Source organism: Zingiber officinale, unplaced genomic scaffold, assembly GCF_018446385.1.
Source record: "Zingiber officinale cultivar Zhangliang unplaced genomic scaffold, Zo_v1.1 ctg166, whole genome shotgun sequence".
Classification (NCBI taxonomy): Eukaryota; Viridiplantae; Streptophyta; class Magnoliopsida; order Zingiberales; family Zingiberaceae; genus Zingiber; species Zingiber officinale.
Genome location: NW_024589856.1, coordinates 742 through 57,959, shown reverse-complemented (window position 1 = coordinate 57,959; position 57,218 = coordinate 742). Strand labels below are relative to the sequence as shown.

The following is a 57,218-nucleotide window of genomic DNA, read 5'->3' as shown; positions in this document are numbered from 1 at the left end:
GTTGCCTCCCCCTCGGACATTGGCTCCTATAATGTCCCCTTTGCTTGCATTGGAAGCACACCACGTGCTCCTTGCCCTTGCGTATCGGGACTCCGGCTTCCTTGACCTTTGGCGCCGGTGGAGTCTTCCTAATCCTCTTTGGACATTTACTCTTGTAATGCCCATATTCCCTACACTCAAAGCATATTATATGTAATTTATTTGAAATTAAGTTGCTTGAGTTACCTAGGGTTGAGGATGGATATACGCTCTCTTCTTCATCCCTTCCGGAGGTAGAGGCTTCTTCTTGCACCAATCTTGATGAAGAACTCTCCTCCTCTTCTTCCTTAGATGTTGAGTAGCCCTCAACTTCTAATTCCATACCTCCATGATGTGAGCTACTTGGCTCACTTGACTCCTCTTCATGACTTGAATTGGAGCTCTCCTCATGGAACTTAGCCAAGTTGTTCCACAACTCCTTGGCATCGTTGTATCCACCTATCTTACACAAGATATCATTAGGTAATGAAAATTCAAGGATTTTCGTTACCTCATCGTTGATCGTGGATTGGTGGATTTGTTCCTTCGTCAACTTCTTCTTCTCGAGAGGTTCTCCCTTTTTATCCACCGGAGGAGTAAAACCTACTCGTACACAATTCCAATTCACTAGGTTAGTCATAAGAAAATACTTCATTCTTACCTTCCAATACGCGAAGTCGTCGCGATCGTAGAAGGGTGGAATCTTGATGTCTTCTCCAAGTAGATCCATTCTCTAGCTTGTGCTCCCCCGGGTGTTAATCCGACGAAGAGCAACCTCGCTTTGATACCACTTGTTAGGACCTTCGGATAACGGCTAGAGAGGGGGGTGTGAATAGCCGACCTCAAATTATCGTTTCTTCCTACAATTTAGGTTAGCGCAGCGGAAATACAATGTAGAAACGAAAGTGGAGAAGATCAAACCTCAAACACGATGATGTAACGAGGTTCGGAGATGATACTCCTACTCCTCAGCGTGTCCGTAAGGTGGACGAAGCCTATCAATCCATCGGTGGATGAGACCCCGGATAACCGGCTAATATGAACTCCTTCTGGGTGGAGAAACCTCGCCACAATCTCTTTTGCAACAGCAATAAAGGAGTACAAGAAATAAAGCAAGAAACAATGGATAATATGAATGTAAATACACTCTACCAAGTTTGCTTGCCTTCTTCTCGTCGACTGGAGTCCGTTGATGAAGCAGCAACTTCACGGATGATGCCAACAGCAGCTGATCAACCAGTCGAGGGAAGCTCACACGAAGCTTCAGCAAAGAGGAGCTCAGCTAAGCTCAAATCGCAGTAGTGAGGAACAAGAAGAATTGCTGTAGAGGCCCTCGACCTCGAGATATATCTGCACCTGCGAAGAAGAAGACAAAGAACAACACAGAAATCTAGCCATTGTGTCTCAACGGCTAGGCCTGGACCGAAGAAGAAGACAACATAGCCTGATCGGTCCAGGACATCCCTGATCGATCTAGGGACCGATCAGGCCCTAGGCTGATCGGTCCCCAGACCGATCCCAACTCTCACATAGAGTTGGTTTAGGGCCCTGATCGGTCTGTGGACCGATCAGGCAGAGCCCTGATCGGTCTGTGGACCGATCAGGATACAGGTGGATCGGTCCTCAAACCGATCCCCCTTTCTCTGAATCCCCTCGCTTCCTCAGATAACATCGCTTCCTGATCGGTCTACAGATCGATCAGATAACCCACAGTACGCTTCTGTTTGGTTGCTGATCGGTCACCAGACCGATCAGATAAACCAAAGTATCACTGGATCGGTCAACAGACCGATCCAATGCCTATGTAGGTTTTAGAGCTTCCCAGCCCTAAACCCTAAGGCCTTCCTGGCCTTGAGAACGAGCTACCGAGCCCTCTCTGACCTAGTCTGGAGAACGAGCTACCGAGTCCTCTCCGACTCCCTCATCCGGTCCAGAGAACGAGCTGCCGAGCCCTCTCTGACCTAGTCCGGAGAACGAGCTACCGAGCCCTCTCCGACTTCGTCCGGTCCAGAGAACGAGCTCCCGAGCCCTCTCTGACCTAGTCCGGAGAACGAGCTACCGAGCCCTCTCCGACTTCCACGTTCGGTCCAGAGAACGAGCTCCCGAGCCCTCTCTGACCTAGTCCAGAGAACGAGCTACCGAGCCCTCTCCGACTCCCTCATCCGGTCCAAAGAACGAGCTCCCGAGCCCTCTCTGACCTAGTCCGGAGAACGAGCTACCGAGCCCTCTCCGACTTCGTCCGGTCCAGAGAACGAGCTACCGAGCCCTCTCTGACCTAGTCCGGAGAACGAGCTACCGAGCCCTCTCCGACTTCCTCATCTGGTCCAGAGAACGAGCTCCCGAGCCCTCTCTGACCTAGTTCGGAGAACGAGCTGCCGAGCCCTCTCCGACTTCGTCTGGTCCAGAGAACGAGCTCCCGAGCCCTCTCTGACCTGGTTTGGAGAACGAGCTGCCGAGCCCTCTCCGACTTCCCATGCCAAGCTTCCATACTTGGACTTCTCCCGTGCCAAGCTCCCTGCTTGGACTTTTCCGTGCCAAGTCTCCATACTTGGACTTTTCCCGTGCCAAGCTCCCTGCTTGGACTTTTCCGTGCCAAGTCTCCATACTTGGACTTTTCCCGTGCCAAGTCTCCATACTTGAACTTTTCCCGTGCCAAGCTCCCTGCTTGGACTTTTCCGTGCCAAGTCTCCATGCTTGGACTTTTCCGAATCAAGTCAACTCAAGTCGGGTCAACCAGGTCAACCTTGACCGAAGGTTGCACCCACAATCTTCCAAGTTTGTATTCTTGTCAAACATCAAGATACAACTTTTCTATTCTCGTCAAACATCAAAATACAACTCGAGTCAGGTCAACTCGAGTCGGGTCAACCAGGTCAACCTTGACCTAAGGTTGCACCAACAATCTCTTCCAGCGTTGTATCTTCTTCGTCTGTGTAGAAATTCAAAAATGTATGGTTAGAATTTATTTTTTCTATCAAATTTCTTTCTATATGCTTATCTTCCAATGGTTGTTGTAAGATTAGTGACTTTTAACGTCGAATAATATTCTGCTCGGCAAACTCGACTTTTAACAAGTCTAATTTACAACATTCGTGACTTTATACAGACAATGCTGCTACAGACACAACTCACCTCGTATTGAGAAAAAAAACTAAAATTCAAAATACATAGCAAAAACTCTGATCCGCTGACATCCCTCTTCGAATTGTCGTTCATAAAATTATCAGATGAAGAACTGTATTATCATAAAATACATAGCAGTTTTTTTTCTCAAATTTTAGTATTGTTTTTATCTTCAAATCTGTTTATCAGTACTCAAGCTTTGAAGGTCTCTTATAGTTTGTGGTCAAAGTGTCTTTATGTATGGATAAAAATATGAAGGTCTCTTCAAATCTGTTAATTTTTTTTCCATAGTCTTTGATATCCAAAACATACTAGTGTGTTGAGAGGATTTATCGTTGGGATGAGGAAAATATTTACATGATCACCAATTGTAGATTTATCTCAGTTTCAAGAATTTCATTGAATATGCTTAATTTGGACCAACAGAAACCACTTGTACACTATATTGTGGCATAGGAACATGAATCATAAATTAGCAAAAATTATCAATATCATCTTTTTAGTTTTATCATTCCCCTATCCAAGCTCCATTGTTGATTGTACTTCCTCATTTATTTTTTTGGTTGTTGTTTAGACAATAGAAACAAAGGAGTCATGTCAAATCCAACTTTGAGTAAGAATATAAGTAAAATTTCAACTAAAACAAATCAACAAAGTGAAGGGCATTCAAATGCAAGATGGACTACATTTCTATCCTTGAAATTTGTTGATTTGTGTGAAGAAGAAATTTTACTAGGCAATCGACCAAATAGTCACTTTAATACGAATGGATGGAAAAACTTAGTGAGAAAATTTAATGATGCAACTGGACAAAATTATGTGTACAAGCAACTTCGAAACCATTGGGATTCCATGAAGGAGTGGTTATTGTTCAAGAAGTTGATGCACATGGAAACTGGAGTTGGTTGGAATCCTACAAATAATTCACTTGATGCTTCCGATGAATGGTGGGAGACAAAACTTAGGGTAATGTTTCTAATTTTATTTGCATAAAATTTTTTATTCGTTCATTGATAATAATATACTTTATTATTGCAGGAAAATGGAGAGTATGCCAAATTTAGAAATAAAGATTTATCACTCGTGTGGTTTCGGTATGATAAATTATTTTCTGATGTTGCTGCCACAGGAGAAAGGGCAAGGGCACCAAGTCAACAAACTGTGCATTGCATTGATGACAATGAAGAGGTTATGAAAGAAAATGATGATTTTCCTGATTTTGAAGGGCATATTGGCATCGATGATAGTGAATATAACGAGGATAGGGGAATCGAGCATGATGTCAGCTTTGGAATCAAAGAAAAAAGTAATATGGGTAATGACATTGTGTTTCCATCTTTGTCATCGTTGAAGAGAAAATTTAATGGAGAATATGGTAAAGAAAAGAAGAAAATTTCTGGAGCAACCTCACTAAAGGAAGATATTCACTCTCTTTTAAAGTATTTAGAAAATAAGAGCACCGTAACTTCCGCACCTTCGACAGAGAAAGATATTGAATCTGCAATGGTGATACTAAAGAATATTCCTGGAATAGAGCATAAAACTGAACTTTGGTGTTACGCTTGTAACTTGTCGAGCAAAAAAGAAATGCGAGCAATTTTTCTCAATCAACCTGATAATGATTGTCGTTTGGCGTGGTTAAAGTATAATCATGACATGAGCAAAAAAAATTAATGCCGTTGATAGTGGTTTGTAGCCGTGATACGAGGAATTCAGTAGTTGAAGTTGATGAATTGTTTTCTAATTTTGTGACTTTATTAGTAGTTTTGTTATGTCTTTAATATTATTTGACTGGTAAACATGATGTAATATTTATCAAAGTTAATCAATGTTTTTTGTTTTGGTATCTCATACTTGTTTTTTGTCCATTACTTCTATAGTTTAATGGAGCCTTGGGATGTTCGACACTGTGCTTTAACTGATTCAAATATATTTTGTGAGGATGAACCAATTGAAGATGAAGATGGATTCCAAGATGATCCAGAATGGCTGATTGTATGCAAAATCATAGCACTTAGCATTTTAACATATTTTGAGACTTATATTCATAAAGTTCCATGTCGTACATCTGAGCGAACTGGTAATAAATTCATAGAAGAAGTATTAAATGGTCATAGTATAAGGTGCTATCAAGCTTTTCATTTGACAAAACCTGTATTCTTGGATTTATGCCATGAGTTAACCCAAAACTATGATTTGATCCCTACTAGGGGAATGTCTATCTATGAGGAAGTAGGGATTTTTTTGATGACTTGTGCTCATGGTAATAATAGGCTATTGCAAGAGATATTTAATCATTCAGGTGAAACTATTTCAAGACATTTTCATAGAGTTCTGAAAGTTGTTGGAAAGTTGGCTGAAGATATAATTAAACATCATCCTGAGTATAATGAGGGAAAAGGATACCATGTGCCTCAACATCAACGATACAAGCCATTTTTTTGACGTATGTTATATTATTTTGAAGATAATAAACAACACCACATGTTCATGTATTAAACTTATTTAGCATTTGTAATCTATTAAATTGTTTGTTTTTAGTGATTAATAGGATTGCATCAGGGCAATTGATGGCACACATGTTAAGGCGCGATTACCACAAGGCAAAGCAATCCCATATATTGGACGCAAAGGTTTTCCCACGTAAAATATTCTAGCAGTTGTAGACTTTAATATGTGTTTTACATTTGTTTGTGCTGGATGGGAAGGAGTTGCTCATGATAATAGAATATTTGGAGAAGCTATTCGTAGGCCAGAAATTAATTTTCCTCATCCAAAAGGAAAAAAATATTACTTGGTTGATGCTGGATATTCACATATGCCAGGATATATGGGTCCTTATAAAGGTGAAAATATAAGGTATCATCTTGAAGACTTTCGCCGAGCTAGGACCTTGCAACTACGTGCACCAAGAAATTTGAAAGAAAAATTCAACTTTTAGCACTCGTCATGTAGGAATTGTGTTGAACAAACATTTGGAGTTTGGAAAGCAAGATGGAATATTTTAGCTGATATGCCTTATTATCATATTGATACACAAAGAGAAATTGTGCTGGCAACAATGGTCGTTCACAACTATATAAGAAAGAAAAATATTTCAGATGAGGCATTCTGAATAGCTGAGTATGAAAGTTATCAACCATCTACTGAACGCAATATATTTACAGCAAACTCTACGGTGGAAAATGAAGATAATCCTGGCAATATATATTGGATGGCAGTGCGTGATTCAATTGCTATGGAAATTACAAGAAGTAGACGATAATTTTAGTGTTAGATTTTTTTAGTCATGTATTTTCTATTCAATTGCTTAAATTGTTCCATCATATTTCACTTTGTTGTTTTCATTAATATCACTTTGCTTTATATTGAAATGAGATTTTGTTTGACACTGAATATTTATTAATCTTCGGTTGCATCAACTCAATTTTCAATTCTGGCAAATTTCATATTTAACTGGTTGTCCTTCTTGATTACCTTATATGCTTAGCAAGTGTTTGAGCTGATGAGATTGAAGTTGGCAGTGGAGATCGTGAAAGTTTACAATTTGAAGACTGAAACACTCTATTATCCGAAGGCAACACATGTGTCGAAAGCAACGCAAATAATTAAGCATTTTGAGAATGAAGTTCCACAGGAACCTACTACATATGGTTAAAGTAATATTTTTTTTAAATTATTTGTTGATTATAAGTTTTTTGACGTAAATTTTCTTTTAATTATTACTAATTAGTTGTTATTTAACTTTTTAATGGCTTGAAATTTATGTTAACTTTATTAAAAAAATTGATGCTTAACATATGTTTAATTTAAGTTATTCCTTCGTAACTTTATTACATGCAATAATTAAAATGGATGTATGCCTTTTTTGGTAATTTTGTTAATAAAAAAATCTTATAATATTAAATACATCAATATTTTAAGTTGATTATAATAAGTTCGTCCAAAAATTTTAATAACTTATTTTTGAAATGAGATCTAACAACTTATAAATTTCTAAAACAACTTATAAGTTATTAGATGTTATAAGATGTTTTTAATAAGTTTAGCCAAACACCATTAGAGGGTCTTTTCAATCTCTACATATTTTCGGATGCCATGTTTTAAGTAAATTAATTTTTAAAAAATGAAAATCTAAAATGACTTAGTTTAATGCATAAATTATAACTTTTTATATTCTTTTATCTTATAAATATATTTAATGAGATTTTTTTTCCCAAGAATAAGGAGGGACTATAAATTATGGAACAGTAAATCTATTAAACCTTATATTATTGTTGTTGAACTGAAACAGGTAGTTTTGTATTTTTAATAAATAGTTATTTTACAAACTGAACAAGTCCTTTTCTTTCTTTTTTTTTTTAATATATTTATTTTGTTGAATTTCTAAATGCCAGCAGAGTGCAAATACTTTTCGCCTACTCCATCGGATCGACCAAAAGCAGGTGCGAAAGCGACGACGGCCGGCTCGCCGGCGCACGACCTCGGCCCCAACGTAGACCTCGTCTCCGGTCCTCCTTCTGCGACCTCCAATTGAACCTCGCAGTCGCGACCGCTCTTCCAATTTTCTTTCTATCTCCATCTATGGCGTCGGCCAAGGCCTCGGCCGCTACTCTCCCTCTCATTTTAGACATCGAGGATTTCAAGGTGATCTCCTTCTCCTCATCTTTAAATGGGTTTGCAGTTGGGCGATCGAATGTTACCTTGATATTGTAGGGAGATTTCTCCTTCGATGCGTTATTTGGCGGTTTGGTGAACGAGCTTCTGCCGTCATTTCAAGACGACGACGCGGATGGGACGGATAGCACGGGTGTGCCGGACCCCATGCAGAATGGGACTTGGAGAGGCCTTCAGGGTCCGGGTATCCCGATGTTCCCCGCAGTGGAGGAGCTTCTCGCGCTATTCAAAGATTCGTGCAAGGAGTTGGTGGATCTCCGGCAACAGGTGCTGTATCTTATGGAGTACTAGTTTCTTATGCTAGTCCTTGGACTTGTGTGAATGATCTAGAGTACATACGATTTTTTGGTTGAAGATCGATGGGAGACTCCAGAATCTGAAGAAGGATGTTGAGGTCCAAGATGCTAAACATCGCAAAACGCTTGCTGAGGTTAGCCAGAAAATGTTTTTCTAAAAATAGTTCGTTACAAAGAAACCAACTTTCATCAGTTAAACGTGATGTAAACATTTTGTACCTATTCACCTAAGATTATGCTTCTGAAATGCTTTCTAATCATATATTTTTGAGAACGCCATGGAAGATGAACCTTTAGATTTCTTGTAAGTAAAAGCATTTCTGGTCATTGACACTTATGGTTGATGAGCATGGATACAGGGATCATTTATAGTTTATTTGATTATAAATTATTAGTGGATTTCAGATAATAGGATTAATGATGGATGGAAATGTGATATATGCTGATATAGTCTCTCATATTAGACTGCCATATCTAAAAGGACAGGTTTTGGGGGCAATTTATGCTTGCTAGTGATTTTCACAAAAATGATAACATGGATGCGTCACCTTAGTTTTGTTCTACATGAAAAATTATGGGATTAATGAAAGAAATTTATAATGTCAGACGAGTGAAATATTATTAATTTGCCTTAAGCACTTGAGAAGTATAATTGTGGGACCAACATAAAACTCAACACCTGCTAAGAGCTTGCTTCTCTCTTCAATTTGAAAATAGTGGTTTTTCAATTCCCTGTTTATCACTTTGGGATGAAATGAATAGTTGAATTGCATAGAAGGCTGGATGCGTCTAACTAACTTTAGTGAAAGTATGTTGACGGATGAATTAAGTAATGTTATACCAATGTTATTTAGTTGTAGTTCATTGCCAGGCTGTGAAAAGTGAGAATTGGTTTTTAAATAATTCATATACCTCTTCACAATCTCTATTGTGAGCCAAGATTGTTGTTTTTGTGCTCACAAATACCTAGGTCAAAGTAACATTGGAACTCAGATAAATTTGTTTTGGGTCCGCATGACAACATGAACATTTGATTGGTTGAAATTCGTATATCCAAATCTCCATTATTGGGAGTTGAGCGTGGGCTTGATACTTTGATCAGTATGAGGTTCTGAAGGTGTCATTGACAACCTGCATTTAAAAATCTTTAGAATATATGGTTGTCAGCCTACTGTTTATCATATGATTATGATCAAATAGGTCGAATCATTATTAGGACAATCTAAAAGGTGGTGCCTTATATGTTTGATTGTGTCTACTGACACTAGAAAGTGTAGGAGAAATAGGAGGTGATACAAGGCACTCGCAACACTCACCACTCTAGGGAAGCCACCAAAGAGTTTAGAGAAATATCAAGAAGATAAATCTTCTAACAAGCTTAAAAGCTCACAATATGTATTTTTTTAATCTCAAAAAATCCCCAACAATACAAAAGATAGCCTTTATAGGCGAAACTTGAAACAACCCTCCAAGATGAGTCAAAATGCATTAATGAAATTTATATTTCCTATGGCCTTGAGAATAACAAGTGAGTTTAACCATGCAAAGTATTATAGACTTATTTGCTTTCAAGTACCAAGAAGAAAAATCACCAAGAATACCAAAAGTTGGTTGATCCTTTCATATTCCCAAGTAGTATGTTAATCTTTGAATTACCGAGTAGATTAATGTTTCCCGAGTACCGTTACAAATCTTACCCAATTAGATTTATCTTTCCTGAGTAGATTAATCTTTCCCAAGTACCAAATCTTTCCCGAGTAGCATGTCTAGTCTAACAGACTTAAATCAAAATGACCATAACTTCCTGTAAGAATATTATTTTTGAGCACCATTTTTTTTTTGAAAACTAGACATTCATGTCTTTCCAATGATATATGGGTTGCCCTGCAATATATTCCCAATTAAAGCAAATTAATCTTTGAATTTGTTATAAAACATATGGCAACCTCTAGAATGTTTACGTGTCATTCTCCCTCAGTTGGAAAAGATTCGTCCTCGAATCAGAGTTGGGTTCATTATCAATATAAGGAGATGGATCAACAATATTGAAAGTTACGGAAACACCATAACCACTGTGCAACTCAATATCATAAGCATTATCAATCTTTTTCAAAATTATAAAAGAACCATCAACTCTAGGCCGCAACTTTCCATGTTGACTACAAGGAAAACACTCCTTTCTCAAGTGTATCCTAACCAAATCTCCTTCCTTGAAAATTGATTGCTTCCTATATTTATTCACATTTTTTTTATATTTTACATTTTGCTTAACAATCTCTTGTCGAACTTGCTCATGCAATTTCTTGATATACTAAGATGTTCTGATACTAACTTGACGCTGAAAAGTGTAGGAGAAATAGGAGGTGATACAAGGCGCTCTCAACACTCACCACTCTAGGAAATTAGAGAAATATTAAGAAGATAAATCTTCTAACGAGCTTAAAAGCTCACAATATGTATTTTTTTAATCTCAAAAAACTGTCCCCAATAATAGAAAAGATAGCCTTTATAGGTGAGACTTGGAACAACCTCCAAAATGAGTTGAAATGCATTAATGAGAATTATATTTCCTAAGGCCTCATTAAATGAGATTTATATTTCCCAAGGCCTTGAGAATGACAAGTGTGTTTAACAATGCAAAGGTATTAAAGACTTATCTGCTTTCAAGTACCAAGAATCAAGGTTTAAAATCTCGACCCGTGCCGAGGTTTCGGTCCAAACCGGAATGATACGATTTCGGTATTGCATCGTGCCGTGCCGATTAGTTCGGATCTTCTGTCCCGAATTTTTTCTGTCCCCATGTCCCACTGCCGATCGGACAGTCCAGATTGCATCTCAAGGATGCATTGCATATCACAAGAATATTGCACACATCTTAAAGATGTCATAATGCCTTGAGATGCAATCTGGACCGTCCGATCGGCAGTGGGACATGGGGACAGAGAAAGTTCGGGACAGAGGATCCGAACTACGTGCCGATATGGTTTCGGTATTTTTTTTATTTATATATAGTAATTATTAGATAAATATATTTATTGTATATAATTTAAAAAGAAATTGTATATTGATTTTATATAAGTTCTTTATTATTAAACAACTTAATATTGTTAAAAAAATAATTAAATATAGTTTTCTTTAAAGAAAATTGATTTATCAATAACTCGAATTAAAATTGATACATAACTTTTATAGTTCTCCAATGTACAGATTAAATAATCATAATTATATAAATTAATATAAAATACTATTTTATATATAATAATTATATAAATTAACTATTTATTTATTTAATAATTTAAATAATATATATTTAAAATAGTAAAAAAATTACAATATCAATTAAACATTAAAATAGTAAAAAAGTATAAAATAATTAAAAAATATGAGAATATAAATTTGATTTATTATATTTTTTTATAATTTTTTAGATTTTTTTTTTTAAAATAGAATTTATAAATAAAAATTAAAAACATTAAAAACAATTTCGGAATATTATTTAATAAAATTTATTAAAATTTTTAATATATTTTTTATATTTTATTGGGATAATTTAATTAATATTTATAAAAGTCTCTTTAAAATATCACAATTGGAATGAGAATGAAAATGGGAATTGTTTGATTTATTAAAGGAATATTAGTTTTGCACAGTAACCCTTCCCGCGGTCCGCCATCGCGTTGCGACGCCTTGCAGACGCCTTGCAGACGCCATCACCCGCGATGCTGACGCCCAGCGGATGCCTCCGACGGCACTAGAAGCATTCGGCGATGCCTTTGGCGGCACCGGAAGCATCCGGCGACGCCTCCCTGCCGCTTGAGACGCATGCTCGTGACGTGCCAGTTTCGGTTCGTCGGTGGAACGATAAAAATCATCCATGCCGGGCGGCACAGAACGATATTTCAATCGCTGCCAAGAATACCAAAAGTTGGTTAATCCATTCAAATTCTTGAGTAACATGTTAATTTTTGAATTACCGTGTAGATTAATCTTTCTTGAGTAGCATGTCTAGCCTAATAGACTTTAATCAAAATGGTCATAACTTCATGTAGGAATATTATTTTTGAGCACCGTTTTTTTTTATTAACAACTAAACATCCATAGCTTTCCAATGATATATGGCTTGTCCTGTAATTTATTCCCAATAAAAGCAAATTAATCTTTGAAGTTGTCATAAAAATATGGTGGCCTCTAAAACGTTTATGTGTCATCTACAATCAAGGCTAAAATTTTGGTTTTCTTCATAAGGCTTAATCGCAATGGACAACTTTTAATTTTGAAAGTGCAACTAATATACATGTTGTTAGAATAAAATATTTATAAGGGTATTTTTGACTTTTTGTTATATATCTTCTTTCCTATATAAAAGCCTAACTCGTGGCAACCAAGATACGAGATTTTAGGTTTTGCTTTGAACATGGTATCAGAGCGAGGTTAAAACCCTAATTTCTTTCCTCTTCCCCCGTGCCATCTTTCTGCCTCGCCGTCTTTCTCTGCCGCGCCCCCATCCTGCCTCGCGGGTGTCTCCCGCAGCGCCTGGCAGCTTCTCGATCGTCGGCGTCATTACGCAGCCAGAGCTCTTTAGCGGCCGCTTCCTATCCTGGGACACGGACGCTCCCGCTCGGCGCCGTCACGTCCCTCGTCGGCCTTTCTCTTCTGCAAGTTCTCCAGCGGCGACGGGCTGTCGGCTTCTCCAGCGTGAGGGGACTTTTCTTCCTCTGCCCTAATCCTTAGTCGCTCGACACCGTTGTTGGTTTTTCTTCTGCCGTTATTCCCTTCTGCCCTTCTTCTGCTCTGTCACTAGCAGCCAACAAGCCCGACGCCAGAAGAAGCAATCTCTTCCAGCAGAAGCAAGCTCAGTTTATCTATTCTGTCACCAGCAGCCAACAAGCCCGACGCCAGAAGAAGCAATCTCTTCCCGCAGAAGCAAGCTCAGTTATCTATTCTGGCAGTCCGGTTCACAGTTCTATTCATGGCTACATCTGGCGCCCCAAAGCCAGATACCTCAATCTTTACCAACCATATTACTGCACCCCTTTCTTCCTAGCAGTTGGATGGTAAAAATTATATCTCCTGGGCATCTCACATTGAGCTTTGGCTTGTTGGACAGGGGTATGAGACACATCTCACTCAAACTGAAGAAGATGTTCAAGTCGCTGATCGTCCTCTGTGGAAGAAGGTTGACGCTCAGTTGTGTTGTATTATCCGAGCCACATTCCATCCATCTCTTAGGGATGTCTTCCGTACTCTGTAACCTGTAAAGCTGTTTGGACACAGGCTCAACAACTCTTTACAAACACCTCTCGACGACTCTATCAAGTTTGTGAAGATCTCATGACCATCCTCAGCGCTCATCAGATTAAGGATTCAATGTCAACTTATCTGGGTTCAGTCTCTAGCCTTCTTTGTGACTTCAATGAACTGCTCCCACCTGCGGCCAATCCTGCTGAAGAGCTTGAAAATCGGAAGAAATTTTTTATGTCTCTGGCTTTATATGGTCTGCCCACAGATTATTCTCATGTCCGTGATCAGATCCTGGGCACCCCCACAGAAGCTACCATGGACAATACCTGGGCGACTCTCCTTCGTGTCCCAGCCAAAGTCTTGACGATACCTTCTTCCGTTCCTGTCGACTCGTCAGCTTTAGTCTCTCGACACAAAGGACCTCCACCTCGCAAGGGTGGCAAAGGACGTCCTTGGTGTGATCATTGTCATCGACCGGGACACACGATTGATAAGTGTTGGAGTCTACATGGTCGTCCTCCTTGTGCTGCTCAGATTGTTCATAGTTCTGTTGCTTCTTCAGCTCCCACTTCATAGTTAACACCTGATTTGACTCCAACACCTTCCTATACTGACTTTCTGAAATGGTGGATTGTCAGGCTTCTGGTTCCACTGCTACCATTGCAGACGCTGGTACTTCCTTTGCTGGCATATCTCGTTCTTCGGGTCCTTGGATTCTTGATTCTGGGCCACCGATCATATCACTGGTAATAAATCCCTTTTTCTTCTCTCACTACTTCTGGTAATTTACCAATAGTCACCATGGCCAATGGTTCCCAAACTCGATCCCAGGGTATTGGCATTGTTCATCCTTCTTCATCTCTTTCCATTCATAATGTTCTTTATGTTCCCGGAGCTCCCTTTAATTTATTGTCGATAAGTCAACTTACTCGATCTCTCGATTGTGTCATTTCTTTTACTAACACGTCTGTTTCCTTACAGGACCGGAGTACGGGGAGGATGATTGGCTTCGGATGTGAATCTCATGGCTTATATCGGCTTCAACAACCCTCTTTTGTTAGTTCGACAGCGGCATCTCCACTTCTTATTCATGCTCAGTTGGGACATCCAGGTCTTCATAAGTTGAAATAGTTACATCCTAGTCTTTCTCACTTAGAGTCTTTGCCTTGCGAGTCGTGTCAATTAGGTAAGCATGTTCATAGTTCTTTTTCTCCTCGCATTGAGAGTCGGGCTATGCCTCCTTTTGCTTTAGTTCATTCTGATGTTTGGGGTCCGAGTCGTGTTTCTTCTACAATGGGGTCTAGGTATTTTGTTACTTTTATAGACGATTTTTCCCGTTGTACATGGTTATATCTAATGAAGGGTCGTTCAGAATTGTTTTCTATTTTTGAATCCTTTTTCCAAGAAATAAAAACTCAATTTGGTACTTCCCTTTGAACTTTGCAAAGTGATAATGCACGCGAGTATTTATCTACTCAGTTTCGTACCTTCTTGACATCTCATGGTGTGTTGCATCGCACGTCTTGCCCTCATACCCCTTAACAGAATGGGGTTGTAGAACGCAAGAATCGTTATCTCCTTGAGACCACTCGGACTCTACTTCTCCATTCTCATGTCCCTCATCAGTTTTGGGGTGATGTCGTACTTACTGCGTGTTATCTCATCAATCGTATGCCTTCATCCACTCTCCAGGGTAAAATACCTCTTCAGGTACTTTATCCACATCAGTCTCTTCATCCTTTCCCACCTCGGGTCTTTGGTTCTGTATGTTTTGCTCATGCTCTTGATCCCGGCATTGACAAACTCTCTCATCGGTCTCATAAGTGTGTCTTCCTTGGATACTCACGGTTTCAGAAAGGGTACAAGTGTTATTCCCCTACTCTTCGTCGGTACTTCATCTCTGCTGATGTCACATTCTTTGACTCGATTTCTTTTTTTGGGCCTTCCGCTTCACAGGCCGAGGTTTCTCCCTCTCCACCTGCGCCAGTAACTATCTTTTGTCCTCCGGAGGCGCTTCTATCACCTCCAACCTCATCTCCTCCTTTGCAGGTTTATCAGCGTCGTCCTCGTTCTGCTTTGCCGCCGACCAACACTGACACTACCGTGGGCACATCTTTGGAGCCAAGTCCTTCGTCATTTCCTCCGGTCCCATCTCCTGACTCTGATGTTCTTATTGCACTTCGAAAGGGTTTGCGCTCCACTCGTAATCCTTCTCCTCACTATGTTTCTTTGAGCTATCATCGTCTTTCTCCATCCTATTATTATTGTCTGTTTCTCTTCCAAAGACTGCAGGTGATGCCTTTGGTCATCCAGGATGGAAACAGACTATGCTTGATGAAATGAGTTTCTTACATAGCAGTGGGACTTGGAACCTCGTTCCTCTACCTCCTGGGAAGTCAGTGGTTGGTTGTCGATGGGTGTTTACGGTGAAAGTTAGTATAGACGGCACTGTTGATCGGCTTAAGGCTCGTCTCGTTGCTAAAGGTTATACTCAGGTATTTGGATTGGATTATGGAGACACTTTTTCTCCTGTTGCTAAGATGTCTTCTATGCGTCTTTTCCTGTCTATTGCTGCAATTCGTCATTGGCCTCTTCATCAATTGGACATCAAAAATGCATTCTTACATGGCGACCTGCTCGAGGAAGTCTACATGGAGCAACCTCCGTGTTTTGTTGCTCAAGGGGAGTCTTCTGGACTTGTATGTCGCTTGCGGAAATCTTTATATGGTCTCAAGCAGTCACCCAGAGCATGGTTCAGTAGATTTAGTACCGTAATTCAACAGTTTGGCATGACTCGAAGCGAGACTGATCATTCTGTCTTTTATCGCCACTCATCTACTGGTTGCATCTATATAGTGGTTTATGTTGATGATATTGTCATTACAGATAATGATCATCTTGGGATTTCACAAATAAAACAGCATCTTTTCAAACATTTCCAGACAAAGGATCTCGGCAAACTCAAATATTTCCTAGGGATAGAAGTGACACAGTCTAAAGATGGGATCATTATATCCCAAAGGAAGTATGCAATGGATATTCTGGAAGAAACAGGAATGTTAAACTCAAAGACAGTCGACAATCCCATGGATCCTAATGTCAAGCTTCTGCCAAATCAGGGGAGCCTCTTTCAGATCCTGAACGGTACATGCGATTAGTAGGGAAACTAAGCTACTTTACTGTCACTGTTCGGATATCTCATTTGCAGTAAGTGTAGTAAGTCAGTTTTTCAACTCTCCGTGCAAAGAACATTGGGATGCCGTGACTCGCATTATTCGATATATCAGGGGTGCACCAGGAAAGGGTCTTCTATATGAAGACAAAGGACATACTCAAGTTGTGGGGTATTCTGATGCAGATTGGACAGGATCTCCCTCTAATAGAAGATCTACTTTTGAATTTTGTATATTTGTCGGAGGTAATCTTGTTTCTTGGAAAAGCAAAAAGCAGAATGTTGTGGCGAGATCCAGTGCAGAGGCAGAATATCGAGCTATGGCTATAGCCAGTCAAGAACTTATATGGTTAAAACAGTTGCTTCAGGAGCTAAGGTTTGGAGAGGTTACACAAATGCCACTCATATGTGACAACCAGGCCGCTATGCATATTGCCTCAAATCCAGTCTTCCATGAGAGGACAAAGCATATTGAAGTTGACTGTCACTTCGTCAGAGAGAAAGTCATATATGGAGAAATATATACTAGTTTTGTCAACTCACATGATCAGCTAGTAGATATATTCACTAAGTCACTTAGAGGTTCCTGAATTGACTACATATGTAACAAGCTTGGTGCATATGATCTATATTCTCCAGCTTGAGGGGGAGTGTTAGAATAAAATATTTATAAGGGTATTTTTGACTTTTTGTTATATATCTTCTTTCCTATATAAAGGCCTAACTCGTGACTCCCAAGATACGAGATTTTAGGTTTTGCTTTGAACACATGTAATATGTGAATTTTATTCTCTAAAAAGGCTCATGGTGCTTCATGCTACTACACTTTAAATCACTTGAATTTGTTTTAATGTCAATAATTTATCTTGGTCTTTAAATCATTTTAAAGTACAAGTTCATTTGAAATTGCTAAACAACCAAGCTTTTATCCCATCAAGTGGGGTCGATTATAGGGATCCTCCGACTCTATTGGACTTGATCTCCTAATATATTATCATCTATATAAAAAAAAAAGGCAGCCCGGTGCACGAAGCTCCTGCTATGCGGGGTTCCGGAAGGATCCATTGTACGCAGCCTTATCCTGTTTTTTGCAAGAGGCTGTTTCCAGGATTCAAACCCGCCTCTTGCAAAAAGCAGGATATAATTATCTATATTTAAATAAATTTTATCTTATTTTATCGTTATTAACCAAGCCTTTGGTCTTTCTTTCTCAATTAATGTGTGTATTATCATGCTCTCATATTGCTTAACTAGGACATTGCTTAAGTACATGTTTGTGTCATCTTAAATGCATCTCTCTAAGTTTTCCCACAATAGGTGCGTATTCTCATTTCTTATTCAGTCTATCCTCATATTTTCACATATTTATTTTAACATTCTCATCTACTCTCATTTTTTGCCTTGTGTGTTTGATTTATAGTCTAACATCGGCTTCATATAACACAGAAGGTGTAATCGTCGGTTTGTAAAACTTCCCTTTAGAAGTACCTTACTCCACAAAGCACACCTATGTCCTTTTCTGATTCAACCATTTTGCTTGTTTCCCATGTAAAACATTTCTATCAATCCCTCAATCTTTTTTCAAAAACAAAGATAAATACTTAAAGATCTGTAACTTGTCATCTCCTATCTTTACAATTGCCTTACTACATTTACTACTATCACTAAATTTAAATTCCATATATTTTATCTTTCTCGATTAAACCTTAAACTTTTTTACTTTTGAGTGTTCCTGTCAAGATTTAAGTTTAGCATATACTCCTTCACGTGTTTCATTAACCCAGACAATATTATTTGCAAATAAAATGCACCATCGCAATGCGTCTTGGATGTGTTAATGAGTTCATCTATAATTTGTGTAAAAAGATATAGGCTTAGAGATGATCTTTAGTTAATCTACTAGAGTCTTCACTCTTGTTATTACATCCTCGTACATATCCTTAATTATTTTAATATACGCCACAATAACATCTTTTTTTCTAGAAACCTTAATATAATTTTCCTCGGGATTCTGTCATAGCTTTTTCTAAATCAATGAATATGTATTCATTTTGCAAGACTTCCTTCTTTTTCTGATACTTTTTAACCAGTTATTTGGGAAGATGCATAATTTTTATTGTCAATTCAAATTGATTTTGAGTCACCTTGGTCTTCTATATATTGCAATTTATCAAATGCATTCAAATAATTCAGAATTCATCAAGGTCTTCTGGATTGTCTTATTTATACCTCATTCGATTTGATAAGTATTAACTACTGTATCTGTGGGACAAACTCTTTCTCCTGTCTTTGGTGCTAATTCTTGGTCTTTGTAAACAGGCATTCTAGATAAAATATCTGTGTGATGGTTACTGCTTTTAATGTCCTATTTTGAACTGTCTATTTTTCTTTTTTCCATCTGAATTTCTGTATTCTAGACTTATTTTGAATCCTTCTACACCTAAATATCATTTGGGGCATCTCGATCTAATTTGTGTACACGCTTGATAGATTAACTGCCACTATTTAAGTCTTAAATCAGAGATAAAACCTACCTATCTTTTTTTTCCTTTGGTAATATTTTATCTTCCAAAGTATTCATCAAGAATTGTAGACAAACTGACTTTTACCCCTTTTTCTTTATTATTTCAGCTGGAAAAAGGTGTAGATGGCCTACATCAGAGCTTTCAGAGGCTAGACTCTAGAATTTCCAGTGTGGGGCAGACTGCTGCTAAAATTGGTGACCATTTGCAGGTAAGTGTTTGTGCTGATTGATTAATGTGAAAAATGTTCCTTCTATTGCATATTCTGTTGTTCCAACAAACGTTCAAGTCCTAAAACATGCATCTTGCATGTGCATTGAGTCAGTGATCTTGCTTTCTAGTTTATTAATATTTCTGATTATATTGTTTGATTGATAGAGTGCAGATTCTCAGAGAAAAACTGCTAGTCAAACCATTGAACTTATCAGGGTAACCAAGAAATTGAGTGTTTTTTTGCCAATTTCCCGCTCTTTCCTTATTTTGCTGATTAATAACCCTGTGTTATTTATCCTAAAAACTTTTTCAGTACTTGATGGAGTTCAACAGCAGCCCTGGTGACCTCATGGAACTTTCACCTTTGTTTTCCGACGATAGTCGTGTTGCTGAGGCTGCTTCAATTGCACAAAAACTGAGTAAGATGGTCATTTTTTTTGTCTAACTTATCTCCATCATTTCACTTTCCTTGCAAACTTGTGCAATATTAAATTTGACAAGTTAATGCTCAGTTAATACTGGAATGCCCATTATTGTTATTTTTGAATTTAACTGAACTTATACAAAATTGTGGATTTTTCTATTCTACACTTATCACTGATGATATAGCTTGGCATATGGTAGTTGGGGCAAATAAGCTTGATGATGATGATGTTGATTAAGATCTATAATACTGGTTCAGAGAAGCGTGGTGTTCATAATTAATGCTTGAAGTGTGGTATATTTTTAATTGGTCTGATGTGTTGGGACCTAGGCATTATTAGGGGCATGTTTTTAAAGACAATGTTTGTCAAATGCTTGTTAATTTGTTATTCTGTTTTTGTTTAAATGATATATCTGAATTGTGATGGATAATGGTCCTAGTAGTCTTGTGAATGAACACAGTTTTTAGACTTTGGATGACCAATAATCCCTTGTTTGAAATGGGTGGATGACTTAATAATTTCCATTGTGCTCGAGTCTTATCAAAGCCTCTTATAAAATTTATCTAATAAAATTATTGATTAGGGATAGGGATGGCAGTGGGTTGAGTTTGGGTCAGATTCTATATCTTCTGTCCTCCTCCCTATTTATTATATTCATCCCCATTGGATTTTTAATTGTCATCTCCATCCCCATATCTATCGGGGATCGAATATTCATCCTCATACCCATATGAGGATCCACTATCCTCTATACTAATATCTTTTTTTTCATTCCATCCAACTACCATTTTTCAACAAAAGCATTTTAGAATTAACATCATATTAAATAATTGGGTATTCTGGTCGAGTATGGATAGGATTTTACTAGACCCGCCTTTCTCCATTCGGGTCAGATATTAGATCCTGTCGGGTTCGGAGGAAATTGTCATCCCTAATTAGGGAAAAGTCATATTAAAAACCTATTTATGTGGTTGCGGTGGCTGAAAAGTACTTTGAAAGTATGAATTACTTCTAAAGCGACCTTTTTAGTAATAAGGATGGATTCACAAGGGAAGATAAAAGATAACGGACTCTAATAATTTTATAGGTAATATGATAGGGGGTTCTTTCTTATTGAGACTACTTGAAGCACTAGGATTAATATAATGATTTGTAGGTAAACAAATTTCTGACAAATACCTAATTTTGTTTGTTTGAATGAAGTAAAAGGAGTGTACTTATTTGCGACCAATTTTGACATGATAATGTTTATCTGATGCCTTGGGTATTGAGGTGGTGCCTTTCAGAAAAAATAGGGGCGTAGTTAGAACAGTTGATGCTTCAGAATGTATTATTTATTGACATCTGAGTTGGAGACGTCACTGGCATTGAGCGACCAATGGTGGTCATGATTCTCTATCCCTTTTTATATATGATGCTGGGGAAATATAACTGTATTTTGTTTAGAACTTGAAACTAATATGAAGGTTAATTTCAAAGAATAAATGACAACAAAATCACAAGAGCGCTTGAACTACAATAGAAACATATACATAAGATATCAATTTCCAACCTGGTGACTGAATAATATAGGCTTTTTGTGGCAATGTGTTATAAACATTCAAGTTAGTTAGCAGCAAACTGCTTGTGTTGCTTCCATTGTTTCATTTCTTCCTCATGGCATATCATCTATAGATAATGCAACATTTAAGATAAAGTAAACTCCTAGGTTCCTGAATGCCCAAGATGGACAGCTTTGGCATATAATTAACATTTGTTGTGTGACAAGAATTGGTTCCCTGCAGATTTGTAATTGGCTTGATTAATCACCTGGATTTAGGTATAGATTATTCATCATCTTATCATGATACATTGTTTTCAATAGGATCATTTGCTGAAGAGGATGTTGGAACACATGGAATTAATATGCCATCAGCAGTTGGTGCTGCAAATGCTAGCAGAGGTCTTGAAGTTGCAGTCGCAAATCTTCAAGACTATTGTAATGGTGTGTTTGGAAGCACATTAGTTTCTTATGTTTCTTCATGATATATTGTTAATTTTATTTCCACATCCTATATTATTCTTTTGGGACCCTCTTTGCTATTGTAGAATTGGAGAATAGATTGTTATCACGGTTTGATGCAGCATCACAGCGGAGGGAATTGTCTACAATGGCAGAGTGTGCTAAAATCTTAGCTCAGGTACTTAGCTGTGCTTGCATTAATGTGGCGAACCTAGCGCTGTTCTAACTCAACAAAGAAACAATGTTGTTTTCTGTTATGTCTGTATGGTTTTGAATGTGAAATGAATTGACTATATCAATCTGATGAGAATTGACTTTGGTCTTTGAGAATCAAGACAAGTAATCTAGAAATCCACAAACAAACATTTTAATGTATTAAACTCTTCATTTCTGCGTTGTTATACTAGTTGGACCATGTTTGAGCCTTAATATAGTAAAATCATGTGAACAATGGATTGATTGCTGTGTATCTTGCTTTTAGTTTAGTCTTACTGGGAGACTGTTGTCCTCTTTTCATCTTTAAATTAATTTGATTTGAGCCATCTTAAAGGGACTAAAGTTTGGACAGACCAATTTGTAGTAGTAGGTGATTGCTTCCTGAGGTTTGAACTTCGAACTCAAATAAATGTTTGGAATAGATTTATGGATACAACACATGCATAATTGATAGGATTGAGCTTCCTTTTGAATTGTAACATGGTACCAGAGCCAACCTCTCACCTCTAGTGATGTTAGGTTCAATAGATCATGTTAAATAACATGTTAAAGGGTGTAGTAAGTGAGAAGAAGTGAATGAAACTCACCCTTTAGTTTCACATTGTTAAGTGAAGGCCTCTTAAGCATTCTTGAATACAAGAGGCTGAGTGATATCTTGGGGTTGTTATGCCCCCTTGGAAAAAGTTGTTCTGCATGAATTTAGTGCAATTTCCTCGAGGATAAATACGTTTGTTTCTCGATTCAAATTTTCAGAAATCCAGTGGAGCCATCTCTTTTTAATAATTTTTTTCCCCAAAAGGGCAAGTTTAATGTGTTTTTGTTCTGATCTTCTTGTTATCTTAGAGTTTCATCCTTTATATATATATTTCTAGCTGATAAATTTATGATAAAAACAGTTTTCATGATTCCCAGTTTTTCTAAGCAAAAATTCTACATATCCTCCAGGGAAATTGAACACTTGATTAATGTAATGATTGGATGCTATTTGTCTCTTTTTCCCCTCTTTTTTTCTGTATAATTGAAATTTTATATTCCACATAATTAACCATTTGATTCTATTTACCATATTTTTTGTTGTTCTTATATCTTGCATCTGTATATGTCTTCATAGCATACTTATTCATTTGGTTTTCTATGATTTCTTATTTTTAAAATACCTAATTTAGAATGTTTTTTATGTCTTGTCATTATGTGTATACATTGCATATTTTCTGGTTTAACATATATCACTTTGGTGTTGAAGTTGTTGCTTGTTTTGAAAGTGTATCTCTATTTGCTGAGATGACTTTCCTTTAATGAATCACTCCTTTCCATCTTCAGTTTAACAGGGGAACTAGTGCTATGCAACATTATGTAGCATCAAGACCGATGTTTATTGATGTTGAAGTTATGAGCACAGATATCAATTTAGTTCTTGGCGATCAGGGTTTACAAGCTGGTACCAGTAACATTGCGCATGGCCTTTCCACACTATACAAAGAGATTACAGGTTGCAATTGACTTTCTCCAATTGTTACTAGTTATTTGATTGATAATATTCTGATGGTTTTCTATGTACTTTGCAGACACTGTGAGAAAAGAGGCATCAACCATAATGGCTGTTTTTCCATCACCAAACGATGTCATGTCAATTCTTGTGCAGGTATGCCAATGAAGTTAGTGATTCCTCGTCAAATTGAAAAAGAACATGTAATTTTGGACTTCTGTGAGAACTAAAGCATGTCTATTTGCCTAATGTGTTTCAGAGAGTTATAGAGCAAAGGGTAAGTGCAATTCTTGATAGGCTACTGGAAAAGCCATCGCTCATGAACTTACCTCCTGTCAATCAAGGAGGTCTTCTTCAGGTAAAATGTGCTGATAGATATATCATCATCTTCTTCAGTTAGGTTTTAGATGAATGAAAAATTTTAATGTCTGATATTATTGGCTTCTCCTGTTTGAATCAAATCCACAGTATCTTAGAATATTCGCAGTGTCATATGAGAATACAGAAGGACTTGCTAAAGAGTTGCAATCTGTTGGCTGTGGTGATTTGGATGCTCAAGGTATATACTGATTTCATATCTTGATACTCTTCCCAAGTCGGTGGCTTCCACTTTCACTAGTCCTGCTAGATGAATGAGGGCGCACTATTCTTTATGAATTGCCAATTGTAGGTTATTCTCTTTAAATATTAGTAGTCATAGACAAGGTTTTAAACACCATCCCATTTTGGTCGATGCAAACAAAATCAAGTGTTCATCATGCCAATCAAAATCAGAATAGAGATGAGATGAGCAAAGTACCACCCATGCTGATAGAGATAAGGGGAAAGTTAGCTGTTAATTAAGTAGGATCTCTGTCCTGAGAATCTTGGTTAATTTAAATATGCATTCACAATGAAGAAATATACATTTACTTGAAGTTTCGCATTTGCTGAAAAGAGTTTATTTTTCAGATATCACACTGTTGCAGAAAACTTGTGATTATATGTAAACCTTTTTTAATTCGCTAAGAAGAGGCTATTTTTCAGATATCACACAGTTGCAGAAAACTTGTGTCAACCTTTTTTAGTTTTCAAGTAGAAGGATCTTTTGAATTGTTATTTTCATCCATCTTATAAAAGTTACTGCTTGCTACTTAAAAATATATTGTTCTATTTCATCTACATATTACTTAAATGGATAATTTTATTTTTTTTCCCTATAATATTATAATATGATGCAGCGTTTTAAATATTTTGAAATTTAATGCATATGATTAATAATAAATTGCCTATATATATATATATATATATATATATATCTTTTTTAAACTATAGGATCTTACTATTCTATGCTTTAGATTCTACTATTTGGTTCTAGATCCCACTAACCTCTCACAATTCCTAGTTAAGTTCTCAATTTTTACAATGAAGGCTGTAGTTGTGTAGTCTAACTCTAAATTGTCAACCATGATATATTAATGGCATGTGAATTCATTAATTTAAATACTAGATGCCCCAAGCAATACTTAATATTTGGTAACGAAGAGTTAGAGCAGGAATACTACAAGAATGAATGCTCCTATTCATTGCAAACACTCTTCTAGTATTAATGGATGCTACTACTGATACAAGATTAATAGGGATGTTTTCATGTTATAAGTTCTATGCATGGAATCAAATGCCTATTTGTGCTTGCCAGCAAGGCGGAATTTGCCATTATGCTTGTCGACTAACACTGAAACCATGTTTCGGCACTAACGCCAGGCTCGGAGTTGCGAGGCAATAGCAACTTCGCAAAGGCCTCCATGAGGTTGCGAGGTTGTTGTGACCTCATTATGACCTTCACGAGGCCGACCAATAACGTTGTTTTTTTCCTTCCTAATTCCTTTCCCTCCTCTCCCCTTTGTTAATTTTTTTTCTTCCTTCCCATCAACCTATTAATTTTTTTCATAAATCCATTAATTTTTCCCCCTCCTTCCTAGTTAATAGAGACTAAAAAAACATCTTTAAGGATGTAGGAGACGAATTATTAGGAAAAATAGAAAAAATATATATAAATTCTAACCTTATAAAATATATAACTATGAATGAATTAAATTATTGTATATATAAATTTGGTTTAATTTTAAATTGTTCAAAAAAAATTTCAAATTAAATCTAATTTAAACCTACTTGATCCTAATTTGACATTTACCCTATCCTAATTTTTAAAATATTAGTTTAATTTAACTTAATAAACAATTTAACTTAATAATTATTTATTTTTTTAAAAAATATATTTGAAATATAATTTTTTTAAATAAGATAATTTTGTATTTAAAAGATTTTGTTTGTGTTCTAATTCTTTGATGTCAATAGAGATTGGGAATTGTTATATAAGCTAGGATCTCACGATTTCTGATGGCAAGCCTTTATCCTTTTTATGGTCCGGCTTATACTTGTCCATTAAAGGTCACAGTCCTTTCCTTTCAAGCAAGGAGTTGTTCTCCAACCTTTCATAAGCTAATAGTTATAAGGATTAAATGAACTCGTTATGCGTAGTGCCTCAGACAAACTCTCAACATCTCTTTCCATTCCATCTTAATCATAATCAATATCTTTCCCTGTGCTCTTCATTCATTGTCTAACTCCCTCTGGCGACCCTCTCACCTTGGAGGCTGGTAGGCCAAAAAGGCCCTTCGTGATTTGCCTCCCTTCCACATGTTGTGGGGCCGGCAGTGGATAGGGAACTTGGGATGAGCGTAATCACCTTTTGCTCTAATTGTCCAACTCCCCTCTTCTCTTGGCTTTGTCCCATTATTTATCTTGTAATCATTCGATTCTGTTCGACTCCTACTCCTTCATCGTCGTTGGTCCTTTTGATATAACATTCTCAGCTGCCCCCAATCCGATAGGAAAGAAACCTGTAGCCTGTGACTAGTCTCGCTATGGAGCTACATGTACACTACCACTAAGAGACTCTTTCGAAAGTGAGATCATCATCAGCGAAAGAGGGTAATAATTATTCTCAACACACACACACACACACACACACACACACTCCATCATCGTTGGTCCTTCTAACATAACATTCTCAGCCGCCCCTAATCCGATAGGAAAGAAACGCCTATGACTAGTCTCACTATGGAGCTACATGTACTGCCACTAAGAGACTCTTTCGAAAGTGAGATCATCATCAGTGAAAGAGGATAATAATTATTCTCAAAACACACACACACACTCCTTTATTGTTGTTGGTCCTTTTGACATAACATTCTCAGCCGCTCCAATCCGATAGGAAAGAAACCTGTAGCCTGTGACTAGTCTCGCTATGGAGCTACATGTACACTCCACTAAGAGACTCTTTTGAAAGTGAGATCATCATCAGCGAAAGAGGATCACACACACACTGGAAATGGATCTTCATGACCATTACAAATGCACGCACACGCACACACCGAAAATGGATCTTCATGACCATTACAAATGCAAGATCTTGGATTTGATGCCCTGTAATAAATTTGAAATTGAAACCTGTAGTCTGTGACTAGTCTCGCTATGGAGCTACATGTACACTCCACTAAGAGACTCTTTCGAAAGTGAGATCATCATCAGCGAAAGAGGATAATAATTATTCTCAACACACACTCACTCACTCAGTATATCAGTCATCTCTCCTTATCCTTTTACTATTACAATAAAATTTAGACTTCCACACACACACACTCACTCACTCAGTATATCACTCATCTCTCCTTATCCTTTTACTATTACAATAAAATTTAGACTTCTACATATTCTCAAAATATAAAAATTATATTAATCCTTAAATAATTCCAAGTTTTCAAATAAATGTAACATAATCAATTCTTAAAATCATCAAAATATATCTAAGATGTCAAAACTGAAAATGGATCTTCATGACCATTACAAATGCAAGATCTTGGATTTGGTGCCCTGCAATAAATTTGAAATTGAAGATCAATCTTCTTCACCATTATGAATGCAAGATTTTAGACTTGATGTCACTGTAATAAAATTTTAATTAAGACTATTTAAGTATGCACAATAATAATTAAAATATAGATTTTAAATTTATACATTATTGAATAGTTGTTGCAAAAGATTCAATAAGCATCAAACATGTCACAAGATAATATCAAAACTTGAACTTACCATTGTCAGGGTATAAGAGGGGATGGGACTAGTCAATAACCATCTGATACCATTCTGTAAATGCTGAAAGCATCACTGAAATCAAAATTTGAACCTTCTAATAAATCTAATTATTTTACCTATAAAAGTAGAAGACAAGAGAGATTATTATGGTCGCTGAACCTTTTCTTTTGTGCTTACTATATGAGATTGCCTAATCATGGCATGTTGATGTGTGTCGTCCAATTTTTTCTTTTTGGGTAATTCAGGTATCTAGCTCTTCGAACCAATTAATACTAGAGGTGACTGGCCTGATCCCACAAAAGTTTTCCACTAGCCACCCAGGGTAAATCGGAAAGCGCTCGCGGTGGCCATCACCAATGTTATTAGGCTAGTCATCGCACTAGAGAAAGCTCAAAATCAAACCTTAGATGCTTGGTTAACCATTGGAGTGCCTTAACCGCTGCACCGTAGCCCCGAGGGTACTTGACATTATGCCAACTAGGACAACCTGGTCCAACCATACGCTTACGTCTTGGGGCATGCCATGTGCATTATTGCTTTTTTTCCATATGTTGTTTTTATTATTCTATCCATGCAAACATGTTCAAAACAACATGAAATGCAAAAATTCAATATTGTCTATTTCCTATATGTTTCTTAGTAAATTACCCTGTTCAACAACTGTGTTCTTTCTGTCCCAGGTCTTATGGAATCACTGTTTCTTTCACACAAAGATGAGTATCCAGAGTATGAACAGGCATCCCTCAAACAACTATATCAATCAAAGGTTTTATATTACCTGTGCTTTAAAATAGTCATTACTCTGCTACAAAGAATGTAAGGATTCTTGTTGGAAGTCAGTATGTAAATGCTATCTATCTTGTACCACAGATGGAGGAGTTACGTGCTGAAGCCCAGCAACAATCTGAATCAACTGGGACTATCTCAAGGTCAAAAACAGCAGCAAGTCCTCCAATCCAACAGATATCTGTTACTATAGTAGCAGAATTTGTACGGTGGAACGAGGAAGCCATTACTAGATGTACTTTGTTCTCTTCGCAGGTTAGTGCTAGTCTGTGACTTTGTTAATTTAAACACTGATTGAAAAATAACTAAAACTACATGAATGTTCGTAGTTAATGAGCTTTAGAAAAACAGTATTAATCAATCTGAGAATGTTGACTTTTGTAATAAAATTATTTATACATATCCTGTGGCATTTACACAAATGGTGCTGTGAAGTTTATTTTTTTTAACTATTATTGAGACTCTTCTATGAATTTGCATCAAACTTTGCATTGAAATTATTCTTTGCACTTATACTCCTGTATGATCTTTTCAGATACATACCCCCAGGAATAATATAAAATTTTGAGAACTGCAAATATCAACTCATGAATAATCATTTGGAGGTCATATGAAGGACATGGTAGAAAAATAATGTAGCATAAATCTTTAATGTGTCTAAATATGATGCATCATTTCAACAATGATTTCTTGTAAAATTGGTTCAGTCATCATTGACCAAATTGATCCATTGTCATCTCTACTCACCTGCACACCTCAACACCATCTAATCTAACAATAGATATTAACAACATAATTGAATCATGATTAATCACATTATCACTTCCTTCAATCACTAGTATCCCAATCGGATCCAAATCAAATACAATGAAACCTTATACCATATAGGTCTACTTTAAGCTCAATCAAATCATTTAGGCTCTTACTAATTCGTTTGCCATTTGATTATCTGTTGGTTTTATGTAAAAGATCAATTGGATATGATTGCCATAAGCTTGTACACATGTGGATCCTAACACATACAAAATCATGCAGCTCATTCTCATCTTATATTCCTTCCCTGATGATCAGTTACCTATATGATGAGAACCTTCTTTCTTTCCCCTATTTTTTTCATCTTACAATTTGTTCCAATTGATATCTATGGCAATCATACGAGATTCAGTTGCAAACAAATGATTTTTTTGCATCAAACACTTAGTCTCTTCAACCTATCTAATCTCAAGCTCCATCTAAATTCTTTCCATATTTAGGTAACTTCTTTGTGTCTAGGAGGATAGGATTGTTGGCAACCCTTTTAAATATTATTGAAGTTATGCAATATAAGTCTGAAACATAGTTGCATCGGAGCAAAGTTTCTTCCAAATTCTTTCCATGCAGGCTTCATTTTATATGCTTCTACTCGCCAGTGACTAATTATGACCACAATATGATGGTACTTGTTTAATGGCTATTACACCATGAATCAATTATCTTTTGATACTGAAGCTTTAGTCTAATTCGGATTGAGTGATTGATTAGCTTAAATTTGAAGCATCATAATCATTCTCTGCAGTCATTCATTTTTGTATTCAACTACTTAATGGCAAGAATTTGTTGACCAGTTTTTACATCTTTTAGATTTTGATGATCAATGTTTTCAGCATATGACAACCGCTTTGAATGTTTCTCTATGTGAATGTTAATGTTTTGTTGGTGTATTTTGTTTTATATTCTTTGCATCTTTGCTTCCTGGGTATATTTCATGTTATTTTCTTTAATATCTTTGCTTTACTGGCTAAGTGATTCAGTTTGAAATTTGGGGCAAATTTAGGATTTCCTTTAAAATTTTTGGGTTTTAATTTTTTTGCAGTTTGTTTAATTTTTAAGAGTTGTTTTAAATTTTTAAGAGCTAGCTATGATTTTTATAGGCTTTGTATTGAGGAGATTTGGTCTTTATCGTGGTTAAAAGGTATTTGGATCCCATGTGATGAATAATTCTTCGATTTGTGACATTTCTCCTCTTGTGAGATCATCTTCCCTTGCTGCATTCACTAAGCTAACTGACAAATTTTTATTTTTTATTTTTTGCAGCCAGTTACTCTTGCAAGTAATGTGAGATCAGTCTTTGGTTGCTTACTGGAACAAGTAAGTTAGGGAGCAATAGCAATGTTTGCTACTCTCTTATCCATTGATATCTGTCTCTCTTAAATGATGAATTCTTAATAGGTGATCTTGATATTCTGTCTTTGCTAATGATGAGTTCTTAATAGGTGAGCCGATATTTAACTGATGGACTCGAGCATGCTAGAGAAAGTTTAAACGAGGCTGCAGCTTTAAGAGATAGATTTGTTATTGGAGCAAGCGTCAGCAGAAGGGTGGCTGCAGCAGCTGCTTCTGCTGTATGTTTATTCTCCTTAAATATTTTTTCTCATGCTAGGTGTTCTCCATTACCTTGTTACACATGGTGATGCTCTTCTATTTAGTAAGTAGCTTGCTGTGAAAATTCTCAGGCTGAAGCTGCTGCTGCTGCAGGTGAGAGTAGCTTTAGATCTTTCATGATTGCTGTGCAGCGGTGTGCTAGCAGTGTTGCAATACTTCAACAAGTAAACCACTAAAATTTACTTTATCTGCATATGACACTAGGAATGGAAGCTTTATGCTGATTATTACTATTTTTCTCAGTATTTCTCAAATAAAATTTCTCGGCTTTTAGCTCCTGATGCCCATGCTGCATGTCTTGAAGAGATGGGTACAGCTGTCTCCAGAGTAGAGGGTTCTGCTCAAAAAGGTCTTCAACAGTGTATTGAAACTGTCATGGCTGAGGTCAGTATTTGTGGACTGCTTATCTGTTATGTATCTGGATCATAGCTAACTCTGATTTGTGGAGGTCAGGGTGATTTACTAGTTGCTTGTCCTGCAGTTATGCCACTATATCTCTGGTGAAGAAAATTTTAATGTAATTTAAAATGAAAAAATATTTGAATATTATTAGTGATATAGGTTACCCTAGACTTCAATGAAGGATAGGATCCTCTTAGCTGTCCCTTAATAGTTGGGACTAGGATGATGATTGCTGAATCTACATCATTTCTTTGTTTACTAAGGGGTGATTCTCATGCATTAAGTATGCATTTTGCAATAAAAATCTGTGGATGATTTAGGGAAATGGCTCATAGTGCAAATTGTTCGTTGATGAATTATTAAGGCTTCATTGACTAAGGTGAAATGGAGTTTTAGTTGATGAGCACGATGATTGTATGATGGGAAGCAGGAATTTATGTCCTACAGTGATATTTCTAAATAAATGTCTCCAAACTTGTTTTATGTTCTTCTCCCATGGACTTGAAGTTTACTTATTCTTGCTCAAAGAACGGGAAATTTTAGTTAGATAATGTAAATAAACTAGGATTAATAGGCTATGTTTTGAACCCATTAGGATTTAAAGGTATGTTAAGAGTATAAAGTTACGGGGACTAGTCTAGGTTTAGGCTTTTGTTGTGAGTCCTATATATACCCATGCAACAAATATCTTAAAGAAGTTTATATAGTATCCTCTTTCCCCATACGTACACGGTTCCATAACCACCTTTTTAAATTGTGTGTACTTGGAGGGAACAAAACACTGCCTTTGGAAGGAGGGAGGGAAGAGAGCCTACAAACAACAACTTCCACTATGTACATCAACCAAAACAAGTACAGAGGAAGCATCTATAATCCATGAAGGCTACATGATCAAATTCACCCCAAATTGATGGAAGTGGTGGATCCATTAGGTATTATAAGAAAAATCCAATATATCCTTGTTAAGTTGATAAAATCATAAACATTACTAGTATAATAGGGTTGGTAATAGGTATTATGAGAAAGGTCCCAAATATCCTCATTAAATTGAAAAAACTACAATGATTACTAGTATGATAGGGTTACATTTTTTTGAGTGCATCAAATGATTGGCTTGTCCTACAATGCCTTACCAACACCGATTGCCTCCCTTGACTTTTGCCTTAGCTTCAGTGCCTTTCTCACTTCGTTGTCATCCTTTGATCAATCACATTACCACCTTCCGATCTTTTTCCCAATTCTCACTGACATTTCTGCCTCCACCTTATATACTTGACACAATGTTGATCAACACTCTTTGCCTCCATTACCGAGCTCTAGCGGTGGTGCATCATGAAGCCATCCATTGCTTAGTGGGTAGATGATCTCCACCCATGCACAACGAGGCTACCTTGCTCTTCATTGACACTCCTCTATGACCCAAATAAAGGTTGTAGCCAAAGGGTTCCTAATCAATATTTGAGGACTTCGATACAAAGTCCTCGATTGCTCTACCTAAAGAAGACATTGGAAGAGGACTCATGGGAGAAGAAATAGGTTAACAACATGATTGGAATGGAATTTTGAATAATGATAATTTAGATTTTTGCATCAATTTCTATCTGTCTCTCTCTCCAAGTGTACAAAGGAAATGGCTCACTTTCTCTTTAAGTATTCAAGTTTTTTAGTCCTATTATCTTCCTTTTCCCAATCTCGACCTCCCTTCACTTCTTTTGTCGTCACTTCAATAATACACAATGCTGAAGTTAGGTTTTGGCAAAAGATGTTCCTCAAGGGCCTGAGGTTGTCGTCTATAGCATGTCGACTCTCATCCTTCTTTCTTCTCCTCCCTATGTCAACAAAAGCCATGCGAAACCACCATTGCCATCTTCTCCTACATGCGATTGAGATCGCACATAAACCCTACTTCTCTCTCCTCGAGCATGACTGTCTTTGATTTCTTCTCCATCACATGAGGGAAACCAAACAGGGTGACTGTCACTGACATTCACTGACATCCTCTCTTTTATGTGAGGGAGACCATACTGCTCCACCAGTGACACACCTCCTTGCAACACCTTTTGTTTTCCTTGCCAAGATGTACACCTCACATGCTTGCTACCTCTTTCTGCACATTGCGTATGAACACCATCTCTATCATGTGAGTTGTAGCCACTGCCACTTTTGTAGTCTTCTCCAGCGTTCTCAGCCCTCCTAGGTGTTGACAGCAGGGTATCTTCTCCAGCCTGGATCTGGTCTGGGTTGTCTGCCTAGATACCCTCTTGAGCAAAACCTCTCTCCTTGTCTACTAGTCTGTTCACTCCCTTACTTTTGTCCTGGACAAGCCTCTGTCAATGCCATCATCTCCTTCAACTACCACCAGATTGCATCCAAACAAGCCTATGCTGCCATGGGAATCAAACATCCTTTAAAAATATAATTTCACTGGTTGAGCAGAATATTTTTGTCCTCATTCATTGTAATCTTGGTAGCAAAACTCTCCAACCGCTGCTCCTCTCACTAGAAGAATTGCATCCTACCTGCAATATCTGCACCATTCCTCTGAACACGAGCCCTTCTCTGCATTCTGCACTCGTGACCTCAATCTTCCTCAGCGGACCTATATATCATATCCTTGCATTGCTGGTGAACCAGTTTCCTCATGCATTCTTGACCTAATTTTATTGGATATATGTCTCCCCTTTCTAGAGAGTCTTCTTTATCTCACATTCCCTTATCTCTTTCTGATCTATGAGATTTAGACCATAGGTCCTTTTTCTTATTCATTCAATCACAATATTCTTTTCAAATTTGATTACTTTTCTCTCAGATCATCCTTTCCATTTCTCTGTCCCCTTGCCTTTATGCTTCTTCTTCCATCTTAATTTCTCTCATAGTTCGAAGATCAGTTTGATTTCATTTGTGTGCTACATTTGCATCATTTGAGCTACTAAATACTTGAATAAAGAAAATGTCGTGTTCTTAGTTTGCTACTTCTAGGAAAGGGTTAAGATGTTCTTTCTATCTATAGTGAAAATCTGAATAGAGAAAATGCTTTGTTCTTAATTTGCAACTTCTAACACAGGGTTGTTCTATGCTATTCATCTTTTCTTTAGGACCCTTGTGGTTTTTTCCTTTTCTCTCAGTTTATTATGTGCTGTTGTATGTGCCACTCCAGTGGAAGCTCACTCGAGAGATTATTTCCTGAGATCTCTCTTTATATTTTCCCTTTATCAATGTGTTGGTCTAAAGTCAAAGGCATAGTGGAAGAGATCATTGTCTGTGCTTCCTAAACTCCTAAGTTTTATATCCCCTATGTGGAGTATACTTTAGTTTCATTATAATCATGTCTCAGTTTACATTTTTGTAATTCATATAAAAAGCTTGATATAAATCAATCTATGCTCCAATTTGAGGGAGTGTTAGCTTGAGGGGTAGTGTTGAGAGTATTAGAGTTATTGGTTTAGGTCAACATTGATAGTTCTAGGATTAGGGTTTTATTATGAGTTCATATTTAATAGATATCTTTAAGAAGTCAATGGACTATTCTCTTTCCCCAAACTTAATAGGGCAAGGAGTGCTAGGAGATTAGAGAGAAATAGTAGAAGATGAGTGATGTGGACGCCTTTGTTGAACATTGCTACAGTTGGAAGCAAATTAATTACTACTTAATTAGCTATTAGAAATAAATTAGCTATTGCTTAATTAGTAGAAAATAAATAATGGCCTAATTTAACTACTGCTATAGTAGAAAACAAATAGTGGCCTAATTAGCTTTTCTATTTTTGATCCCTTGTTTTCTTTTATGGTTGGTCTTTCCTAATCTTGTCATGTTTGACTCCTTATATAAAGAGTGTCATTATTAATAAAAGGAGAGAGAAAAATTGAGCAATTAGGACTCTGTCTAGGACGAGTCTTCCCCCTTGAGTGATTTGGACTCTGTCTAGGACGAGTCTTTTCCTCCTCCCTTCCCCCCTTACGTGTTGTATGACCAAGTACGGATCCGGATCTCGACCTGTGACTCGATCCTATACTCGGGACCATATCAACTTGGTATCAGAGCCGACCATGGGTGACACGGATCCTATCACATCCAAACTCGAGGTCTTCATGGAAAGATTGATGTCACAACAACAAGTTTTCATGGAGCAGATCACTTCTCGCCAGCAAGGACTAGAGGAGCACATTGCTGAGATTTCCCGTACTGTTCAAGATGCTAGACGACGACCTTTGCATACTGCAGACAACCCTACCAGCACAGAGTATGGCCCTTCTAGAGGCTCAGAAGACCTAAACTGCCAACCAGCGACACCATGGCTCCGCGATACTCAAAGATGAAGTTCCCCACCTATTATGGAGAAGGGGATCCGCTGAGCTGGGTTAAAAGGTGCGAAAAATTCTTTACCAACCAAAGGGCCACAGAGGCTGACAAGGTTGGCTTTGCTGCCTTCCACTTGGTAGGGGAAGCCCAACTTTGGTTTGATCAGGTAGAGCAAGAAGAGCCAGAGATGACTTGGAAGTAGTTCAGAGACCACTGTCATATCCCGCTTTGGCCCGCCCCTAAGCAACAACCCTTTGGGAGAGCTAGAAAATCTGAAGCAGACAGGCTCTGTAGAAGACTACCAGCGCCAATTTCAATCTCACCTCGCTTGGACCTCGGACCTCCGACCACAACAACAAGTTGACTTATTCACTGCAGGGCTAGTCGAAGATCTCCGTATCGATATCGAACTACAGAAGCCTGAAAACCTAGGCATTGCAATGAATATGGCCAGGGCACTAGAACGGAAGCAGTGCTTCCATCAAGGTGGGAGGCTACTGTGCACGAATTGGGGCGGGACCACAACCAAGCTCAACACCAGCAGTGGAGGCCCTCCTTTGGCGAAGACCAGGACCAGACATCAGCAAGGAGATTCCATCTGTTTCATTTTTCAAGCGTCTGACTCACGTCGAGATGGCAGAACGGAGAGCCAAGGGCCTTTGTTTTAACTGTGATGAATCCTACTCCACGGGTCACAAGTGTAAACGCCTATTTTGGATTGAAGTGCCTGATGATAACAGGGAAGGTGAGGAAGAGGGGGAAGTGAATTCAGAAATTTTCCTTCATGCTATTAGTGGCGTTATACCCCGCTTTCGAGCTTGAGGACAAGCTCAGTATCGAGGAGGGGAGTGATAATGTGGACGCTGAGGTGGACGCCTTTGTTGAACATCGTTATAGTTGGAAGCAAATTAATTACTACCTAATTAGCTATTAGAAATAAATTAGCTATTGCCTAATTAGTAGAAAATAAATAATGGCCTAATTTAACTACTGCTATAGTAGAAAACAAATAATGGCCTAATTAGCTTTCCTATTTTTGATCCCTTATTTTCCTTTATGGTTTGTCTTTCCTAATCTTGTCATGTTTGACTCATTATATAAAGAGTGTCATTATTAATAAAGGGGAAGAGAAAAATTGAGCAATTAGGACTCTATCTAGGACGGGTCTTCCCCCTTGAGTGATTTGGACTCTGTCTAAGACGAGTCTTTTCCTCCTCCCTTCCCCCCTTACGTGTTGCATGACCAAGTACAGATCCGGATCTCGACATGTGACTCGATCCTATACTCGGGACCATATCAATGAGCAGACAATAGAAATAGTAGATGTAAAGCTATATCTTTCATGACTGAAGATCACTTTAAACAGAGATGGATGGTTGAAAAAGATCATGTAGTAGATAAATATGGAATTTCAACTATTCTCGTTCGGATTAGTGATTATTGGCTCAGAGGTTTGTATGTCTTGAGGATGCACGTGATTGGCTCATATCGGTTCATTATAAACTCCTATTGAGTCTTAATCTAGTATTGCCAAATATATCTCACCTTAACTTTTGAAGTATATAAGTTTTATTCTAGTAGTTCATTAAGATTCATGTTTTAAGTAAACATTTCTTGGATCATTGGGTTCTGCAGATTGATCCCCAACAATTATGATCTTGTCTTGGAACAGAATTTGTGTGAGAGGTCATCAGAGTGACAGAGTCTTTGAAAAACATTGAAACTTCTAGAATACAGTGTTGTAAATGGCGGTAGGCTGTGGCAGGACGGTCTCGGCTGCCTAGGCAGTTGATTTTTTTTACTATTTTTATACATAATATTATAAATAGTCATTCTTTATATAATATGTAATTAAATGACGTTTATTTATAAATTAGCTTCATACAATACAATTTATATAAGGCACAAATAAATATATGAATGCAACTAACAAGATAATTAATAAAGATTTGTCGTCATATTAATACTAAAAAAGTAATATCATTACTTTTACCAAAAGCTTAAGTTTAAAATTTGAAGTTTCAATCCAACATGGCAACAAGCGATTGTGGATGTCCACTTACCAATAGGCCCAAGGTGCTTTGACTTCTTTTTAGAAGAATCTCCCTTCACGTGACAATCATCATCATTGACATCAACACCTATATTTACTTCTGTTATCTTTACTTTTAGTTTTTCCACCCATCTCGCTTATTCTTTCTATTTTCAAGATAAGCTCTTACTCTTTTTTTTTTGTGTCTTCGTCGGATGCTTTAGGACATGCTTTAACTTATCCTATAATACCCGCAATATGATGCTTTATCTGATAAACTCTTCCCTTAATAAGTCTCTTACACAATTTGAATGTGATCCAATCTTTTTTTTCTTTGCAATATAACACCCCATAATCCCAAACAATATCACTAGACGTTTGTTTCAATTCCACATCCGGTTGTTTCTTATTTTCCATCATTGATCTTCAATAATTAAATAAAAGATCAAAACTAGAACTAGAAGTTACTAGAAATATATAAAAGCTAACCTAGTGTGTTGGCAGCGACAACAGGCGACGGCGACAGCGGCAATGCGATAGCGCTGTGGTGGTGGGATGGTTCCATGTGGAAGGAGGTGGGCTATGGGTGACTTGGTGGGTTGGTACAATTATTTATGTTTTGGAAGGGAGAGAGTGTATTAATATATCTAGGGTTTTTAAAATTTTGTTGACTTTGACTACGTCACCTACTGCCTTGCCTCGTCTCATCTTTGACCGCCTAAAACACCGCCTAAGGCAAAGGCGATGCGGTTGATGCTCGCCTCCCGCCTCGGCTGCCATTTAGAGCATTACTAGAATAACATCTAGGCTATGCAATAATTATTTCCAGGCCATTTTTATTTCTATGTCGAATAAAAAGTATGTACTTGTTGCATCAAGCGGCAAACCTAGGTAGTTTTGTAGTTTCAACTTAAAATGGTACTTTTTGTAACTTAGAATTTTTCTTAGCCATGATTATTTCATGATTTTACAAGCACACATGTAGCCATATATATGTTGTCATCTTACATTGTGTGACAGCCCTTGCAAGTCTCGATTTATTTGGATTTTAATGTTCAAATAAGCAATCATATCTTCATCTTTCTTTGTTCATTATTTTTCTTCACTCAGGAACCTATGAATTCTTAATTTCCATGTATTTACTGACGTCTGGATTTTATTAAATCATGATGTCCTGTTTACAGGTTGAGCGATTACTATCTTCAGAGCAGAAAACTACAGACTATCGGACACCTGATGATGGAAATGCTCCTGATCATAGACCAACAAATGCTTGCATAAGGTGCATATAAGTTAATGTTAGATGGAGTTTGCGGTAGCAGTTAAAATATGACTACTAATGTGACTATTGGTTATCTTCAGAGTTGTAGCATACCTATCTCGAGTGCTTGAATCTGCATTCAGTGCTTTGGAAGGTCTCAACAAACAGTCATTTTTGACTGACCTGGTAATTTTTAATTTATTTCAACATCATTTTAGAATCTTTAACTAAGATCTCTGACATTTTTGTAAGTTGTGCATGTAAAAGTAGGAAAATGCATAGTTGCTAGCTTTATATCTCTTGCTATTTACTATTCTAGATTGCAATCTTTTGATCAATGCTTGTGTTTCCAGGGACTTGATTTCAGTTCCATCAATGATTTTCCTTGAACCTCTATGATAACGGCATGGTATTGTTTTGGCCAAAAGAAAATGTTGTATGCATTATGTGGACCTATCCATATCATTGTCAAGATATATTTGTTCCAATTGCCATGCCTCAGGATATAATTTCACTACTTGCCATGAGGTACCTCACTTGGTGATACTATAATAATAAGTAACTAAGAACACACTGTGGAAAGAATTAATGTGGAAATTCCTCTTATTTCAGAATGCAAATACCCAGTATCATATATAAAATTACAATAGATAAAATAAGAAATAAAAAGAGAGAATAGGAAACTAATTATTCCTAAAGATATCTTTCTAATTAAACCCCTTAATTTAAGAGATTTTTTTCTCACAACGGTTTATTTATGTGAATAGCTATTTATTTCTGTTATTTATATTTTACAAGTTCACAGTTCTACACTCCCCCTCAAGCTGAGGAATAGATATTTTCCATTCTCAGCTAGACTATTAGATCATGAAATCTAGAACTGTTCAATCCATTTGTTAGCACATCAGCTAATTGTAATTCTGAAGGGACATATGACATACACACTAATCCTTCCTCCATATGAAATGTCTATTAATTTCAATATGCTTAGTCCTATCATGTTGGATAGGATTATGAGTAATATTAATAGTTGACTTATTGTCACAATAGAGTTTCGTGGAGCATTTCCATTTGATTTTCAAATCATCCAGAATAATTTTCAACCAGAGTAGTTTACATAATCATTGAGCAATAACCCTAAATTCTAATTCTGCAGATCATCTTGCTATCACATTTTGCTTTTTACTCCTCCATGTCACCATATTACCACCAAGGAAAATATAATAGTTAAGCTTCTATCCACTAGAGAACTTGCATAGTTTGCATATGTGTAAGTTTCTAAAGCTAACGTCTCATTTCTCTTGAACAAAATTCCTTTCCCAAAGTGCCTTTCAAGTAATGTAATACTCGGTAAGCAGCTTGAAGGTGAGATTCTCTTGGATCATGCATGAATTGGCTGATTACACTCATGGCATATGCTGACGAGGGTGAGCAAGGTATATAAGCCTACTAACCAATCTCTGTTACATCCTTTTGTCGACAGTTGGTTCTTCCTTAGCTTTTACTGTCTTGTGATTTAGATCCATTGGACTAGAAATCGGCTTAGACCCAATCTTCCCTGTTTCAGCTAACAGATCAGTCACATACTTCTGTTGGTAAAGTATGCTACTTCAATACCAAGGAAGCACTTCAGTTTGCTTAGTTCTTTTATTTCAAATCCTTTATCAATTTATGCTTTAGATCATGTTTTTTCTTTACATCATTTTTAGTTACAATGATATCATCTACATAGACTAGAAGAGTTGTCACCTTCCCTACAATTGAGTGCTTAACGAAGAGAGTATGGTCCCCTTGGCTTTGGTTATACCCAGACTTTATGACTTTTGCAAATCTTCTAAACCATGCTCTAGGAGATTGTTTTAGACCATAAAGAGTTTTCCTCAATTTACATACTCTGTTACTAGTATCACTTGCAAATCTTAGTGAGAGGTTCATATAAATTTCTTCATCTGAATCTCTATAGAGAAATGCATTCTTCACATAACACTGTAGGAGTTGTCAGTTCAAGTGTGCAGCCAAAGATAGTAGAACTCGGACAATATTCGTTTTTGCAATTTGAGCAAAGGTCTCTTGATAATCTACCTCCAAAGTCTAAGTATAACCTTTCACCACCAACCTAGCTTTATATTTCTCAAGAGATCTGTCTACTTTGTATTTTAGTGTGAAAAACCACATGTAATCAACAATGTTCTTCCCCTTTGGCTTCTCAACAACCTCCCATGTCTTATTCTTTTCTAATGCATCCATTTCCTCCCTCATTGCATCTCTTTATTCCCTTTTTTTGACAATGCCTCAAAAACAATATTGGGAATAATCATGGTATTCAGACTCACAATGAATCTTTTATGGGCTATGGATGTTTAAGAGAAACATAGTGAGATATAAGGTAGAGTGAAGGTGTAAGAATTTCGTTCTGTTTCAATTTCTCTATACAAAAAAAAAATTGTACAAGAACAGAACTTTTCCTAGCAACCCGCATGTTCGATCAAACATGTGTTTGATCAATCAAGCAAGTTCTTGAATGATCAAAGCACACCTTAATCGAAGTACAAGATCGCTAGCCTCTTGTGTTGGTATTCAAAATCGATACAAAGAAAACTAACTAATTACGCAGCGGAATTAAATAACTAGTTGTACCTTTCTTCGTATCTAAAGACCTCTTAATCTTCTGCCATATTCCTCTCCTCTTCTTGGACGTTGTATGGGCGATGATCTTCCAAGACAAAATCACCCTTCTTCTCTTCTCTTCCAAACCGCCGGTTACAAAAGAAGGTTCTAGAATGGGGCACCTTCTGATCTTCTTCCTCTTCTTCCTCTTCTCCAAGCCGCCATCCACCAAGGAGGATAAGCAAGAGCTGCCGGCCCATGGCAAGGAAGGGGTGTCGGCCCTAAGGAAGGAGAGATGAGGGGGGCGCTGACCCTTAGGAAGGTGGAGGAGGCTTGTGGGAATTATGTGCCGCCGACCCTAGCAAGGGAAGAGGGGCGCCGACCACAAGGAGGGAAGAGGATTGTGGAAAATTAGGTTTTAGGGGGCACCACCTACTCCTTTTATAACCTTTGCCGTCGGTTACAAAGAAAGAAAAATAACAAAATGCAGTTTAGAAAAAATCTCCCTTTCTATAACCTTACTGCCGGCCCTAGGAGGATGGAGAAAACCAAACCAAAATCAAGTTAAACCAAACCAAGTTATGGATGGGTGGATGCGAGACTTTATATAGAGGCTACAACAGGGACCTAGAGGAGGAATTGGTTTAGGCCTCCTGATGGGCTTGGAGTTAAATAAACACCCATTGAATTAAATAAACCCTAATTAATTTATTTAATTCAAACAACTCCTCACTTAAATGGAGTAATTCGAATAGACTTTTATAAACCCTAATTAAATTATCCCAAGAATTTATATTAAAAATATATTTAAAATTAAAATCTTTTTATAAATTTTATTAATTTATTTATATTCTAATAATTTTATATTTTAAATTTAAAAATTCTAATAAATATTATTAATTCATTTAAATAGATAATTTTATATTTAAAATTAAAAAAATATATAATAAATTTTATTAATTCATATAAATTAGGTTTATATTCATAATTTTATATTTAAAATTTTAAAAATTCTAATATATATTATTAATTAATTTATATTCTAATAATTTTATATTTAAAATTAAAAAATTCTAATAAATTTTATTAATTCATATAAATCAGATTTATATTTTGATAATTTATTTTATTGTTGTATATTTTTTTATTTATTGATTTCAGTGGGCTTAAGTCTTAATCATGTCAATACAACAATTTCATCAACTCGAAAGCATATTGCATGGAGTTATGCAACATGTTCGGATCCTAAAAATCTAAATATTTTATATATAATTATATCTTAATTATTTTATATATAATTTTTTCTTAAATTTGTTAATGATTCTAAAGTTCCTAAATTTATTCTTAAATCAATTTTCAGGTTATGACCCGAAACCGGGATTCTTAGAAGAAAGTCAAATGACATCGGATGAGAGTTTGAGATGTTGATTGATCCTAAGGACCGCAACAAAATTAAATGCAAGTTGTGTGAAAAAATGATGTGGGGGAGTGTATAGGATCAAGGAGCACATAGGAAATATACCTGAAAATGTATCTAGTTGTCGAAAAGCATCTCAAGAAAATAAAAATAAGTGCAAACAAACTATTTTAGAATGGAGGAACAGAAAAAAGAATAAAATATTGGAAGAACAAAGTTGTACTGCAGAGGTGACTATTTTTCTAGATGAAGAAGGTCTTGAAATTGAAGGGATAAATGAAATTAAAAAACTTCTTCCACTTGCCCCTATGGATAGATATGCATCGACAATTGCTCCTGAAATATAGGTTCAAGTGGGAGTAAAGTGTTTCGTAAAAAAATATAAAGGAGACTCTTTTCAAAGAAAGAACTCGACAAGTTCAACAATATATTAAGAGATGAGTTTATAAAAATGGAATCTTATTCAATGTTGTTGATAATGATAGCTTCAAACAACTAATGGAGGCAATAGGTCAATTTAGACCCGGATTCAAGCCTCCAACTCAATATCAACTTAGGGAGCTACTATTGAAAGCTGAAGTTGAAAGAATAAAGCAGCTGCTGAAGAAACATGAAGAAGAATGGGCAAAGAATGGGTGCTCAATTATGATGCATAGAATGATAGAAAAAGAAGCATCTTAAATTTGTGTGTTAATTGCAAGGAGGGTACTATATTTTTAGAGTCTAAGGAGTTTTAAGACGAGACACATACAGCTAAACTTATTTTTGAGTATATGACAAGTGTGTTGAACAAGTAGAAGCTCAGAATATTATTTTGATTGTAACAGACAATGCCACAAACAATATGACTACAGCTAAATTGATAAGAGAAAAGCGACCTGGGATCTTTTGGAGTCCATGTGCAACTCACACGGTTAATCTCATGTTTGAAAGTATTGGCAAGCTTCCACGATATAAAAGGTTATTGAGCAAGTCAAGTCTTTTACTATTTTCATTTATGCTCACCATAAGAATTTGTCATTGATGAGAAGTTTCACGAAGAAGAGAGATATAGTCCGGCTAGGAGTTACCAAGTTTGCATTAAATTTCCTCACATTGCAAAGTTTGATTGAAAAAAAAAAAATCTAGTTTAAGGGTCATGTTTACAAATGATATGTAGGAGAAATATAAATGGTCAAAAACAAACAAAGGGAAATTGGCTTACTCTACTGTGATGAGCATGAGTTTTTGGAATGGGTTCACTTTATTTGAAAATATTTGCTCCTTTGGTAAGAGTTCTTCGATTGGTAGATTGGTAGATGGAGATAGAAATTCATTCATGGGGTTTCTATATAGGGAGCTTCTTTAAGCTAAGAAAGATATCAAGGTGGCCCTGAACAACATGGAGTTGAATTCTAAGTCACAAATGAAGGATAGACTTGATATATTATTGCATACCACTGCCTTTTTTTGAATCCCTATTTTTACTATAAAAATAGTTCTATTGCTCTTTGAGAAGGTCACAATGGGGATTTTTGAATACATAAAAATTTTGTATGCCAATGAGTTAGAGCTACAAGATACAATTATTAATAAGAAATTTACAAAATACAAAGATAAGACTGGATTATTTGGAAAAGCATTGGCAGCAAAAGCATGTGAAAAAAATAATGATACATGTGATCTATGTGCATGGTGGAGTACATACGACGCTCACACACCCAACTTACTAAGAGTCCATTGAGAATATTTTCATTAACTACAAGTTCATCTGGGCATGAAAGAAATTGGAGTGCATTTGAAGGAGTAAACTTTATACTTATAAGTCATTAATTAAAGTAAAGTATTAATTTTTAAAGTTTATATTCATGTTACTAATTATAATATCTACTTTATTTTTTTTTTCTTTTAAGATTCATACAAAGAAAAGAAATAGGTTGGATGTTAACCGATTGAACAACTTAATATTTGTCTAATTTAATGTTAGATTATTGAACAAACAAAAAAGAGAAAAAGAAAGGAATGTCGATGTCCTTGCAAAAGATGCTTCAAATGCACAATGTTGGATTGTGGATAGTGGGGAAGATGATGAAGTTGAATTAGGTTCCGGGATCACATGACAAATGGTTGATGGAGCAAATGGAGCTGATGAAAATCTACATCCCGAAGAAGCTCTAAAGTGAAAGAACTTAATGAAGATGATTTTGCATCTGAAGAAGAAGAGAATCACAATGATAATATTGAGTTTGTGTCCAATGAAGAACAAATTGTTGAAAATTATGGAGAAGAAGTAGAATAGATATGTGATATTTTTATTGGTTGTGTAAATTTGAACTCATTTTAAATTTGTTGTTATTGTTTTGAAGTTATAGTATGTGATTTATTATGTAATTTATATTGATACCGTGGAATCCCTCTAGCGGTGCCTAGTCCCTACCTAGGCGGCCTAGGAGATGATCTAGCGTCCGACTAACGCCTTTGAATTTTAGAACATTGGAAGGACCCCATATGCCACTATGAATTAAATGAAAGGGAGTAGAACTTCTTCTATTGCTAATAGGAAAGGGTAAATGGGAATATTTTGTCAATTCGCAAACATCACACTGAATTCAGAAACATCCAATTCTTGAAAAAAATAGGAAACGTGACCTTTAAAATTCTAAAAGAGGGATGCCCAATACGTTTGTGATACAACTAAATGTTATCTTTATTGGAAGAACCGTGAAAGGACAAAGGCAAATTATTTTTCTTTGTGGATTCAAGGTAGTAAAGGCCACTATATTCTCCTAATCTAGGAAAACACAATAAGGGGGAAATTAGCATGACACTGAATTTCAGTAGTTATTTTTGAACGAAAACAAGGTTGGTAGACAGGTTTGGTACATGGAGGACGTTTTTAAGGATAAGGCTAGGGGTAAGGTGAACATTTCCAAAACTGACAATAGTAACTAAAGATCCATTGACTACTATAATTTTTCTGTTACTAGAGCTAGGGTTTTAAGTGTGGAAAATTTGAGAATTGGGAGTCATGTGGTCCGTGATACCGGAATCTATTATCCATGAGTTATCAAAAAAAATATGTTTGAGGTACAAAAATAGAGCGAGGGGATACCTGAGAGAATCAAAGAGTACACGCCAATTTATCAAGAAAATCCAACAATCCTCGAAGTTTCTCAGTTTTTACAATATTGAATCTTTCTTGAGAGAGTCAAAAAAACACACGCCAGACGGTTTATCAAGAAAATCCAACAATCTTCCTTGAAAATAGAACCATGCTTTCTTAAGTTTAGATTCGACAAGATCTTCACTAGATGATATTGGTTTTTCTTAAGTTTGAAAGAACCATGCTTTCCACTTTCCTTACTAATCACAATCAAAGCAGGAACAAACACAAAAGCCACGATTCATTGAAAGTGGAAGATGCAAGAACTTTAAGGAATCAGCTTTGCATTTGTATTAAGAAAAGACATTTCTCTGTGATGATTTTTTTATTAGTTTTATTTATGAAAAGAGGTGTTCTTGAGTGAATAAAGAGCGAAGAAATGGGAGATAACTGCATATGAGGAAAGCATAGGTCAATCTTTGTAGTTTTAGTGTCCACTGCCCAATATACTTTGGATTGCTGGATGAGATTATATTGAGCTGAACGAGGAGAGTTTCAAGTTATCCACCCAAAACCCTGACCTACTTGACTAAACTGAACTGGTTCGCACTGGTTTAACATTGGTTCAGCCATAACTCCCCCAAATTGAGCCCTATTTGAACCTAAAGCAAACCCAAAATAGTCTCCACCTAATATAATTCTCAATTGGTCAATCTAACACAAAATTGAACCCAAATTGGATCCAAATTTAATTAAATCAGCCTCAAAACAGATTGGTTCAGCCTTAAACAATCTCACTCCGTGTTAATAATCCCCAATTAACTCTTGTAATCACTATTAGCTTGTAATTAACCCTTGATTTATAACATAATAACATGTAAGTTATATATGTCTACATTTTGAGATAATTAAGTGATCTCTTCCCAAGTTGGTCTGGATAATTTGCTTTCCTTATTATTCATGTATTTTAGGTACAATGTTTTGATCATTATTACTAGTCCTGCCAATTTCATATTCTATTTGTATCACCTGAATTAGGCTCTTTATAACCCATGGAGTTTTCTTTGTTTTATTTTGTGTCACTGCATTTTGGCATACACATGTAAAAATATCAACGTACCACACGTTTTGCCTTTTATTGTTCTTTACATATTGTTGGAATGGTACATCCTGTTCTTATAATAACAACACGAGATTTGTAACCATGCTTTTCGGAACTTGACAAGTTGCCTTAGAAGTAGCAGATGTTAATTATTAGATGGTGCCTTGTCATTTCAGGGAAATCGCCTACACAAGGGCCTAGTTAACCATTGGCAGAAATTCACTTTTAGTCCAAGGTAATTCTGACTACATTATCCACAGGGACCTCTTATCTTTATTCAAGTTACTTTTCAGCACATGCAAGTTCTAATTATTATTTTTAGAACAAGTATAGAGTAAATAAATAAAGTCATCCTTTTTTGAAATATTAAGAAAGGGAGGCTTGGCGCAATGGTAAAGTTACTGTCATATGATCTTGTGGCCACGAATCACAGAATACCCTCTTGCAATGCAAGGTAAGGCTGCATATAATACACTTAATATGGTCCGACCCTTCTCCGAGACCCCACATTGGCGAATGCTTCGTGCACCAGGCTATTGTTTTTCTTCTGAAATATAATATTAATGCCCCTAAGATAATCTTCTAATTTTTACCAAACATTTCAAATATGAGGATAAGGAAATTCTCTTTCTTGAGGTATCTTATATGTTATCCTCTTAATGTTGCATTATTTCCCAGTTAACATTATCCTGTTAAAACTATCGGCACGTAGCAACTTGTATGCATATTATATCAGAGACTTTACATCATAGCTGACATGTGATCTCTTAATAAGGCAATGTTGTTAAAAGTACAGGTAGACACTGAAACTCAGTAGTATTTTTTTTTTGTCTTTTTAGCCCTTTTAGTCAATTTAAGGCTAAAAATCAGACGATCCAGCTTTATGTTCAACATCTTCCAATAGTTTTTTTAGAAACCACTTAATTTGTTGCCTTCTTATTTTGTTCCAGAACAGTGATCAGTAAACCTATTTATAGTCTTCTAAATCAGACTACTTAATTTGTCCCATGACAGTGGTCAGTAAACCCTACATTTTGTAGTCTATATTAATTCTACCACTGGAAAGAAGCAAGTATTTTTATTCATAAGTTGGAGCTCGAGGTATTTATATATTTTACGATATTGTGTTCATTCTACTTACATTGAAGATTTTAATCTTGCATGTTCATATTGCCAGCACAACATTGTTCTATCAGGTTTTTTCTTTGATCCCCATTCGAGTTCTTTGACGTATTTATATTGCATGCCTGATCCTAGTTCATGAGTTTTCATGCAACTCTGGTCATGTATGCTAGAACTTAGTAGTTACATTTAATGCACATCTGGTTTTAGTCTGTATCAGATGTGTTTCCAGGATTTAGTTTCACCTCCAAACAAATTGCATTATGTGATTCTGTTTGTCTGCTGTCTAATGTACCTGAAACTATTGGGTTTCATATTTTAGACTATTCCCTTTCATACTTCCTAGGCTCTCTATGCAATTTATTGCACTTCTATTAGTCGACAAATTTTTGACTTGTGATCTTCTGGAATATCATTGCCTGTCTTTTTTAAGAGTCAGAAGGTATTATTAACAAGGATTCAAATCTCATTCCATATTGGATGGCATTGTTGAAACACATTTATTTCGCTGGGTAATTCAAATTGAAACCAGTCATCACAGTGGAACATGCATATTCCTCTGCAGTTGTCTGATACTGGCCATGCACTGAGTGTGGAATGTGGTATAAGTTTTTTTTTGGCTTATATCAAGAGAGCTGTATTTCTTTGGTAGCTGAGAAGGTTAGCTACTTCCTCCTTTCTTTCCTCTTATTCTTCTTATTCCTTCTCTTCCTCTTCTTTTCATGATCCTTAATTGCTTTATTTGCCATTATTCCAAATTGGATCAGTCTCATGTTTGATAGTTGCAAATGTATGTGTTTGTCACCCTGATAATCTGAGCCCCGCCCTTCATCATTTGTTGATGTTGTTTAATTCTTCATGCTTGCTCCCAGTTTGAAGTACCTTATTTTCTATATCTTTGAAATATATATATATATATTTATATTTTAGATAGTATAAAATCAAATAAACTTGTCCCATGAATTTTTATTCAACTCTCTTAATTTGGATGTCAAGAATAAAAATGAAATAGTTTATAATGAACACATAAGAAAAAACTATGCACATTTCTAAATGTTTTAATCTTAATATAACTTCAAATATGAAATGTAGGTTGTTTCTTTGGCCTAATTATTGATTAGAGGATTTAGCTTGTATGAATCGCTTAACTCCTGCCACTAGTGGTCCAAGTATTGTAAATCATTCCAAATAAATACCTTGAAATTTCAGTATTTCCTTTCTTATGTTAACTTAAGCTACCAATGCCTCCACGTTTACATTAAACAATATTATAAGCATGACCATTCTTTGTTTTTAAGACTTCTAATCTTTACCACTTAGGATTCATTAGAATTGATATCCTGTTATTATACTTTTGTCTGGTCTATATCATTTGCTTGCAACTTCTCAATGAAAAATTGCCTTGCACCTTAACTTTTACTAAGTCAAAAACAATTGAAAAGTTACTTTTTCCTATGTGCTGATGTTGTGTGGACAAAGGTTGAAGGTACTGTCAGATAGGTATGCAGGGTTGTGTCAGTAGTGCAAATTAAATAATGTAAACTTTTAAAGTGAATAATCCGATCTACTTTTTTAGTTATAACTTTTGAAAGAAAAAGATCACATGCCTTTGCTTTTACTACTTTGTTAAAAGTTTCAAATGTCATTTATTTGCTGTGCCTATAAGGCTATAATGTCCATGTTTCAGTTTAAAAGATATAAACACTCAATCCTATTTGTAGTAGTTTTGTCCAAGTACAACACTTCCAACAATTTTTATTGTTCAATAACATTTTAGTTGCATTACTACTTACAACTACTTGATTGTTCTGTAAAATTTCAACTGGAAACCTGCTTTTATATTGTCTAAACATTAACCACTGTACTTCTTTACAAACTTAACTAAGATAAATGGTCGGGCATTCATCTATACCAATTTTCCTACTGATAATGCATGGTTTACACCAGTCCTCAGCATGTATCACATACTACATTTTTGCCAACTTATACATTGCTGCCACATTGCCTTAACTTTGTTTATACACCAATCTGAAGCCATCTAGCACTATGTATATCATTATAAATGAGTCATTGGTGAAATACCAGAAAATCTGAAATCTAGATATTATTCCTACTTGTTGAGGTTCATATCTCCATTTGATTTCACTCATGTGACTTTCACAGTGCTGCCGTATGGACGTTGGTCTTGTTTGTAAAGCACACTTAACCCTCATAGCCTTACGTATTTCTTTTCGTTTTTCAATTTTTTGTTGGGGTAGCTCCAGCATGTTTCTCATATGATGCTTTCCCTTGCTAATTCCTGTCATAATTCTAGCAGTTCAGACTAGGTAAGTGATGATATTTTCCCTAAGAAGTTGGCATATGTAACTATAAGAGAATACTAACAGTCAGATTTCTCAGTTCTAACAAATGCATTTTTCACAATGAATGGCATCTACTTATTTAGTTGTATATAAAGAGACTAGCAAAGGGGTGAGTGTGCACACTGACTGACCTAGGTGAAGGCTAACCATTATAAAAGCACCCAAACCTGACAAAATCGAGTGGACATTGAAGGACTTGGTCAGATCCAACCTGAGATTGTTGAAATATATATTACTGCTATTCATACTTTTTGGAGGGTTAGTATCTCCAATTGATTGCTTACTGTGAATGCATATTGCAGTGGTGGACTGCGGTTAAAACGTGACATTACTGAGTACGGGGAGTTTGTTCGCAGCTTCAATGCTCCTTCCATTGATGAAAAGTTTGAGCAGTTGAGCATGTAAGTTTGTGCCTGTTCATCCACTGTCCTTTCTATGTATGAACGACAAACTAAGATGATTTTTTTTTTTTTGCAGAGTGGCAAATGCCTTTATTGTGGCACCTGAAAGCCTTGCTTCCCTATTTGAGGGTACTCCTCCAAGCATCAGGAAAGATGCATTAAGGTGTTTTCTCAAAAAAATTCCTAACAAATTTCTAACAGAACCTAACCATGTTCATCAAGAACAACAATTACATGGCTAATCTTGCATTAACTCTTAATGATCTATTCAATTTGTAGGTTCATTCAACTACGCGAGGACTTCAAGACAGCTAAAATTTCATCTATGCTTCATAGCTTTACGTCAGATTCATAGTTTACGATGCTTTCAACTTTTCATGTTTATTTCAAGTTGCGATCATTTAGCAACGGCGGGCCTATTAGGTGGAGTGGCAGTTTGAATCATGGGAGGCTGAGCATTTACATGCAATTTTTTTATATGTACTAGAATAATATATTATTCATTACAATTTAAGTTTGTCCAGCATCTCAATTCACTAGATTATGTCACATCTTTTGGATTTGTAACTCAAACTGTGGTATCTGCAAATGCATTTTTACAAGAAAAATGCTCTTTTTTTGAAGTTTGGCATTGTTATTTCTTTCTTGTAGATTCTTATACTTCTTAATTTATAATATGCGTATTTTATGTAATAAATTTTAATTGTCTTTGATTCCATGCAAATTCTATTGTGTCCAATTAAGGCCATCATATTCTAAAAAGATATTGGACGTTAATTTATTTGAGATTAATAATAATGCATTTTAAAATTTATATAGCTAACACTCGTAAAAAGAGTACAGGTCAGAAGCTACTGATGGCTGAAGTGAGTCAAAGAAATTGTAGATAGTTTTTTTAAAAAGCAAAAAAGAATATTGTGATTGAAGAGACGTTAGAAAAAATAGAGAGATTATGAAAATGAGAGATTTTTTTTTATATATATACACGTTATCTAGATTTTACCATTCGATTAATTTAGAACAAACAATTCAGTTTTATATTTCGTTCATCAAGTAAGTTTAGGAAGTATGATAGTTCTGCGTGTGAAAAATGAGAGAGATGTTACTATATTTGGATGATGGACGAAGGAATCTTTTATGATAGTTTTAAAATCATTTTAGACAATTGACCAAAATGCTCATAATTTAAATTCTTTTAACTGTGCATAATGGCCATTTTGGTCAATTTCAAAATGGTTTACAAACAATTTATCAAAACGCCCTGATAATTGATTTTTTTTTTACTACAAAATGGTCATATTAGTCAATTTTAAAATGGGTCAGGCACTAGTATGTGTTGATTCATCCAAGCCTCTTTATGGTTCGGCCAAAGCACAACTCAACTATCTTTTGTAGGGTAAAGATGATAGGTCTTAATTGACCCAACCTATTTGCTATCTCATTGGTTAGGACTTAAGGAGAGAGTAGATCACCAATGTTTCTCATTGGTTAGGAGGAAGAACTCTCGTCTTGTTTTTTATTTATTCTTATTGAGTGATCGATCCAATGGAAGTTTCTCACGGTCACTAGACTAAATCAAAAAAAAACTCACAGCAGATAACTCATCAATCAAAATTTTAAGTCAACTATCTATTAAAGAAAATCATCCGTTAGTTTACGGATATTGAAACTAAATCCATAGATAATGAAAAAAAACATCCTATCGCTACACCGTTACTCTCAAGACAAGAAGAAGAGCTCTATCTGCACTAGCTAGTCACTTAGCCAAATTTGGTTGTGGAAAACACACTACCACAACCTCATCTAGGCCAATTCAAGTATAATTCATCAATGACTTGATCCGGAAAAATCACCACAAAACACAGGCCCCATCGCACACTGAACTCTGGAAAGTCCCTTACAAATTAAGTCTCCCACTTATCTTCCATCCAAGAAAGAAATTGGATATGCATGAAAAAAAAAATTACAATTATTGTAATCGATTTTTTTAGGTCAACGTAAATCTATGCAATTGAACATCAATTCATGCCTTTTTGTGATAGGAAAAGAAGAAAAATATAACAATTTGTTGCGCTATCAACAAGATTATGAACTCAGTTTTTTATTTTTTATTTTTTATTTTTGAAACCAAGAATTAATTCATATCAAGTTTTACTAATAAAACTAAAGTATAACATTGATTGATTCAAAACAGTGTAAACAATTCGTTGAATCCATGTCACCCAAAGTGCTTGGTGTATTTATCTTTCTAGGTGATGCCGCAACCAGTGTGCTTTGAGTGGATAGGGATACATTCATACAGATTCACAAACAGATGCGAATAAATACAAGACTAACTATGATTCAAACATTGATGAACTACACTACATCAAAATAGCCTACCGAACATCGATGTCAAACAAACAGTTAGGACTTTGGTTAATCCACATCACGACACGGTGCGCCCATAGCAAATTGAGGCAAGGTATAAATTCTTAGCCCATTTATCCTGTAAATCAAGAAAAGAATGGTGAGCAATGTTTGGCAATAATGAATGAGTTAGTTCAATCTAGCAAGAAGATGGTATGTATGCATCATAAAATGGATAAAAACTTTTGGTAGTACTTTTCTGTCTCTCTTAATTATGATTGATGGGGGGAAAAAGACTAACAATTGCAGCACAAGGCATCCCCCATTGGTGAGTTTGTATACACAGGGCAAAAACATGTACCTTAACATGGGCGCTTGGAAATGCAGATGTTCGAAGGGTCTCTTGGGTTTCATCAACAGGCTTTCGCCTAGGAACACTAAGCATAAGAGCAGACTGGTCCCAAGTGGCGGCCATTGAAGTAATGCGATACCCGTTGTCCCAACGTCTGTGAATACCCTCACTTGGATACAAAAAGTCCAATTCAACAACCTGAAAAGGCAATGCATCAAAATTTGAGGCTCTAATGTTAATACCATCAGAGTAAGCCACCTTGGTTATGAGTTTCTCTCTGGGATACTTTGGGTAAGAAGATGGACTAGTATAATAATACCCATTAAGTTTGAGTAACCCAGATATGCTCCGACTTAAACACGTAACTTCATCATTTGGTATATTATGTGTCAGCAATAATAGAAGGAAAGCTTCGACGGACCTGATCGCTAAAACCAGCATTGCGTGACATGACAATACCCCAACGAGATCCAGCTGTTGCCATTGATGTGACATGAAATCCTTCTTTCCACTTCTTGCTTATCCATTTGTACGGGAAGGATTCACTTACTTTGTAAGATTGCTGCGTGTATTGGGTACCTAAGGAATTGTCATATGTGCAGTTAGAGATCAATAATAAACAATACGAGAGCAACACCAAAGATGACTCAGAAATTATGAGGATTGACAACTTTAGAAAACTGGGCCTTTGTCTTCCATTTTAGAGAAATGAATAGTGTAAATATATATATACAAACAAAATAAACATACCCTTTGACATCACCACAAGTGAACTCCCATTGGTAGCTCCAGCAAGCGAGGTGATGTAGTAGTTTCTCTCCCATTGGTCCATGATCCATTCCTATAGTACATTATGGATTATGATGTCTCCATTGTCAACAAAATGTTATCATATAATATATCATACCTTATGAAGGAAGAATGGTGACAACTCATAGACTTGAGATGTGAATCCAGTTCCCGCATCCATAATAAGGGCCCACAAATTAGAGCATGATGCAACAGAACTAATAAGTAGACCATCCTCATTTCCTCTGTCTATATGTTGTGCCAAGCGAGCATCAGCTACATTATAGTGGTACCTAGTTATAAGATAAAACAAGAAGACCCTGCTAAAGTTAATCAAGCAGAAAAAAGAGAAACCAATATGATGTAAAAAGATAAAGCTGAGAGGAAGTGAAAACAAGAAACAAATATCTAAATACCCATATTTGGCATTCAAGTTATAACAGTATTCTTGTCCTAGTTTAGTACTTAATAATTAGCTGGCCCATTGAAAATCTGGATATAGCAGTGAATTGCCTATTCATTTGAACTTCTTAAAACATTGGTGGACTCTCTACATTTACAACGTCCATTTACACAAACATTAACTTACATGGTTTGGTGTTTTGGATTTTTCTTTTCCTCAAAAAAGACAAACCCAAAAAGAATTGGGTGTTTTATAATGATGTGTTTACTATCTACGAAATATCTCATCTTGCATTTCCTGATTCAACACACCAATATGTCCTTGCAATAAGAAATCGATCAACTGCACTTTCCTTTCCCAATGTCTATGGTTCAAAGACAACAAACGGCAACAGACAAAGTCTTCATTTGTCACCCAAAATAGTGAAAAACTATTAAAACCCACCTAATGCTGCATAAACATTTGTATTCTGTGTCCTCACAGTCAACACTGAATCCAAGAAAAAAGCTGAAGTCCTACTCTAAAAACACCTCAATGCTGCATAAACATTTGTATTCTGTGTCCTCACAGTCAACACAGGATCCAAGACAAAAGCTGAAGTCCTACACTAGAAACCAATTCCACATTTTAATCTTTACATCTCTGATAATTTCTATAAAACTTTAACTACCGTACCATTCTTTACTTTGAAAGGCACAAGAAGATAGAGGAAAGTTTTGTTCTTGAGTCTAATGTAATGTTGATTCACAACTCCGTGAACATAAAAGCCATTTGTTATTTGGAGGACAAAATACAAAAACTGCAATAAATCAATTAATTTGATCATTTAAATACAAGACCTTATCGTTAATGGTTATGCTTTCTTCTCCTATTAGTAGAAACATCAGAGAACATCCAAAGATAATTACTAAGGTTGTGTTTTCTTACATAATGAAAGAAGAAAAGAAAGAATGAGCAAAAGAGAGATAGAGATACATAGTGAAGAAAAAGAGGAGAAAAGATATTTTCTTGTGCTTCTTGAAGGGATGGAAACAAGGAGAAAAACAAAAAGTGGATCAAATTTGTGGGAAAGGTCATAGCAACAACAAAGGTAGACAAAACGGTCGTGTTGTGATGATACCATGACCAACTTTAAGGGAAACATAATGTGCTCCTCTCACTTATTTTCCCTAATCATAACTTTCCTTCTGACAAAATGTCCATCTTGTTTCTCAGCTTCCTTTTTCTTTCTCCCCTTTCTCCCTCCATGAGGAAATACAGCCTAAAGCTCAGAAGGCTACAAAAACAAATCCTGAATAAGTTTTCACTCATAATGCTGAAATAATAATGTTAACTGTAGTTCACTTCTTAAATTTGCTCTATCAACATCTGAGATATTAGGGGAAAAAATAATTCCATAATTATTATTAATTTGCTTGTATGTAAGTGACACGACAGAAGCAAGGTCATGTGATTGAGACAGTAAATTATGAGTCTTAACATGGTGCAAGGTAAATGTGTGTCCTAGCCAGCAATCTCATAGGCTTAATATATGATGCAATCAGCTGGTGATATCACAAGTTCAATCAGCATTCATGAAAGAATGAAGAAAGTATTTGGAGAACCGGAATTTTTATTAATTGAACGATTGGAAGAATGAGAGGGCTTCTTTTATTAGCTTAAATTAATTCAGTCTCTTAAGACAGTCTAAAATAGATTACATTTTGGTAGAAATATAAACAAAAATATATAAAGTTTAAACTGGAGTTCCATATACTAGGATATTTTATTGGACCAGTTTATTTTAAAAAATTTAAAACAAGTGAATTTCCTATATTCATGTGCTAGTTAGTTACATCATGCTTGGACAATAAAGTAAGTTGTTAGGACGTGAGAGATATTACAGAATGACAACATACTATGGTCTAACATCTAGAATTTTTTCCTTCAAAAGTCTGTTTTTAAATTGAATTTCATATTTCCAACCAATTTGACTGTTTTTCATTTTGAGCCCAATAATCGTACACTCTAGTTCCTATGCACTTAAAATTATGCATTTTATCTCAAATCCTACCAGAGAAAACCAACAATCTAAGTGAGAATAAAACACCTTGAAAGTTTCAGGAAAATTTTCAAATAGAAAATTTGGATTCTTGTACGAAAATGAACACTTTGTAATACAAGACACAAACAGATGTTAAGAAGGTAGAAGGATAAATTGGTCAATTTTTTCAAACAGCTTAAGCCTATGGATTAGTGATCATTTTAATCAACAGCATGGTAGCCATGTAGGAAATATAAAACCTGGCAATGTCACTGATCAATATGTATATTGCTAAGTCAATGTTGGCTTCAAGCCAATGCAGTACTGAGTAGGTTTAAAGTATCCTTCAATGTCAGTGTAAGAGTCACTGACTAGAACAAGATTGTGCCAGTGTTGTAGCCACATCTTCAAGTGTTGTAATCAAGAACGGATAGGAAGGGCAGCCTGGTGCACGAAGCTCCCGCCATGTGGGGTCCTG

General features: G+C 36.2%; 3 protein-coding genes across 8 annotated transcripts; 2 read left to right on the top strand and 1 right to left on the bottom strand.

Annotated features, from left to right (window-relative positions):
- Window positions 1-3,993: 3,993 nt before the first annotated feature.
- LOC122036453 lies at window positions 3,994-6,799 on the top strand. Its single transcript, XM_042595765.1, has 7 exons — window positions 3,994-4,107; window positions 4,180-4,784; window positions 5,022-5,136; window positions 5,693-5,774; window positions 5,850-6,000; window positions 6,097-6,205; window positions 6,632-6,799. Exons 1-7 carry the CDS (start codon window positions 3,994-3,996, stop codon window positions 6,797-6,799), a joined length of 1,344 nt encoding a protein of 447 aa, XP_042451699.1.
- A 742-nt stretch (window positions 6,800-7,541) lies between these two features.
- On the top strand, window positions 7,542-51,521 carry LOC122036454 (exocyst complex component 5-like). Of its 6 annotated transcripts, XR_006127390.1 has the most exons (26): window positions 7,542-7,788; window positions 7,858-8,085; window positions 8,174-8,248; window positions 19,159-19,260; window positions 19,428-19,478; window positions 19,576-19,681; window positions 21,552-21,671; window positions 21,776-21,867; window positions 23,226-23,394; window positions 23,471-23,547; window positions 23,651-23,749; window positions 23,860-23,950; window positions 28,209-28,294; window positions 28,399-28,569; window positions 30,388-30,441; window positions 30,567-30,695; window positions 30,807-30,899; window positions 30,979-31,119; window positions 38,654-38,751; window positions 38,832-38,916; window positions 40,089-40,166; window positions 40,251-40,330; window positions 47,115-47,173; window positions 48,626-48,720; window positions 50,726-50,824; window positions 50,901-50,922. XR_006127390.1 is itself a non-coding variant. In XM_042595766.1 (24 exons), the coding sequence occupies exons 1-24, from the start codon at window positions 7,726-7,728 to the stop codon at window positions 51,177-51,179; spliced, it is 2,451 nt and encodes an 816-aa protein (XP_042451700.1). In that variant the 5' UTR covers window positions 7,542-7,725; the 3' UTR covers window positions 51,180-51,521. The 6 variants fall into 6 exon arrangements, 2 of the variants coding, with proteins under 2 accessions (XP_042451700.1, XP_042451702.1); XR_006127389.1 differs by lacking the exons at window positions 48,626-48,720; window positions 50,901-50,922 and adding an exon at window positions 39,887-40,000 and having other exon boundaries at window positions 50,726-50,807; XR_006127388.1 differs by lacking the exons at window positions 40,089-40,166; window positions 40,251-40,330 and having other exon boundaries at window positions 50,901-50,919.
- A 1,452-nt stretch (window positions 51,522-52,973) lies between these two features.
- Window positions 52,974-54,783, bottom strand: LOC122036461 (casein kinase 1-like protein HD16; the record flags this gene model as incomplete). The annotated part of the gene is made up of 5 exons (XM_042595777.1): window positions 52,974-53,312; window positions 53,535-53,723; window positions 53,947-54,104; window positions 54,276-54,366; window positions 54,433-54,783. Coding segments are annotated over 5 exons (849 nt in total), but the record flags the coding sequence as incomplete, so codon positions are not given.
- Window positions 54,784-57,218: the final 2,435 nt, after the last annotated feature.

Coding starts and splice junctions, on each gene's coding strand:
- LOC122036453 (XM_042595765.1), top strand. CDS start 3,994: ATGAAGGAGTGGTTATTGTTCAAGAAGTTGATGCACATGGAAACTGGA. Junction 5,775..5,849: donor CCCATATATTGGACGCAAAG/GTTTTCCCACGT, acceptor CTGGATGGGAAG/GAGTTGCTCATGATAATAGA. Junction 6,206..6,631: donor AAATTGTGCTGGCAACAATG/GTCGTTCACAAC, acceptor TTATATGCTTAG/CAAGTGTTTGAGCTGATGAG.
- LOC122036454 (XM_042595766.1), top strand. CDS start 7,726: ATGGCGTCGGCCAAGGCCTCGGCCGCTACTCTCCCTCTCATTTTAGAC. Junction 23,548..23,650: donor TCATGTCAATTCTTGTGCAG/GTATGCCAATGA, acceptor AATGTGTTTCAG/AGAGTTATAGAGCAAAGGGT. Junction 30,900..30,978: donor GTGTTGCAATACTTCAACAA/GTAAACCACTAA, acceptor TATTTTTCTCAG/TATTTCTCAAATAAAATTTC.